Source organism: Vitis vinifera, chromosome 10, assembly GCF_030704535.1.
Source record: "Vitis vinifera cultivar Pinot Noir 40024 chromosome 10, ASM3070453v1".
Classification (NCBI taxonomy): domain Eukaryota; kingdom Viridiplantae; phylum Streptophyta; class Magnoliopsida; order Vitales; family Vitaceae; genus Vitis; species Vitis vinifera.
Genome location: NC_081814.1, coordinates 7,742,415 through 7,805,291, shown reverse-complemented (window position 1 = coordinate 7,805,291; position 62,877 = coordinate 7,742,415). Strand labels below are relative to the sequence as shown.

At 35.6% G+C, this 62,877-nt stretch overlaps 3 protein-coding genes and 1 long non-coding RNA gene across 4 annotated transcripts; 2 read left to right on the top strand and 2 right to left on the bottom strand.

The window, feature by feature from the left end:
* Positions 1 to 10,472: 10,472 nt before the first annotated feature.
* Positions 10,473 to 33,923, bottom strand: LOC132254441 (uncharacterized). The gene is made up of 3 exons (XR_009466720.1): positions 33,526 to 33,923; positions 25,103 to 28,040; positions 10,473 to 10,683 (listed from the first exon to the last, which is right to left on the bottom strand). It is a non-coding gene; the product is annotated as an uncharacterized LOC132254441 (long non-coding RNA).
* A 10,726-nt stretch (positions 33,924 to 44,649) lies between these two features.
* On the top strand, positions 44,650 to 45,559 carry LOC100242938 (abscisic acid receptor PYL11). The gene has a single exon (XM_002272743.4). The coding sequence runs from the start codon at positions 44,788 to 44,790 to the stop codon at positions 45,361 to 45,363; it is 576 nt and encodes a 191-aa protein (XP_002272779.1). The 5' UTR covers positions 44,650 to 44,787; the 3' UTR covers positions 45,364 to 45,559.
* Positions 45,560 to 50,799: 5,240 nt separating this feature from the next.
* LOC100248063 (peroxisome biogenesis protein 7) lies at positions 50,800 to 52,263 on the bottom strand. The gene has a single exon (XM_002272846.4). It carries the CDS (start codon positions 52,246 to 52,248, stop codon positions 51,040 to 51,042), a length of 1,209 nt encoding a protein of 402 aa, XP_002272882.2. The 5' UTR covers positions 52,249 to 52,263; the 3' UTR covers positions 50,800 to 51,039.
* Positions 52,264 to 57,409: 5,146 nt separating this feature from the next.
* On the top strand, positions 57,410 to 59,239 carry LOC100265230 (uncharacterized). The gene has a single exon (XM_002272886.4). The coding sequence runs from the start codon at positions 58,134 to 58,136 to the stop codon at positions 58,680 to 58,682; it is 549 nt and encodes a 182-aa protein (XP_002272922.1). The 5' UTR covers positions 57,410 to 58,133; the 3' UTR covers positions 58,683 to 59,239.
* Positions 59,240 to 62,877: the final 3,638 nt, after the last annotated feature.

The following is a 62,877-nucleotide window of genomic DNA, read 5'->3' as shown; positions in this document are numbered from 1 at the left end:
AATGGTGGAAACATCCCCTCCCACCTATATCCCTCTCATGTGAACATAGTGTCACCTTCACTAAGAGGAAAAGTAAGAGAGACCCCCTTGGCATCCACTATGGGTGGGATCCATGTTCCATGGGAATTTGGGTAACTTGGGGATGTATTTAAAGATGCATATCCATGCTCAAATTTCTATGACATATCAGATGTGTAGGGAGACTTGTGAGCATGGACTTGTCCATGCATCGCCCGAAGCAAGGCACATCAAGTGTCTTATTAAAGGGGACTGGGGAGTTGTCTTGAATATGTGACACTAAACATGCAAATTTTTATCATTGATCATGTCAAGATGGAGCTTACAAGTCATAAATTAGACACATAGTATGCAATGATTGGCCCATGTGGACTTGCAAAAATAGGACATAAACAATGATGGAAAAATCGTTCCTCTCCATCTTCTCCATATAGACTCCTTAACCTCTTGGCAACAAAATTAGCATATAAATAGGCTACCATATGGGCCTATCCTCTGGACTCTGTCATATTTCCATAGTTGATTCACTTTAGGACTAAGTAATATGTCTAGTCCCACTTCCTGCCAGCGGACTGGTTAGTTCAAGCATTTTATTTAAGTTATTAGTGAATTAAAATTATAAATCATCGTTGTGAAAATAGATTTAATATGCCAACATCTATTTTATTTAGGCTCAGTAGTAGACGGTTAAGTCTTTGGTTTAACTTTAAGAACTGATCTAGGTTGGTTTGATTTTGAAATTTGGGGCCGGATAGAACCCAAAATTGGATCATATCAAGGGGTCAAATTCTTGTAAGGGACACTCTCCCATCTCCAAAGTGTGTGCTCGGGTGTTAGGTGAAGAGAAAAGAAATGCTTTTATGATGGGGTCATCTGTGCCAAAGAGTCCAGCACCAAAACCTGTTCAAGATAAGCCTCCACTAGAATCACACAAGCGGGTACCAAGGGCAAATAATGAAACAGAGACCTTACTGTGTGATTACTGTAATAAACTAGGCATGCTAGGGATAGATGTTAGAAGCTACAGGGAAAGCCTAAATTCAGACAAAAATGGAATTATGAAGGTGCTTCCATGGAGCTTAAAGATTCTGAGGAGAAAAACAACCCCACCTCAACTTCAAATCAGTCTCTATTTACCAAAGATCATTTGTAGCTCTTGTACAAATGCTTAAGCACTCCCTTCATCCTCTTGTGCCTTTGCACAATTAGGTAATATCTGATCGGCCTTTTAGTTTCAATCAGTTTCAAAAAGTTTAACTGTAGGTCCATAGATCACTGATTCTGTAGCCAGAGACAACATGACTAATGAATCCAAATTATTCTTATCAAAATTGTACAAAGAAGAAAGTTCAGGTGGCAGGTCAGTCATTGACCCAGTCAGTGCTCAGTGCTGAAGGAAAAATTACTCTTGAACCCTCTTTAACTCCCTTCTATGCTTCATGTTCCTAGGTTATCATGTAACTTGTTATCTATTAGCAAGATAACAAAATCCCTAAACAGTTAGGTCACTTTTTCACTTGATCGATGTGTTTTTCAAGACTTAACCATGAGAAGGATGATTGGCAATGCTAAGGAGAGAGAGGGATTGTATGCCCAGAACCAAAGGAGGGAAAAGTTGTTCAGGCTATTCTTGGTGGAATTCAAAAGAAAGAGTAATAGATTTCGTTGCTTCAACTTAGACATGGACATTGAAAGTTTTCATCTCTCAGTATTTTGTATTCCAAGTTATGTTCTACAGATCTTTCAAAATTCAGATGTGAAAGATTTGCTCTTGCAAAAAATCTCATGTTTCTTTCCTTCCAGTAGTAAGAGATCTGAAATTCCTTTTTTCTTACATACATAGTAACGTTTGGGGTTCTTAGAAGGTTCCTTTGTTATTTAGGTTAATATGGTTTGTCACTTTTATTGAAGATTGTACACGGGTTACTTGGATTTACCTACTCAAAATAAATATGAGGTTACTGTTACTTTAAAAAAATTTCATAACATGATCAAAATTCCAATCTTTGTGTTCTAAGATCTGATAATGGACATTAGCAAAGTCCCTGGTTCTTTTTTCTTAAGAGTGGAATTATTCATCAAACCTCATCTGTTGATACACTAACAAAATTGAGTAACTAAGAAAAAGAATAGACAGATTTAGAAAGAAACCAAGCCTTATTGTTTCTAAAAAACTACCTAAACATTATTGGAGTGATGTCCTTACTGCAACCTACCTCATTAACCCAATGCCTTGAAAAATTCTTGATTTCGAATTTCCCATTGATGCCCAAAACATTTCTTTCCCTATAACAATCTCTCTGGATTTGTGTTGTACCTGCTCATGCTCATGATAGAGAAAGATCCAGACTTCATCCCAAACCCATTAAATGTGTTTTCTTCAGATATTCACCAACTCAAAACAAGTATGCATGTTATCACCCTCGAACAAGGAGAAGGTTCCTTTCTATGGATGTAAGTTTTTGAGAGTATCAAGCTTATTTCAATAAGGCTGATCTTCATGGGGAGCATCTCTACAAGGAAGTGCAGTCAACTTGGATGCACGAACCAGTGCCTACTCCACTTATTCACTAGATTTAGGGTAAGGATGAAACTAGCAAACCAATATTAAAAAGGTAGGAACTGAAAAATGTACCCATAACCCCTCCAGCAGCCTCCGACCTACAAGTCCACTCAAGAAGAGAGTGAAACAGGTTGAAAGCTCTTGCAAAGGACAAGTAGAAGTTCCCCTCTCCATTTCATGGTCAACCATCCAATCCAAAATTAGATATGTCTCAACCCCATGTTAAAGACCTTAATATTCTCTTGGAACCAATACTAAACATCCCATATTAAGTGTCTGGTCTTTGCATTGTCTCACCCGAAATTACAGAGTTTTTATAGCTATCTTGTCCTTGGAAATAATCCCAATAAATATACAAGAAGCTCTAAAAAATTCTAAGTGAAAGGAGGTCATTTTTGATGAGATGTAGGCCTTGTATAAAAATGATACTTAAGAAGGAACAAAGTGGCCAAGAAGGAAGAAGACAGGTGCAAATGAGTGTTTACCATCAAGAACAACACAGATGATTCCATTGACAGACACAAGAGGAAGCTGACAGAATGATGATTAGTAAAACGCAATTGCACCTATTGCAAAGATGAACATCATGAGGGTTCTTAACCTTGGCAATAAATTTTAATTGATTACTATAACAACTAGATGTTAAAAATGCATTCTTGCATGGAAATCTCGAGGAAGAAGTATGCATGAATCTACCTCCAGGCTTCAAGAACAGTCATGGTGGCAGCAACATGTGTAAGACGAAAAGATACTTTTATAGGCTAAAACAGTCTCCTTGAGTGTGGTTTGACAGGTTCACTAAGTCCTGGCTTAAGTTTGGATACCTTCCAAGCCATTGACCATAATCTTTCCATCAAGCAGGCATCTCACAAAAAAATTACCATTTTCATGGTTTATTAATGACATAATACTTACCAAGAATGATGCTAGGATATGGAGTCCTTTGCTGAGAGAATTCATACTATGTTCGGTGTCCTTGAGGTACTTTCTTGGTATTGAAGTTGAAATATCAAAAAAGGGGATTTTTGTCTTACCAAGGAAGTATGTCCTCAATCTGTTAAATAAAACATGAATGCTAGGATGCAAATCTATCGACACTCCTACTGATAAAAAGATAAGCTTAGTGTTAATACAAAAGGGAATTCGGTTGAGAAAGAAGATACCAAACGTTTTCAAATATAACAGTATCATTAGTTAATTTATGCACTTCCCACCAAAAGATCACATGGATGCAGTTCAAAGAATTCTACACTACTTTTAAGGTAACTCTCCAGAACGGTCTAATGTTCTCTAAAAATGATCATTTAGTGGAAGCCTTCATTGATGCAAAATAGGCTGGATTTGTTATGGATAGAAGATCTACATATAGATATTGCACTTTCACAAGATGAAATCCAATATCTTGGCAAAGCAAGAAATAATCTGTGGTGGCCAGGTCAAGTGCAGAATTTGAGTTTAAGGTAATGGCTTAAAGGATTCGTGAACTCTTATGACAAAAGATCCTTTTAAAGGAATTGTACATTAACCTTGAAGAACCTATGCGGATCAATTGTGACAACAAGGCAGCTTTTTACATTGTTCACAGTTCGATTCAACATTACTGGACCAAGCATGTCACGACCCAAATTCTGAGCAACCAAGAATTTGGCCCATGACCCCGAATCAAAGGTTTGACCCTACGGATTCCTCCTAATCCAAGCGGGCAGTCAACCAAAATGCTCTGAATTTTATTTTTTTTCTAAACATAAATCACCCTAGAGCTCCCTCTAACTAACATTCCAATTCCTCATCTTTTTCCGTCCTTCCTCTTCTTGACCTTCTCGTCATTTCAAATCCCAACAAGCCCTAATCCAACCACACTTCCAAGGTGAGCAAAATAAATTCACATATAACAATTTAGCAACTTCAATAACTGTTGAAATAATGCCAAAGTTAGGACTTTAATTTAGGAATAAAAAAAGAGAGATCATTTAGGATATTTCCTTATGATTTAGTTTCCTAATTTTAGGAGAGAATTAAGCTAGATTGATTTTTTCTTATTCAGTCATTTGTGTATATATATGTGTATGGTGTGTATCGATTAAATATCAATAAAGGAGTTCAGAAATTCTTCATGGTATCAGAGCCAGTTTTCTGAAACCCTAATCCCTTCTGGCCACCTCTTATTCAGGCCATCACTCATTCCGGCCAGATCTCTCTGGCCATATCTCAATCCGATCATCTCTCTCTCTCTCTCATTCCGGTCATCAGTCCCTGTTCTCAGAGCCAAGGGAGAAAACGCTTTCCGGTCAGTCGAATCGTCGTCAGAAAACACTCACCGCCAGCAACTTTTCCGGCGAACTTTTCCGGCGAACTTCCGGCGACGGTTTTTTCTACACCGCAAGGAGTGCCTGGAGGAGATCTCCAATTTGTCCCAAAGCACCGGAACCAGAAACCCATCCACGTGCCGCCCAAGCGCGTTTTTCCGGCCGGCGACTGCATCTCACACGCCGGCGCGTGAGGGCGCGTGAGCCATTTTCCGGCGACGCGCTTCCTCCTCCAGGCTCGCCTGACGCCGACCAGCCACCCTTCTTACCTGTTTGTGCAATCCGAGCCCTGCACGTGCCTCTTTTGGGGTTCTTTTGCTTCCGCGGGCCCTCTGATCAGATTTTCCGGCGTCCTCCGGCTATTTTTTCTCAACTCCAGTCCCTGCACGTGCCTTGGGAAGTGTTCTTCTACCTTTCCGGTCCATGACAAAATACGGAATGGCATCATCACAAGTATCCAGCGTCACGTCACCAGAATCAGGGGGCAGATTTGAAATTCCAAACCTTGGTGGCAATGATTCCTCTCCTATTCTCATCACAGGACACAAATTAAATGGCCATAACTATTTACAGTGGTCACAATCTGTGTTGCTGTTCATTTGCGGTAAAGGAAAGGATGAGTACCTCACTGGAGAAGCAGTCATGCCAGAAACTACAGAACCGGGTTTCAGGAAGTGGAAGATTGAAAACAGCATGATCATGTCATGACTTATCAATTCCATGAACAATGACATAGGCGAAAATTTCTTGTTGTTTGGGACTGCAAAGGACATATGGGATGCAGCCAAAGAAACTTACTCAAGTTCTGAAAATACTTCAGAACTGTTTCAGGTTGAATCAGCTCTACATGACTTCCGCCAAGGAGAGCAGTCAGTTACTCAGTATTACAACACACTCACAAGGTATTGGCAGCAACTTGACTTATTTGAGACTCACTCATGAAAATGTTCGGATGATGCAGCAACATACAGGCAAATTGTGGAACAAAAGAGACTGTTCAAGTTCTTCCTAGGACTAAACAGGGAATTGGATGATGTTAGAGGCCGAATCATGGGCATTAAACCCCTGCCAAGTCTCAGAGAGGCTTTTTCAGAGGTTAGGCGTGAAGAAAGTAGAAAGAAAGTGATGATGGGATCAAAAGAGCAACCTGCCCCAACATTGGATGCCTCTGCCCTTGCTGCTCGGTCATTTAATAGTAGTGGTGGAGATCGTCAGAAACGGGATAGGCCTTGGTGTGATTATTGTAAGAAACCAGGCCATTATAAGGAGACTTGCTGGAAGCTTCATGGCAAACCAACTGATTGGAAACCAAAGCCACGGTTTGACAGAGATGGCAGAGCACACGTGGCTGCCAACTCTGAGAGCACATCTGTTCCCGAGCCGAGTCCATTCAACAAAGAGCAGATGGAGATGCTACAGAAATTATTAAGCCAAGTTGGCAGTGGCAGTACTACCGATGTAGCCTTCACTGCTAATCGAGGAGGAATGAGGTCGTGGATAGTAGACACAGGTGCTTCTGATCACATGACAGGAGATGCTGCCATTCTTCAAAATTACAAGCCAAGTAATGGTCATTCATCCGTCCATATTGCTGATGGTTCAAAGTCAAAAATTGCCGGGACAGGTTCTATAAAACTTACTAAAGACTTATATCTTGACTCTGTCCTCCATGTTCCAAACTTGGATTGTAATCTTTTGTCCATTAGCAAATTGGCTCATGATCTCCAATGTGTTACTAAATTCTATCCAAACTTGTGTGTTTTTCAGGACTTGAAATCGGGGAAGATGATTGGCAGTGTTGAACTGTGTTCCGGGCTCTACCTCCTTTCATGTGGCCAATTCTCAAACCAAGTCTCTCAAGCAAGTTGCGTACAGTCTCAGAGTATGTCAGAGTCTTTCAATTCTGTGTCAAATTCTAAGGTCAATAAAGATAGTGAGATTATAATGTTACACTATCGCCTTGGTCATCCTAGCTTTGTTTACCTTGCAAAATTGTTTCCCAAATTATTTATCAATAAAAATCCAGCATCTTATCACTGTGAAATTTGTCAGTTTGCAAAGCATACTCGAACAGTATATCCTCGAATTCCGTACAAACCTTCGACTGTTTTCTCTCTAGTACATAGTGATGTGTGGGGTCCCTCCCGGATAAAAAATATTTCTGGCACTCGATGGTTTGTGACATTCGTTGATGATCATACTCGGGTAACATGGGTTTTCCTTATGAAAGAAAAGTCAGAGGTCGGGCACATTTTTCAAACCTTCAATCTTATGGTTCAAAATCAATTCAATTCCAAAATACAAGTCCTCAAGTCAGATAATGCAAAGGAATACTTTACTAGTAGTCTCAGTACTTATCTTCAAAATCATGGCATTATCCACATAAGTTCTTGCATTGACACCCCACAACAAAATGGGGTGGCTGAACGCAAGAATAGACATCTCTTGGAGGTTGCCCGGTGCCTTATGTTTTCCTCTAATGTTCCAAACTATTTCTGGGGGGAAGCTATTCTCACAGCTACCTATTTGATTAACCGTATGCCATCCAGAGTGCTTACCTTTCAATCCCCACGTCAACTTTTCTTAAAACAGTTTCCTCACACCCATGCCGCCTCTTCTGATTTACCACTCAAAGTATTTGGTTGCACGGCATTCGTTCATGTGTATCCTCAAAATCGTAGCAAATTTGCTCCTCGAGCAAATAAGTGCATTTTTCTAGGGTATTCTCCAACCAAAAAAGGGTATAAATGCTATTCTCCAACCAACAAAAGATTTTACACCACCATGGACGTCTCTTTCTTTGAACATGTCTTCTTCTATCCCAAATCTCATGTTCAGGGGGAGAGCATGAATGAACATCAAGTTTGGGAGTCTTTTCTTGAGGGTGTACCTTCTTTTCACTCAGAGTCACCAAATCCTTCCCAATTCCTTCCCAATTCGCGCCCACTGAGTTGTCCACACCCATGCCGCCATCAGTTCAGCCAGCCCAGCACACAAATGTTCCTTCTCCCGTGACCATCCAGTCTCCCATGCCTATTCAACCTATAGCCCCACAACTTGCTAATGAGAACTTACAAGTTTACATCAGGAGGAGGAAAAGACAGGAATTAGAGCACGGATCACAGTCAACATGTGGCCAATATATTGACTCCAATTCAAGTCTTCCTGAAGAGAACATAGGTGAGGATAGGGCTGGAGAGGTGTTAATTCCCAGCATTGATGATTCTACTTTGCCAATTGCATTGAGGAAGGGTGTTAGGAGATGTACAGATCATCCAATTGGGAATTATGTTACGTATGAAGGGTTATCACCATCTTACAGAGCATTTGCTACTTCTCTTGATGATACTCAGGTTCCCAACACAATACAAGAGGCATTAAAAATTTCAGAATGGAAGAAGGCAGTACAAGATGAGATTGATGCACTTGAGAAGAATGGGACGTGGACTATCACAGATTTGCCGGTTGGGAAGAGGCCTGTGGGGTGCAAGTGGATTTTCACCATAAAATACAAAGCAGATGGATCAGTCGAAAGATTCAAGGCTCGTTTGGTAGCTAGAGGGTTTACACAATCCTATGGGATAGACTATCAGGAAACTTTTGCTCCTGTTGCAAAACTGAACACTATCAGGATCCTTCTCTCATTGGCTGTCAATCAAGATTGGTGCTTGCAACAACTGGACATAAAAAATGTGTTTCTAAATGGGGACCTAGAAGAGAAAGTCTACATGGAAATACCACCTGGTTTCGAAGAAAGTATGGCAAAGAATCAGGTTTGCAAACTCCAAAAATCCTTGTACGGCCTTAAACAATCTCCTCGAGCCTGGTTTGATAGATTCACAAAAGCAGTCCTGAAGCTGGGCTACAAACAAGGTCAGGCTGATCATACTCTATTTGTCAAGAAGTCTCATGCCGGGAAATTGGCCATATTGATAGTCTATGTCGATGATATTATTCTATCTGGGAATGATATGGGGGAGTTACAGAATTTGAAGAAGTATTTGTCAGAAGAGTTTGAAGTTAAAGACCTTGGAAATTTGAAATATTTCCTTGGTATGGAAGTGGCTAGATCAAGGAAGGGAATCGTAGTCTCTCAAAGAAAATACATACTCGATCTTCTTAAGGAGACCGGTATGCTTGGATGCAAACCAATTGATACTCCTAAGGATAGTCAGAAGAAACTTGGTATCGAGAAAGAAAGTACACCGGTAGACAGGGGGAGATATCAGCGGCTTGTCGGGCGCTTGATTTATCTCTCACACACTCGGCCAGATATTGGCTTTGCAGTGAGTGCTGTAAGTCAATTCATGCACAGCCCCACTGAGGAACACATGGAAGCAGTCTACAGGATTCTTAGATATTTAAAAATGACACCAGGGAAAGGCCTATTCTTCAGAAAGATAGAGAACCGTGACACTGAAGTATACTCAGATGCGGATTGGGCAGGAAACATCATTGACAGGCGGTCCACTTCCGGATATTGTTCTTTTGTCTGGGGAAATCTTGTTACCTGGAGGAGTAAGAAGCAATCAGTTGTAGCCAGAAGTAGTGCAGAAGCTGACTACAGAGCTCTTGCACAGGGAATCTGTGAAGGGATTTGGATAAAAAGGGTTCTTAGTGAACTGGGACAAACGAGTTCATCTCCAATTCTGATGATGTGTGATAATCAGGCAGCTATAAGCATAGCAAAGAACCCCGTGCATCATGACAGGACCAAGCATGTTGAGATTGACAGACACTTTATCACAGAGAATGTGACTAGTGAGACGGTCAAATTGAACTATGTTCTTACCAAGCACCAAACCGCAGACATCCTCACCAAAGCTTTACCTAGGCCTAACTTCGAAGACTTAACTTGCAAGCTGGGATTATATGATATATATTCTCCAGCTTGAGGGGGAGTGTTGAAATAATGCCAAAGTTAGGACTTTAATTTAGGAATAAAAAAGGAGAGATCATTTAGGATATTTCCTTATGATTTAGTTTCCTAATTTTAGGAGAGAATTAAGCTAGATTGATTTTTTCTTATTTAGTCATTTGTGTATATATATGTGTATGGTGTGTACCGATTAAATATCAATAAAGGAGTTCAGAAATTCTTCAATAACTATTAAAAACTTTCATTTTCATACAATCATAATACATAATTCAACATAATTAACACCATAACACTTCTTACTATCATTAGCAAGCACCATAGCAAGATTTTTCAAACATGAAGAATAAGCAATTAAATAAATTAATTAATAATCAACTCATTAACTAATTATATACAGCAAATCATAAACATAACAATACACACAAACACTGACCCCAAGGCATTATTGCAACCTTGGCTCTAATACCACGTTGTCACGACCCAAATTTCGAGTAACCTAGAATTTGGCCCATGACCCTAGGTTGAAGGTTTGACCCTAAGGGTTCCTCCTAATCCAAACTGGCAGTCAACCAAAACATTCTGATTTTTTTTTTTTCTCTAAACATAAATCACACTAGAGCTCCCTCCAACTAACATTCCAATTTATCAATATATCAACCACTACTCAAGAACAACAAGAAAATTCAATAACAATAAGATCTCCAACTCAAGTCTAAATTGAAAGTCCATAGTATGAGCAAATCTAATCCAAAATAAGTCCATATACGATTATATAATTTAACAATCCACTAGAACATGTTTTCAAATAACCAAACACAACAAAATATGACAAGTCCTCTAAGTTGCTCCAAAATCCCCTTGGGCATCCTGAAGCCTTCCCTGTCCAATCTGTGGATCCTCAGGAGTCACATCTACATCTAAAAAAAATATAAGGAAAGGGTGATCATTCCACATTGCTCAATAGGGTGTCTTACACCCAAGGGGGTTAATTTAGGATTACTAAGGTTCAAGTGTACACAAAATAAACATTCCACCATAATTTAATCAACCCAAACATTTCAGTTTCTATAATTATAACAATTCAACAATTAATAAAATGCATGTGGATATGTAACACATAGTAATACAATGCACTGTCGTTCTCGGGCTTTCACTAAAGGATACGCATCCATACCCATTTGGAGTCTTCCCGGGATAAATTTTTGGGTCTTTTCACCTTAGAGATCTCACTACCTTCTTAATTTGTCTCTAACGGGCCTTTACTTTTCATCATCATTTTATTATTCTTTCTTTTTTCATTTCATGAAACCTTTCAACAATTTTTTTATTTTTCCTTCACACAACCATGATGCATATGGAATGCAATGAAATTACATATCATCATCCACAAATATCCAAGAAAATTCTCATTAACCCAAATATCAATAAAACACAATTTATATCATAATTTTATTTATTCCCAATAATTCCAATATTTTTTAATAACCAAACACAATCATTTTCCACAATTAAATTATAAAAAGCATCCCAATAAATTCTCAATAATTTCAATATCAATCAAACATAATTTCTACCATAATTTTATTTATTCTCAATAATACCAATAATTTTTAATAACCAAACACAATCATTTTTCATAATTAAATTACCAAAAACATCCCAATAAATTCTCAATAATCCCGATATCAATCAAACATAATTTCTACCATAATTTTATTTATTCTCAATAATCCCAATAATTTTTAATAACCAAACACAATCATTTTCCACAATTAAATTACTAAAAACATCCCAATAAATTCTCAATAATTCAAATATCAATCAAGCATAATTTCTACCATAATTTTATTTATTCTCAATAATCCCAATAATTTTTAATAACCAAACACAATCATTTTCCACAATTAAATTACCAAAAAATCTCAATAAATTCTCAATAATCCCAATATCAATCAAACATAATTTTTACCATAATTTTATTTATTCTCAATAATCCCAATAATTTTTAATAACCAAACATAATCATTTTCCACAATTAAATTATTTTCTTATCACAAAAATTCCAAAGAAAATTCCTAAATCACCCAATAAAATTTCTCAATTCACAAATACTACTGATTTAACTCCTAACAACAAAATCTATAATTTTTTTTCAAGAAAATGGCATTTAATTAAAGTTTTAGGGTTAAAACCCCCTACCACAGATCTAACAATGCAACCGTTGAAAACGAAATCCGATACCGTACAAATGTTCTTCATATTGAGTAAAGTGTTCCCTTGAAATCTCACACGAAATGGGCGTCGTTGGCTATCGAAATGGCCGGTTGAAAAGCAGTAGTGTTGTCCACTCCCAGTCATCGAGAATGCCTCCTTTTTTTGTTACTTTTTTTTTTCTTTCCCACTTTCTAATTCTTTTCTCTTCTTCACCCTTTTTTTTTTCTAATTAAGTAAATCACTAAATGTGGTGGCCAGCCTAACCCAAATATATTATATATATTTATTATATTATTAATTTAGTTTTTTTTTCTCTTCAATTCAATTATTTTTCTTTTCTTAATTCATTTGTTTCATTTTTTTTCTTTTTTTTTTTCAACTACACTTCACTAATAAATTCTCAAACACCAATAAAAATATTTTAATTTTCTTAAATTGATTATTAATTAATTTAATTTAATTTTTAATTAACTAGTTTAATTAAAGAAAATTAAAATATTTGTATTGGTGTTTGACAATTTATTAGTGAAGTGTAGTTAAAAAAAATGAAAAAAAAAATGAAAGAAAAAAAAATGAATTAAGAAAAGAAAAAGAATTGAATTGAAGAAAAAAAAAACTAAATTAATAATATAATAAATATATATAATATATTTGGGTTGGGTTGGCCACCACATTTAGTGGCTTACTCAATTAGAAATGAAAAAGGGTGAAAAAGATAAAAGAATTAGAAAGTGGGAAAGAAAAAAAAAAGTAGAAGAAATGGGAGGCGTTCTTTGTGACTGGGAGTAGACAACACCGTTGTTTTTCGGTCTCTGTTTTTCAGTCTACCATTTCAATGGCCAAACGACATTTGTTTCATGTGAAATTTTAAGGTAACACTCTACTTAACACGAAGAACATTTGTACAATATCGGATTCCATTTTCAACGAATGGACCATTAGATTTGTGGTAAGGAGTTTTAATCCTAAAACTTTAATTAAATGTCTTTTTCTTGAAAAAAAAATTATAGATTTTTTTATTAGGAGTTTTTTTTTTTTTTTTTTTTATAAATGAGCACAAATATAATGAAGGGTGAAAAGACACAAAGCATACAGGAAGTATACATAGTAGCCTAAAAACAAAAAACACATGAACAAAAAACCTCACCCACCCTTAAGGAACCGCAAGCCATTCCAAAAAACCTAAAAGCGAAGAGGACTCCTCTCCCATATACACCCTAGCCCAACTCCACAAATTACATACAAAAGAATTTTTCAATTTCTGTATAGTTAAAAAGCCCCCCCTAAAAGCTAATCTATTTCTTTCCTTCCACACCGTCCAAAAAATACACAACGGGATGGAGTTCCAAATCTTTTTCCTCTTTTTCCCCACAAAGGGGCCCCTCCAACTAAGTAACACCTCTTTGACTGTCTTTGGGAACACCCAATGAGCCCTAAACAAGGCAAGGACGATCTCCCAGAGGACCCTGACCACTATACAATGTAAAAGAATATGATTTACATTTTCGTCTTCACAACCACACAAAAAGCATCGATTAGGAAGGTGTCAACCCCGTCTTTGGAGCCTATCCAAAGTTAGGATCTTCTCCCACGTAGCCTCCCAAGCAAAAAAAGCAACTTTGGTTGGAACCTTATCCACCCAAATGCTCTTTTTCGGGAAGGTGATGGCACTAGGAGCTGCCAGCAGCTTATAAGCATCCCTAATCCGAAAAGAACCATGACTCCCTTCTTTCCATATCACTGAGTCCTCTTTTGAAGAAATCCTCAAGTCCCTCAGCATATGAAACAGCTCTCCTATAGCATCCAATTCCCAATCATTAGAATCTCTGGAGAGTCTAATGTTCCAACCTCCTTGACCAAGGCTTGAATCCCACACTTCATTGACCGTAGCGTTCCTATGGACCGCTAAGGCAAATAGCTGGGGAAAAGTTTGGGACAGTGCCTCATTACCACACCACTGATCAGTCCAGAAATTGACCTTGGTCCCCTCTCCCACCTTGAACCCTATGCTATCCCAACACCAGTTCGCCTTCTTCAAAATCTCCTTCCAAACCCCCATTCCAAACGATCCACGTGCTTCAATAGTTCGCCAACCAAAACCCTCATGACCATACTTCACCCCGATCACCTTCTTCCAAAGGATTTATTTTTCAAAGGCAAATCTCCAAATCCATTTGCCCAACAAGGCCTTGTTCAAGAGATCAATCTTCCGAATGCCTAGACCCCCCTTCTCCTTTTGAGTGCACACCACCTCCCAATTGATTAAATGGATTTTCCTTTCCAAGCTTCCCCCTCCCCAAAGAAAGTCCCTTTGTAATTTTTCAAGCCTTTTTGCTACTAGCTTGGGCATTCGAAAGAGAGACAATTGGTAAATAGGAATGCTGGCCAAAGTACTTTTAATGAGGGTAATTCTCCCGCCCTTTGACAAATATTGTCTTTTCCAAAGGGCTAACCTTCTTCTCATTCTTTCTTCCACCCCATCCCACATAGACGAGGCCTTATGGTTGGCTCCAAGAGGCAGCCCCAAATAGACAGTAGGAAGAAACCCCACTCTACACCCTAACTCCATTGCCAATTCGTCAATGTCTTCAACCTTCCCAACCGGAATTACTTCGCTTTTAGCTAGGTTTATTCTTAGACTAGAGGCTGCCTCAAACCAAGCCAAAATCCAACTTAGAGATTTGTGAATTGAGAAATTTTATTGGATGATTTAGGAAATTTCTTTTGAATTTTTGTGATAATGAGATAATTTAATTATGGAAAATGATTGTGTTTGGTTATTAAAAATTATTGGGATTATTGAGGATAAATAAAATTATGGTAGAAATTATGTTTGATTGATATTGGGATTATTGAGAATTTATTGGGATTTTTTGGTAATTTAATTGTGGAAAATGATTGTGTTTGGTTATTAAAAATTATTGGGATTATTGAGAATAAATAAAATTATGGTAGAAATTATGTTTGATTGATAATGGGATTATTGAGAATTTATTAGGATGTTTTTGATAATTTAATTGTGGAAAATGATTGTGTTTGGTTGTTAAAAATTATTGGAATTATTGGGAATAAATAAAAATTATGATATAAATTGTGTTTTATTGATATTTGGGTTAATGAGAATTTTCTTGGATATTCGTGGATAATGATATGTAATTTTATTGTATTCCATATGCATCATGGTTGTGTGAAGGAAAAATAAAAAAATTGTTGAAAGGTTGCATGAAATGAAAAAAAAATAATAATAAAATGATGATGAAAAGTAAAGGCCCATGAGAGGCAAATTAAGAAGGAAATGAGATCCCTAGGGTGAAAGACTCAAAAATTTACCCCGGGAAGACTTCGAATGGAGAGTGTATTTGAATATAGACGCGTATCCTTCGGTGAAAGCCTAAGAACGACAATGTATTGCATAATTGTCTATTACATATCCACATGCATTTTACTAATTATTGAAAATTGTTGAACTATTATAATTATGGAAACTGAAATGTTTAGGTTGATTAAATTATGGTGGAATGTTTATTTTGTGTACACTTGAACCTTGGTAATCACAAATTAACCCCCTTGGGTGTAAGGCACCCTACTGAGTAATGTGGAATGCTCACCCCTTATATTTTTTTTAGATGCAGATGTGACTCCTGAGAATCCAAAGATGGGATAGGAAGGGCTTCAAGATACCCTAGGGGATTTTGGAGCAACTTAGAGGACTTGTCATATTTTGTTGTGTTTGGTTATTTGAAAACATGTTCTAGTGGATTGTTAAATTATGTAATCGTATTATTTTGGATTAGATTTGCTCATACTGTAGACTTTCATTTTAGACTTGAGTTGTAGATCTTATTGTTATTGAATTTTCTTGTTGCTCTTGAGTAATGGTTGGTATATTGATAAATTGGAATGTTAGTTGGAGGGAGCTCTAGTGTGATTTATGTTTAAAGCAAAAAAATAAAAATTATAGCATTTTGGTTTACTGCCACCTTGGATTAGGAAGAACCTTTAGAGTCAAACCTTTGACCTATGGTCATGGGCCAAATTCTCGATCGCCTGGAATTTGGGTCATGACAAAGCACATTAAAATTGACTAACATTTTATCCAAAAAAATATTTATATAGAACAAATTTGCACAACCCTTTGTTTCAACTAAGAGGCATGCGACAAATCTCTTCACCGAAGGTGTTGCTAGGCCTATATCTAAGTTTACAACAAGAAAGCTAGGATTGGAAGACATCCTTGAACTAGCTCGAGGAGGATTGTTAAAATATTTGGATGCTCTTTATTGTGGCTCCTTAATTTTGCATATTAATTCCTAGTTGGCTATAAGAAACATGAAAGTTAGATTTAGATGTATTTCAGGTAGGTTAGAATTTAATGCCTTAAACTTATGGATTAGTGTAACGCCCATTAATATTGAAAAGTAAATGTTTCATCGAATTTAATTGTGTTTGATTATAGATTGATTAGTTTAAGGCTAATCCTAGCTTAAGACTAGTTATGATTAATTATCAATTATACTTTGTTTAGGGTTAATTGCAATTAATTAGCTTCTTAATATCATGGATTAAGGAACGAGGACTCTAGTTGCGATTAAGATAAATTGAATGGCTGAATTGAGATTTGGAAAATTATATTAGTGAAAATTGGGATACCAAGTTATAAATAGAAAAGCCTAGCTTCATGGCTACCCTAGACCTTGCCACCTCATGCTTTCTCTCTAACTCTATTTAAGGGGTTGTTGGGCCTCATTTTCAGCCCAAAAGAGCTGCTAAAGATAGCTGAAACTAGAGAGAAAATGAGGGAGATAAGGGGGAAAAAAAGAAGTTAAGAGTTTTCACAAAAGTTATGTTCCAAGTGGTCCTTTGGAGCACATAATCAACAATTTTTCTTCTAAAATCAATTTGAAGCAATTAAAGATTGGTTTTGATAAACTCAATTGAGTTGGTTCATTAGGTTCCATTCTTTTACATTATAAGCATGGTTAAAAGGAAGAAAATGCAAAGAAAAGGAAAGGAAATGATATTTCATGTTGAAATTTGGATAAGGTAGGTTATTTATATCGTTTGCTTGAAATTTTGATTTGATTCCATGAATTAGTAGGTATTTATTTTGAAGCTCTTGAAATAGAGATTTGATGTATTAAATTTATTCAAATTTTAGTTTCTGTTCTTTAGTTGTGGAGTTTGATTTTGGAATTCCATTCAGAGATGAAACGTATACACAAATAAGACTTGTTATCACATTCTTAGTATTCAGAATTCTTAAGTTTTTAGAGATAGGAAAAACATGCGGGATGTGCAATGGGGAATTAATTTTAACTTATTATTAAGCAAGTTATTTTGGTTAGTTTAACTGCATGTTAGAAACTAAAATATATGGTTAATCATTGAACGGTTGGGCCCTATTGTAAAATAGATTTATAAAGGGTAGAAATTCAAGTATAATTGGATGAAATCAATTACTTTTTGTGCATATTTTAAGTTCAGATTGACAAATGATCAGCCATATTTGAAAATATACTTATTAAGCACCTATTGGTATATGTGTGGTTGAGTGAGGGTGTCAATGCAAAACCAAGTTTTAGCATAAAATATGGGTTAATTTGTGAGAAATGTTAAGTGAGGTTAAGAACATGATTTAAACAATTTGGTTACCCACCTTCGTGTTTGACTCAAATATTATGTGGCATATAATCACCTTAAATTTTATGCATTTAATAGAGCTTAAAACTTCAAAATTGGAGTATCTAATGGTTTGAATTGCAAGGATGATTAAACTAATAATTTTTCATTATTATTGAAATGTTGTTGATTAACTATGTAGTAAAGAGAAGTGTATCCTTGTATCTCACTTTTATTAGCAGAAAAACATGTGGAACATGTTGAGTAAGATATTAGTATCACCAAGATTGACTCACATACATGGTTAAGGAACTAGAATGATTTAAGAAAATGATCACGGCCTTGTATGGTATTTATTGACATGGAAATAATGAAAAATACTTATATTGAATAACGAGAATTGAACGTGGATTGTCTTGTAAATATCATATAATGCTTGGTAATCTAATATGCTATTTATCATACTAAAACATGGTGAATTCTTGCATATAAACACATTCATACATATATTTTGTCATCTTAACGAAAAGGAGAAAACATGATATATATATATATATATAAAGTTGATGGATTAATAACTCAAAGATTGTTGTCTATGGTGCACTATCTTGAATTGATTGGCAAGTAAGATAATACTCCCAAGGTTGACATTTTGGTATTATTCTGACAATGATTCTTAGATGTTATGATATGTGGGGCCTTGGGTCCTGTTGAATATAATGTATGTATAGTATACTATCTTTCCTTGTTAATATAGGTCACATGTATGGTAGTTAGGACTCCTAGCCTTGTATATATATATCTCTCAATTGTAAGTAGAGATTACAATGAATGAATAAGGTTTTTCTCCTCTCTCTCTCTCTCTCAACATGGTATCAGAGCCAAAGGAGAAAACCTAATTTTTTTTTTCGGTTTAGTCGTGTACTCAATTCCGGCGAACCGTCCCGTGACCGTGTTTTCACTCCGGTCCCCTCACTCTCTTTCCGAACCACCCCGGACAACCTCATCGCCGTCGGATCTCCATCACGCCGGCAACCTTTTCCGGCGACATTTTCCGGCGACCTTTTTTCCGGGAAACGACCACATATTCCGAACCGCCGGAGGCTGATCTACACGCCAGTGGAAACCCCACCGGCAACCGGCATCTCACGCGCCCCCACGCGCCTCCCTTCTCCTCCGGCCTGTCACCCACGCGCCGGCGCGTGACGGCGCGTGGCCCATTTTCCGGCCACTTCCGACACCTCTCCAGGCTCGTCCGGCGCCGTCTTGGCCTTCTAGCCCTCCGGCAGTCCTCCCCGAGCCCTGCATCTCCATTTTTTCCCTGGTTTTGGCCTTCTTGCCATTCCGGCCACCTCCGACAGGGCTCCCCCTCCATCCCCGAGGCTTGGGTGCTGCTTCTCTTCCTCTCCAGGCACGTCACGACCTTTTTTCTCCATTGATTGCACCTCTCACAGCCGTGGTTTCACTGTTTTTCTCTCTCCGCCGAAATCTGAACCCATCTTAGGGCTCTCTTCGATCCAAATACGTGAATATGCCCACCAAAAATCAGATCTTTACGTCTGTTCTCTCTGGATCTCCTCTGATTACCTCAGAGAAATTGGTTGGCAGTGAGAATTATCTCTCCTGGTCTGCCTCTGTTGAACTTTGGTTTATGGGTCAAGGATATGAGGATCATTTGGTTACCCAGGAGGCAGATATCCCTGAGGTTGACCGCGTACAGTGGAGGAAGATAGATGCACAGTTGTGTAGTGTATTATGGCAATCGGTTGATCCCCGGATTCTTCTTCATCTTCAGGCCTATAAAACTTGTTTTAAATTTTGGACTCAGGCCAAAGGATTATATACGAATGATATCCAGCGTCTTTATAAGGTGGCTTCTGCTATTGTCCATCTCAGCCAACAGGACTTGGATCTATCTACTTATATTGGTCAGATTGCCTCTCTTAAGGAGCAGTTCTTGACTGTGATGCCTCTTACTCCTGATGTTGGGGCTCAACAAACACAGCTTGACAAGTTCTTCATGGTCCTTACTCTTATTGGCCTCCGTCCGGATCTTGAGCCTATTCGTGATCAGATTCTTGGTAGTTCATCAGTTCCGTCCTTGGATGATGTGTTTGCTCGCCTCCTCCGTATCTCGTCCACTCAGACTTTGTCATCTGATAGCGCTTCAGATTCTTCTATGTTAGTTTCTCAAACTACCTCTCGAGGAGGACGCAGTGGTACCCGAGGTAGAGGCCAACGTCCTCATTGCACCTATTGCAATAAACTTGGCCACACTCGCGATCGTTGCTATCAGTTACATGGAAGACCTCCTCGCACTGCCCATATGGCCCAGTCCTCTGATTCTCCGCTGTCTCAGCCTCCGAGCTCCTCCGCATCTCAGACATCTCAGGCTTCTATTGCCTCTGTTGCCCAGCCTGGTAATGCCTCTGCCTGCCTTACCCACACATCTTCTCTTGGACCCTGGATTCTAGATTCTGGAGCATCTGATCACCTATCTGGTAATAAGGATCTTTTCTCCTCTATTACTACTACCTCTGATTTACCTACTGTTACCTTAGCTAATGGTTCTCAAACTGTGGCTAAAGGTATTGGTTTGGCCCTTCCTCTGCCTTCTCTACCTCTCACTTCTGTCCTTTATACTCCTGAATGTCCTTTTAATCTTATTTCCATCAGCAAAATCACTCGTACTCTTAATTGCTCTATTACCTTTTCTGATAAATTTGTGACCTTGCAGGACCGGAGTACGGGGAAGACGATTGGCATAGGACGTGAGTCTCAAGGCCTCTATCACCTCACCTCAGATTCATCTCCTGCAGTTTGCATTTCCACTGATGCTCCTCTCCTCATTCACAATCGTCTAGGCCACCCTAGTCTCTCCAAGTTCCAGAAGATGGTTCCTCGTTTTTCAACTTTGTCGTCGCTTCCGTGTGAGTCATGTCAGCTTGGGAAACATACTCGTGTCTCGTTCCCAAAGCGTTTGAATAATCGGGCAAAGTCTCCTTTTGAGCTTGTCCACACTGATGTTTGGGGTCCTTGTCGGACTGCGTCTACTTTAGGATTTCAGTATTTTGTCACTTTCATTGATGACTATTCTCGATGTACTTGGTTATTTTTAATGAAGAATCGAGCTGAGTTATTCTCTATTTTCCAGAAATTTTATACTGAAATCCAAACCCAGTTCAATATTTCTATTCGTGTGTTACGCAGTGACAATGCCAGGGAATATTTTTCAGCCCAATTTACTTCGTTTATGTCTCATCATGGGATTCTTCATCAGTCTTCTTGTGCTCATACTCCTCAACAAAATGGGGTAGCTGAACGCAAGAATCGACATCTTGTTGAGACAGCTCGTACTCTCCTCCTCCATAGTCATGTTCCTTTTCGCTTTTGGGGGGACGCTGTTCTTACCGCTTGTTATTTGATTAATCGTATGCCCTCCTCTGTCTTACACGATCAGATTCCTCACTCCCTTCTTTTCCCTGACCAACCACTTTATTTCCTTCCTCCTCGTGTCTTTGGTTGTACTTGCTTTGTTCATATTCTCACTCCTGGACAGGACAAGCTTTCCGCCAAAGCCATGAAGTGCCTCTTCTTGGGATATTCCAAACTTCAGAAGGGTTATCGTTGTTATTCCCTTGAGACTCATCGGTACTTTATCTCCGCTGATGTCACCTTCTTTGAGGACTCACCATTCTTTTCCACCACTTCTGAGTCTCTTCCTGTTTCTGAAGTCTTGCCCATTCCCATTGTCTCCCCACCTGATGTTATGCCCCCTCGACCACTTCAGGTTTATCATCGTCGCCCTCGTGTCGTTGCTCCTCTCCCTTTTCCTGAGGCACCTGCTGACTCACTTCCTATCCCTTCGGCTTCACCTGCCCCGGCTCTGCCTTCTCCTAATGACTTACCTATTGCTGTTCGGAAAGGTACTCGCTCTACTCGTAATCCTCATCCTATTTACAATTTTTTGAGTTATCATCGATTATCTTCACCCTATTCTGCTTTTGTTTCTGCTATATCCTCTGTTTCTCTTCCAAAGAGCACCCATGAAGCTCTTTCCCATCCAGGCTGGCGACAGGCAATGGTGGATGAAATGGCTGCTCTGCACTCTAATGGCACTTGGGATCTTGTTGTTTTACCCTCTGGTAAATCTACAGTTGGTTGTCGTTGGGTCTATGCAGTTAAGGTTGGTCCTGATGGTCAGGTTGATCGCCTTAAGGCCCGTTTAGTTGCTAAAGGCTATACTCAAGTTTATGGTTCTGATTATGGTGACACATTCTCTCCTGTTGCCAAGATTGCTTCTGTCCGCTTGCTTCTCTCCATGGCTGCTATGTGTTCTTGGCCTCTTTATCAGTTGGATATTAAAAATGCCTTCCTTCATGGTGATCTTGCCGAGGAAGTTTATATGGAGCAACCTCCTGGTTTTGTTGCTCAGGGGGAGTCTGGTTTAGTGTGCAGGTTACGCCGTTCTCTATATGGCTTGAAACAATCTCCTCGAGCATGGTTTAGCCGTTTTAGTTCTGTTGTTCAAGAGTTTGGCATGCTTCGCAGTACAGCAGACCATTCAGTTTTTTATCATCATAACTCCTTGGGGCAGTGTATTTATCTGGTTGTTTATGTGGACGACATCGTCATTACAGGCAGTGATCAGGATGGTATTCAAAAACTAAAGCAACATCTTTTTACCCACTTTCAGACCAAAGACTTGGGGAAACTCAAGTATTTCTTGGGAATTGAGATAGCTCAATCTAGTTCTGGTGTGGTCCTTTCCCAAAGGAAGTATGCTTTAGACATCCTGGAAGAAACCGGTATGTTAGACTGCAAACCGGTAGACACACCTATGGATCCGAATGTCAAACTTGCACCAGGACAGGGGGAGCCTTTAGGAGACCCCGGGAGATATCGACGGCTCGTAGGTAAATTGAACTATCTCACCATTACTCGTCCAGACATTTCTTTTCCTGTGAGTGTTGTTAGTCAATTCCTACAGTCACCATGTGATAGCCATTGGGATGCCGTAATCCGTATCCTTCGATATATCAAAAGTACACCAGGCCAAGGTGTATTGTACGAGAACAGAGGTCATACTCAAGTTGTTGGTTACACAGATGCAGATTGGGCTGGCTCACCCACAGATAGACGTTCCACTTCAGGGTACTGTGTTTTTATTGGAGGTAATCTAATATCTTGGAAGAGTAAGAAACAAGATGTAGTGGCCAGATCTAGCGCTGAAGCCGAGTATCGAGCTATGGCTTTGGCAACATGTGAACTCATATGGTTGAGACATCTTCTTCAGGAGTTGAGATTTGGAAAGGATGAACAGATGAAACTCATCTGTGATAACCAGGCCGCATTACATATTGCATCCAATCCAGTCTTTCATGAAAGGACCAAGCATATTGAAGTTGACTGTCATTTCATTAGAGAGAAGATCGCATCAGGATGTGTTGCTACAAGTTTTGTCAATTCAAATGATCAACTAGCAGACATCTTCACTAAATCTCTCAGAGGTCCTAGGATTAAATATATTTGTAACAAGCTTGGTGCATATGACGTATATGCTCCAGCTTGAGGGGGAGTGTTGAATATAATGTATGTATAGTATACTATCTTTCCTTGTTAATATAGGTCACATGTATGGTAGTTAGGACTCCTAGCCTTGTATATATATATCTCTCAATTGTAAGTAGAGATTACAATGAATGAATAAGGTTTTTCTCCTCTCTCTCTCTCTCTCAACAGGTCCTTAGGTGAAAATCCCTAAATCCTTGAGGAAAATACTTTGATGCAGGTGTATGAGGTTGGTCATGCCCCTAGATTGTAGTCTCTAAAGGCAGAGCTGGGTTTGCCCTTGGATTGTAAGTCCCAAAAGACAATGTATAAGATTTATCCTTAGGTTAGAGTCCTAAAAACATCACACATTAATATGGGAGTTGTTATCTCTTATATGTGGCCTTCTATTAGGTTCACATTAGCATTGGTCACACACAGACGCTTATAGCCTAAGACATGGAACAATATCCTTTAATTGGGAGTTTGAAAAGACAAGGATATCTTTACATAGGATTCTACAAGTTCTCAACCAATTAAGGGAGGTAACAAGCATGAAGCATGTTATGCATGAACATTGTTAATGTGATTATCTCATGATGGTAATGGAGCATGATAAGCATGGACATGCTGACTTGCATCTTTGATTATTGCATGATGATATTTGTTGATTATTGCACTTAAAACCTATTGAGCTGTGAGCTTATTCCCCTATAATGCAATGTTTTGTAGGTATAACTAGGAAGAAGAAGTTGACACATAAGAAACTCACATACGTGTTGTTTGATGTAATGTCCATTCTATGATTTAACCCTAGATATTTGTATGAATTGGAATATATATATATATATATATATATATATATATATATATATATATATATATATATAAAAATTGGGTTACCCACTATAGAGACCTACTTGGGAACTTTATTTTGATGAGCATGTGTGTTGAATTTATTTTGCATTAGCATTGAAAATTTATGATATTATCATTATAATGGGCATGCTAGAGATGTATGTTAAAGTTCCAGTGGACATGTGAGTTAAAAGGTTCCAAACCAATTAATCATTATTTTATGTTTGGTTCATTCATATTAAAAGCTATCACAAGATCTAAAAGTTTTAAAAAATTATGGACATTTAATAGCTTATGAGTTTACAGTCCATCTCCAATTTCAAAACCATGAGTTAGATCCTTGTCATTTTGTGTTAATTCATGAATTTGAAAGTTAGGGTGTGACATTCTTGGAAAGCACTCAAACACGGTGATTGATTGTGTCCCCTCAAGACGTTGAGTTGTTCACTAAAGAGTACATGGGAGCTGCATCACAGAAGTGAAGAGCGTCGTGAAACTAAAGACAAGTGTAGGTGCTAGTCAGTGTAAGATCTTAGGAAAAGGTAGAGTTTGGTGCTGGTAAAACTATGTACTCGTTCTTTCATAATTAGTTCATTTGTCCTATGGTGGATTGACTCGTTGTTTTTATATCTACAAACTTTTGAGAGACTTTATAGGAGGTTCTACATTTATAGTATGTCTCTTGTGGGATTTACTGTTTTTTGTCTTATTAATTGAATATATTCAATCAAGAAACAAATAAAATTTAAACATTTGATATTTGGGCTGCCCCTAGTGAAGCAAGATCTAAACTTTCAACAATGAATTTATATGCCATCTAATCTTTTTTCCTCCAAATTTTGTTTATTTGTCTCATCATTTTCTTATTGTTTTTCTGTTTGATCAACTAAGGCACCATAGATGTGTTGGAAGGAATCTGTTATACAATGATGTGTTGGAAGGAATCTGTTATACAATGATGTGTTGGAAGGAATCTGTTATACGACTCAAAAGCAACTAGAAGTAATCAACTTTGCTATAGTACCCATAAAATGCAAAAACATGGTACGAAGAAACAATAAACATTTTATTAAGAGAGATACTAGTTCAACCCACCTGCATATATCACATAGCATTTTTAGCCTCCTTCTCCAGCTGAGTATCCTTTTCTGCCCACTTCCATGGATCACATAATGTAATGAACCCATTTCCATGTATTCAGTGATCATTGATAAATGAGGAGGTTTCATGCAAGCACCCAGGAACAAGATAACTACAACAAAAAGTCTCAATTCTTCATGAAAAATTTAAGTAATTCCCACAAAGGAGAGCCTGTAAAGTTATTTCTCATAAAAACGGAAAAATAATTGAAAAATAAAAAGAAAGAAAGGAAAGGGAGAAAGAGTCTTATTCAAATAGAAAACCCAGGGTTTGATGTATGGGACATCACATAGAACAATACCCATAAAATAGACACAAGTCATGTAACAAATATTAAAAACAAAAATTAAAAGGTGTAAATTAATCAAACCAAGTTTAGGAGATTACCATTTGGATGCCGTAGATGGCTGTACCACAAAGAAAAACAAAAGGGAAAAATCCATCAAAATAAAAACAAAAAAAGATGAGAATCTAAGGCAATCAATGGATAAGGATAACGTATTAGGAAAGATATTTCATTGCAGAAGTCTTCAATATTTTCAATGGTTAAATCTTGTCCTAGAAAAACTTTGATTGCAACATTTGTCCCATTCCAAATGCCACGAAAAACTTCCCCAAAATATCCTAGAAACAAAAAATATAAGCATTAAAAACCTAAGGCAAAAGTTCATTAATATTACTTTGTTTATATTTACCTTATCAAAGCTAAAATTAGATAATATTACAAACATATCCCATAATAAAGCTAGTACAGTGATATATATATATATATATATTGCAACAAATAGGAACTCCAAAATCATCAATCCACAACATAATTTTAATTCGTTAACATTATGTCAGGTAGGAGTCTACAGTTCACCATAGGAAAACTAGTTTGCCAAAGTGGAACTGCAAATCATGATCCTAGATTGAGAGGGAATCAACATATTTCCAATGGTACATACATATATACCACCTCTTTATGGATACAGCATAGGAAAAAAACATAGTACTGCCCACAACACTTCACTTCATAAAAATAGTAGGGTCATGAAAATGCAGCATAAGTAATGCCCAAAGTCATGCTTATATGTTCAACATTGTTTGAAACCAACAGATAGTGTTTAGGTTCAGAAACTTAAAAAATTAGGATTCTGAACACTAAATCTGAATAGAAAAAACGAGACTAGATCTATAAAACGATACAGATGAAGCAATAAAGAAATCTGTGAATTGCATTATAAATGGCATTCGAAGGCTTAGAGGGCATAAAAATTTTGACATTGCTTTGCATACTTTCTAAGTACAGCAGTAAGGATCACATCTCATGAAGTTTTATAAAAAAATTGAAAGAACAAAAATCAAATGAGAAGTTTTAACATCCTTGAGATGCAATTTCTAGGAATAACTGTGAAGGGTCCCACCCTTAATTAAGTAATTTTATATATAAAACTATTCACAATTTTGAATGACTGTAGCATGATACTGTTCTGTGTCGCAGCTTTAAGTGATTAAGTTACTTGTATATTGAGCCCATCAGTTTATAAACATAAGGTTGAGATATGGATTCTTTTGGGAGTGGGTTTTTCATTATTAGGGTACTTTGCCTGGAACTTTATGCAAGCTTTATAGTGTCTTTCTTCCAAAGACTAAAGGAAATTCTGCAGTTTTATTGCAGATTTGAGTTCTCTGACAAATCTTGAGCAACACTTTCTACCTGGAAAAGATTCTTGAACTCCATGACCATGTTGCTTGTACTATTCTCATATTGTTTCTTGATATAATTCTGCTAGTCCAACCATGAGATCACTACTAAGTAACCTTTTCTCATCTTGTAGCCCTAAACCCATCTTCCCAGATCATGATTTCTAGACATTGAAATCTAGAACAACTGCCACGAATTAAAATGATGGTGCATATAACATGTAACAGTAACAGAAAGTACCAAGACAAAACCTTAGTCCCAATCTATTATACACTTGTATCTCCACCCTGATTTCTAGCTATCCACATTTATGAAATTACTGCAGTCTCAAAACTTACAAACTTCAGAGCCTCAAGTCTGCAACATGTACACTAACAAGATATTACTATTTCTCCTAATTTATTTAAGCAATTATTCTAGGGTTGCAACAGCACAAAGGATTATAGTTTAAGAAAATACTATTGGGGACGTATAGCCTTTGGGAAATATTTACTTTTGACCATCACCCAGAGAGATAATTAATGAAACAGAAACTTTGAGCAATTTCTTGTAAGTGATCATGCCACACATTGTATTTGCTTGATATTTTCTTCTAATAGATTTCTAGTACTCATTAGTTTTAGCAATAGACTTACAAAAGCAAAGAAAGCTAAGAAATAATCCATTTCTTTCCTCATACTTTCAACAAAATTTTCATATTTTTTTAATTTGCTTCTTAAAATCAGGAGAAATGTTCAAACCTGTGACTTTGGTCAATTTAACCCTCATCATGATTTACAACTCTTTTCTTCAATATCCACAACATTGATCTATAACCAATTCACAAGGCAAATATGAAATTCTTAAAGACTATTGACAAGTTGATATGCATGTGATAACCTTGATAAACTATCAACCATGAATCTTACCAATCCCAACTCGAGTTCCAACAGTTTATTCAGAGAAATCAATATTCCATTCTTCAAAAGGTTCCAAAGACTTGTTGAGGATCTTAGACAAATCAAGCACCTTATTGCATCTTGAGATCATATCATCATCATCTCCTACCAAATATGACGGTCCACATCACCGAAAAGCCCGACCTCCATGAGGAGATGAAGGCAAGGACATGGCCTTCTCAGAACTATATTGCATCCTTTGGAGAATATAAGCTGTAGCTTTTTCACCAGATATTTCATCATGATCATCTGAATGCAATCATGACACCTGAAGAAATGTTGAAGCTGATAAACAAACGCAAACACAACCAGAGGGAAGTCCATGAAATGAATCTATTTTGTGATTTTCGCAGAGCAGTTGTCAGGAGATCTCAGTAACAAATGGAATCATATTGTTTTCTAGATTGATATGACCATAAGCAATCAATCTCAAAGTACTATTGAAAAAAAAATTGCCTGAAAAAAAATTTAAAAATGGATAAAATTGCACCATTCAAGAAGTAACCCTACAACTTTAAGCAAAACTTTTATCCCTTTGTCAGTTTCCAATAACTACAAATAACAACAGATGCAATCAGTAATAAAATTCAATTTTTATAGTAAAATCATGCCCATATACTTGATGAAAGAAGGACGAAGAACAAACAAAGCATGCTTGTCACTGCAAAAGGTTTTACACCAAAACCATTGATCAGAAAAACCAAATACAATTACAAATAGAAAACAGATCAATGCACAACAAATATCAGGCAATTTCTGAAGAGAGCATAGCCCATTTTTGAAGAGCAACCTACTAGAGGCAGAGGTATATAGAATTATGTCATGCAGTACAAGTTGTGACTTCAATATGATAGCATTTTTTATAAGAAACAATTTGTCAAAGAAAATAGCAACATGCTTAGAGATGTAAGCCAAGACTTTCAGAAAGAGACAATTTTACAAATAGCAGGCTACTTGTATTAGGTGTGCTTTATCTATCCTTTATTGACGTCCAATTTCCTCCAAAACAAGTGGAACTATAAAGGATTGCCACAAGGAAAGATCTCCCACATAATTTCAAATCCAAAGGGTCCATAAATGAGTGTCATGTGCCACATGGGTGGTGGTTAAATTGCATGGAATAGGTGATAATGCCACATGGGTGGTGATTCAATTGCATGGAATAGGTGATAATGCCACACGGGCCCACAATCAAAACCTCTCCTCCATACCTCAAAATGGGGATGATGGCAGCAAATCCCAAACTCTTCTTTGTACTAGGGATGGTGGCACTTTTAGTGGATGTGTCAGCTCCTTGAGTGCTTATAGTTGTGCTTATGGCAGATGCCAAGGGAGGGTCCAATCACTCTAACCTCAGGGTGGAGAGTCAATCTCTTTACATAAGCGCCCTAAGTTCAAAATGGTCAAACCCTCTAAGGTTGATATGCAAGAAGCGTCACTTGAATCCAAGGGCTGAGGGGAGTCAATCCCAATTCATTCTATATATCTTTCTATTATGAAGTTGAATGTAAGTATTACTCTATTTCAAAGAAGGAATCTGTGCAATTTTATAGGTGACTATATATAACAGAAAAGGAAAAAACTTAACTTCCAAAAATATTTGTCCTAAAATCAAAGAATCAGAAGCACATGGAAAAAATAGAAAAAAAATAAGTAATTTCCTAATTTGAAAGTCAGGTAACAATCAACCTTTGACTTTCCCATTCTATACCGATTCTTAATTGATCTATCAACACCTCCTTCAAGTTAGTGAATAGATATTATATATTCCCAGCTTACTCATAATCATCTAAATTGTTTAACATGGAAGTCCTTTAGTCAAAATATCTTTCAATTGTCCTTTTATTGAAATATAGGAAGTGCAAATCAAGCCACTATCCAACTTCTCTTTAATGGAGCATCTATCAACTTCCACATACTTTGTACAATTATGTTAGATAGGACTATGTGCAATATTAATAGCTAATTTGTTGTCACAATGCAAGTTCATTGTCCCTTCCCATTTAACTTTAAGATTATCAAGAACAATCCTCAACCAAAAAAACTCACATATTCCCCATGTTATGGCCTTAAACTCTACTTTTACACTTGATCTTGCCATAGGTCTTTGCTTCTTAATTATCTTAGAAACCAAGTTTTCTCCTAACAATGTACAATATCCCAATGTTGAATTTCAATCTACACCTAAACCCACCCAATTTGCATTAGTGTATGCTTTAAAACTCAACTTCATACATCTTTTAAAAAGAATACCCTTTTTCAAAAGTGAATTTTAAGTATCGAAGAATTTTGTGGACTACAAAATGACTTTCTTTTCATGAACGCATAAACTAACTTATGACACTCATGACATAGGTTCTATACAATCTAGTATGGGATAAGTAAATCAACTTTCCAACTAACCTTTGATATATACCTTGGTCTACCACTGACTCCTCCCTAACAAACCACTCTTTGAATAAGCCAATTCTATGCCCAAAAAATATTTCAATTTTCTAAGATCTTTTATTTCAAACTCTACAACTAGGTGTTTTTTAAGTCATTTTATTTCCTACAAATCATCTCCAGTAATGATTATGCCATCCACACAAACAATTAGGATAGTAACCTTGCTTGAAGTCGAGTGTTTCAAGAGAGTATAATTTCCTTGACTTTGTCGATACTTCATCTCTACCATGGTCTTAGTAAATCTACCAAACCATGCTCTAAAAGACTAACTAAGTCCATTAGTCTTTTTTAGCCTATACATAGGGTTGATATTGTAATTTTCATTAAATCCTAGTGGAGCTTCCATATAGATTTCCTCCTCCAAATCCTCATGTAAAAAACAAGGAAGTAAATTCTGGAAATTTTGGCTAAATTTCACTGTTTTGGTGGGGCTGAACAGGAAATTTGGAGTGGAAAGTCACTTGAATTGAGTTTCTACAATTTTTGGGATTTTCCATTTGATATTTTCCCAATTTATACCGAAATTCGATCAAAATATCCCAAAATTCAGCCGATATATTGTCCCACATACCAAACGCCCCACAAAAGAAAAGGAATGTGGGCGGTTAGGCTTCAACTCAAGCCCTTCAAGCTGAAAATAGTGGCCCCTTGCCACTAAGGTAATGTTGCCCTTATTAATAATTAGGCATATATTTTATATATATATATATATATATATATATATCGATTTTGTGTCCATATAAAAAATGAAATATTAAAATAAAACTTTAACAAATTAATTAATTAATTACAATTATCTTATTTTCAAATTCCATTGAACAAATCGTTGAAAATATAAAATCATCATGATAATCCTTTGTATACTAATTAAAATACAAGAGAAATATAAACTTGTAAATAATATATATAGAAGAAGAGAGATAGAAGGAATAAAAGGTATGAAATTCTTTTCCTTTATTTTCAACCTGTATAGAGACCCACATATATATACAAAAATTTCTAGCACCAAAATATGGAACTTTCCTAACCTAATTATATCATATCCCTTTGATTACAAGATTGCCTAATTCTCTCATCAATTACAAAATCATGGCTTTCCTAATTTCATTCTTGCATACTCCTCCTCAAGCTGGTGAATAAATGTTTTTTGTTCTCAACTTCAATACACTTACTTGAAATATTGTATTACTTAAACATTTTGTGAGTATATCTACAAATTGGCGGTTAGTAGATGCATAAGGAGTACAGATTAATTCACCATATAGTTTCTTCTTAATAAAACGTTTGTTTATCTCTATGTGTTCTGTTTGATTATGTTGTATTGGATTATGTGCAATCCTAATTACAAATATGTTGTCGCAGCAAAGTCTCATTAGGTCATCCCATTTAATCTTCAAACCTTCCAAAATGATCTTCAACCATAGTAATTTACAGATTCCTTGGACCATTGCACAAAATTCTGCTTCTACACTGGACTTCGCCATCAAACTCTATTTCCTACTTCTCCATGTCACTAGATTCCCACCAAGAAAGGTACAATACCCAGTGGTTGATCTTTTGTCAACCACAAATCCAGTATAATCTGCATTTGTGTATGCTTCAAGTACTAGTCCCGAGTTTTGTTTAAATATGATATCCTTTCCTAGAGACACCTTAAGGTATTATAGTACTCGGTTAGCAGTTTGCAGATGAACCTTTTTTGGATTGTGCATGAACTAGCTAATCATACTCATAGCATATGCTATATCCGGTCTTATGTGAGAGAGAGAAATAAATCTTCCTACTAGATGTTGATACATCTACCTATTTACCACAACATCTTCCTAATAGAAATACTCATATCTATTTTTGCAAACATGATATGGTAACGAGGAGGGTGAAAAAAAATGAAAGAAGTGTCAATTGGACAACAACATAAATTCTCTGTTTTTACTTTGATACTAACTTGATAAATTGTTGAATAAATATTTTCGTATATCTCAAGGGTATTTATAAAAGGTATATAAAGCTATTTTAGGATAGTCAAATATACAAAATAATAGACAACTACATAAAATAATATACAGTTGTATAAATCATAACTATACACCGTAGCTACAAATCATAGTCGTACACAACTATAAATCACATTTGTACATAGCTGTAAATTACAGATAATCACAACTACACACAACTATAAATCACAGTTATATATGCCAACTGATAATATCTACATGGAAAGGAATGGCTTGTTACAAATAGTATCAGAGTCAATCTTCAATCCCAGCAAAGGTCTTTGTTTATTTAACCTAACAAAGGGTGTTTGTCTATTTATCCTCACAATCCTATGAGACACAACAAGAATATAGTGTCTATATAGGGGTTAATTGTGATACAACACATTGAATAGGGAAAAAAGTTCGCAACGCTATATATATATGAGCTTCTCTTAAGCATATTAAAGTGTGTTAAAATTAATAGGGCCCACTAGGCCAACAGCAAATCATATCTATACGATTGAGAGTAAGTTGTTACAAATGGTATTAAAATTGATCCCTAACCCCAATGTGGGTCTCTATTTGTGTGCCTTGCAAAGGGTATTTATCTATTTGATTTTGTAATCTTATAGGATACAATGAAGACGTTGTATCTGTAATGGGTGGGGGGTTAAATTTTGATATCTTACATCAGATACAAGAAAAAGTTGTTAGCACTATAAATGTAAGGGCTAAGTTTCGTTTTAAAACTATGAGAATCCGTTGGGGCATAGCATGTAATATTTACATGGAACAAGGGGTGGGTTCACTTAACGCTTAAAGAATTCAATTTTTTAATTCTCTTCTATCTTCTTTTTATACTACCAATTTGCTTGATTTTATATTTCAATAAATTTAAAATAAAGTTAAAAATCAGAAACTAACCCCCCGCGAAAGTCTTCTCCTAACATAGGGAAGGCAAAAACTTACACGGTAGCACCTCATCTTTCCAAACCACTTTAGCTGCCATTGTACCCATGGAATTGGGTCTTCTGGAATTGGGAACCCCAATTCCATGTTCACAGTCTAGTTGGTTTATATACCTATGGTATTCTCAATTTAACTGCAAATCCACATATATAGCAAAATAACTGAATTCTAAGGCATGATTGGAAACCAAAATCAATTCCAATTCCACGGCACCAAACACAGCCGTAATAGTCAAACAAGTTATCAGACAGATCTCCATTCGATTGGCAACAAAACTAAGGAAATACAAATCGAACACCTTCCGAGGAATTCCAATATCAGGCATTATATCATTCAGATTTCAAGAAATTAAAATTTCACCTGAGCGAAATCATTGTATTAGAATCCATTGAATGGAGGCTCCGGTTTCCCTCTGATTCAAAACAAAAGAAAAAAAAATGCGCAAAACTAATGCTCAAATAAGGAACCATGAAATTTAATGGATAATTACCAGATGATCTTTGCATTTGAATATCTCCTTTGAGCATTTAAATCACGACATTTGAATCTGAGTTCAATGTAAATGTTGATAGTTTTCCAGCTTGAGGGAAAAACGAGAATTATATAGTCATGCAAATTCCGGAATTGGTACGTTGATTAGGTATTTAGAAACGATAATGATGCGATCCAACTGCGACATCTGGATGCACGGAGCCCCTTGAAACACCCATCACCCATAAATAATTACTTTTTCAAAATTAAGACTATTTTGATTGTGTCTTGATTTTCTCTTTAAAAATAATTATGCTTATCAAATTTTTATATCCACCGATGATAAAAATGATAAATTTAAATAAAAACAATAAAAGGCGGTTGACACTACAACAGGGTTCAACTCAACCAATTCGATCGAGTTAATCCAAGCTCAACCCAAGAATAAATCCTTTATTTAATGCAATAATTTATCATAATAAACTATATAATTTTAATAGATAATAAGTCAGATTATCTATCTTTTTATGTAAGATGATTTGTTCTAAGTATAAATTAAATTTTTAAAAGTTAAATATTAATGGTTAGAAGGGTTTCGTGTCAATAACATTTACTCAACCCAAATATAATTGTAAACCCTAAAATTTGTTATAGGACTAAATTATAATTTAAGTTCTCTTTTATGAGAGTTTTTTTTTTATTTCATTTACTTGTTTGTTTTTTATTGTTTTTTTTTAAAAAAAATAATGATAGATGTTATTAATGAGAAGAAATAGAAACATCAGAGGCTAAGATAGCTCCAAATAGAGGTGGAGCATCCCGCCAAAAACTTGGACTAGCAAAAGAGCTTGTTGCTTTTGCAAGAGCATCAGCAGCAGCATTAGCTTGCCTTTTCACATGACATAGAGTAAAATTTTGATCTAAAAATAGAGATCTACAGTCTTGAATAAGCATGCCAAATTCAGACCTATCAAGAGCTTTAGAGTAAAATGAATCATAAACACCTTTAGCATCCAATTCTACTATAACATTTGAAACACGCAGCTCCAATAGCCATCTTGCAGCTTCACGTAACCCCAAAGCTTCAGCCTCCTTAGGAGAACTCACACCATTAACAACCTTAGAGTAGCAACCAACAACAGAGCCGAATTCATTTCGTAGAATCACACCCAGCCCGATGGTTTGATGTTTTGAGAAAATCGCTGCATCCACATTACATTTCAACATTCCCGGGGAAGGTTTACTCCATTTGACTTGAGTGTTGGCATTTCCATTAGAAAGCTTTTGATCAGAACCCAATCTTGCATCTAACCAATCTTTTAAGAACGATAAGCTAGCAGAGACTGTTTGAGTAGGAGATGAGGCACTATTATTCCATAACAAGGAGTTTCTCTGCCTCCATATACCCTAAATGATAGACCCAACACGCCCCCACCACTTCTTTATCAACATTAGTGAGGAACATGAAAAACCAGTCAAGAAAAAAAGAGACACCATTAACTGAAGGAATCAAGTCAACTTGTGACCAACATGAAAGAGCAAACAGACAGGAGAGAAAAATATGCATTAAATCCTCTTCATGTCCTCCACAGAGTATACACATATCAGTCACAGGCATACCTCGTGCACAGAGAGCAGACCTGGTAGGTAGACATCCTTTGCAAGCACGCCACAGACATAATTTTATCTTTGGTGGGATAGACAAATCCCATAGCATATTCCATGCTACAGGCCGTGAAGGCAAATTACCATGCAAGGAAAGTCATCTCGCTATACGATACCCTGATTTCACCGTGTAGTTTCCATGATTGTCCCAATGCCAAATGAGCGAATCAGGTGGAGACTTCGAGCTCAAAGGAATACTAGCAATGGCTTAAGCATCCCTAGGTGAAAACATCTCCCCAAGTAATTCCACATCCCACTACTTACAACCGTGGATCCAGAGATCATGAACTTTTAAGTGAGCTAAGTCATGAATAATAGGAGTTTCAACTTTAAAGTTTTCCGCATCCCTAAGCTAAGGGTTGTTCCACACATCAATACTACAACCATCTCCAATTCTCCACCTACTATCCTTTAAGAGAATGGCTTGAGAACTCCATATCCCTTTCCAAGTAAAACTTGGATTATGGCTCAGACGGGCTGAAAGAAAATCCCTAGAACAGTAATATCTAGCTTTGAGGAGTCTAGCAATAAGAGAGTCTGGTTTAGTGATCAAGTTCCACCCTTGTTTGCCTAGCATGGCTAGGTTGAAATCACGGAGATTACGAAAACCCAGTCCACCTTCTTCTTTCCGAAGGCATAATTTATCCCAACTGAGCCAATTAATACGCCTTCCTCCATCGGACTTCGGGCCCCACCAGAAAGAGTTCATCATTTTTTGTAGCTCTTCACTTAGAGAAATAGGCAATAAAAAAGTGCTCATACAATATGAAGGAATAGCCTGGCCAACTACCTTGATCAAGATTTTCTTACCTGCCTGAGAGAGCAACTTACTCTGCCATCCTTGTAAACGCCGCCACAATCTATCACGAAGAAAACCAAACACAACTCTTTTACTCTTGCCAATCAAAGAGAGAAGCCCAAGATATCTTCCAGTGTTAAGAGGAGTGGAAACACCAAGAATATTAGAGATAAAATCTCTATCCAAAGATGAGGCATTTTTGCTAAAAAAGATACCTGATTTTTGAAAATTAATAGCTTGCCCCGAATCAGATTCATACTTAGCAAAAATAGTGTGCATGGTTGAACTCTCTACTACATCAACTCTAAAGAAAAAGAAACTATCATCGACAAATAAAAGATGTGAGATCCTAGGAGCACTTCTACAAATCCTACAACCATGAATAGCACCCCGCCTCTCTGCCTACTTAATGAAGGAAGACAAACCTTCTACACAAATAATAAATAAATATGGCGACAGAGGGTCTCCTTGTCTTAACCCGCGCCCAGGAGAAAATGGCCAATCAGCTCACCATTCACAGAGACAGAATAGAAAACAGTAGAGACACACAACATTATCCACTCCACCCACTTAAAATCAAAGCTCATTCTCAACATGATAACTTTGAGGTAGTCCCAACGTATTCTATCATAAGCCTTGTTGATGTCAATTTTGAGAGCCACATCCCTAACCTTGCCATGAGTTTTTCTTTTCATGTAATGAATAAGCTCAAAGGCAACTACCACATTGTTTGTGATAGCCCTACCAGGAACAAAAGCTAATTGAGATTCATCAATTAAAACAGGAAAGAAAACTTTCAACCGATTGGCCAGAACCTTTGCTATTATTTTGTAAAGGACATTACAGAGAGCAATAGGCCGAAGATCCCTCATTGAGACGGGATTATCATTTTTTTGGAATCAAAACAATGATAGTCTCATTTAAAGAAGCTGGAAACTCATTGTTGTTTAACCAAGAAGAGCAAGCATGAAAAATATCATTGCCAATAAGAGGCCAAAAATGCTGAAAGAAAGCAGGATTGAAACCATCCGGTCCTGGTGACTTGTCAGGATGCATTTATTGAACTGCAATTGAGAATTCTTCAAAATAAAAAAAAGATACCAAGTTTGCATTATGAGCCGCAGTTACCCTATTGTCCACATAGCTCAAATCCGGCAGAGAAATATTTCTTTCCATAGCAAAAAGAGTTTTAAAATATGATAAGGCCACCTGACACAAATTAGGTTGATCCTCCCACCAGGTCCCCATGTCATCCTGCAGTTTATTAATTTTATTGGCTCTCTTTCTTGCACTAGCCATTGCATGAAAATAACGTGTATTCATGTCTCCCCCCTACAACCAATGACTTTTTGCCCTCTGTTTCCAAAAAAACTCTTCTTGCATAAGAACATTAGATAAAACAGTTTTATAAGCTTTTAAAACTTGACTGTCCGTAGGCCCATCCTTGTCCCTATATTGCTCAATACACCTTTTGTAATGGGATATTTTATTCTTAAACTTGAAAGCATGTTCCCGGCCCCACTCTTTTAAAGCAAAAGAGCAAGTATGAATTTTGTCTATCAGGCTCTCAGCATGAGGAGATCTCCATGCATTTGAAACTACAAAATCCAGTCCATCCTCCTTGAGCCATCCATTCTCAAACCGAAACCTGTGTTTATAAACACAAGAAAACTTGTCCACCGTATTCAACTCAATTGGGGAATGATCAGAGACAGGAGCTACTAAATTATTTAGCTTTGCATCAGAAAAAAGATTAAGCCAAGATACATTTACTAAAGCCCGATCAAGATGCTCCTCAACCCAGTGACTTGACCCACGACCTCTTTCCCAAGTGAAAGGATACCCCTTGAGATGAAGATCTTGAAGTTGACAATCTGAAAGAGCTTCACAAAAACCTCTAATTAACCATGGAGGATGTGGGACACTACCTCTTTTTTCTTCATTACAGACAATATCATTAAAGTCGCCCAAACAACACCATGGAAGAGAGGAAGCAGAATAGAGAGACCGAAGAAGATTCCAAGACAAATGTCGTTGGCTTCTATTCAGGAAACCATAGAAACCAGTAACTCTCCACCGAAAACCATCATCCTCTAAGACTTCCATATCTATATGTGATTGAGAGTAACTCAACAAAGAAAACATCCCTGTCTTCCTCCAAAGAAAAGCCAAACCCCCTCCACGCCCCACACGATCAACACAGAAAACACCTTCAAAACCCAGCTTAGACTTCAACTTCTCAACTTGTGCTGAATGTACAAGAGTTTCAATAAGAAAAATAAAATCAGGCTTGCGAGATTTGTTGATCTCACATAGAGCTAGAACTATTCGAGAGTTGCCCAGCCCTCGATAGTTCCAACTAATGCCTATCATGGCTGTTGGCAGGCCTGGTTACCAGGTCCCGACAATGAAATGTTGGTAGTGGAGCTTGTTTCCAACACCCTGTTAGCAGCCACTGCAACTTGACTCATAGTGGCTCGTTCTCCAGAATCAATAGCCATGCTATTTGAATGGCTTAAAAAAAAATAGCTCGACCCTTTTGCGTTTTTTATCCTCCACAATCTCCAGCTCATTTTCCTTAAAGCCCATGGTATCACCTCCTGAAGTAATCACGTGACCATCTGCATGAGAGGAACCAGATGGCTTGGTAGTGCACGTGGGAAAAGTTTGTAATCCATGCAATATTTGCGGCAACTTGTTAGCAGTTTGAAAATCCTTGATCCCACCAGACTCGGAACTGATTACTTCTTGAATGGAAAAATCAGATCCATATCCTGATCCCATAACAATATTACCATACTCGGAATTGTCTGCATGTGTAGAATTCTCCATTGTTTCCCACAACCATTGCTCTCCACCATATTCAGAACCTCTTCTCACTGGAACACGAAGATTCGAACTCCATTCTCTTTTGATATCACCATCAGTTATAAAGAAAATTTTATCACAAAATTTTTCTGAATGCCCTAACATGGCACACAGATAACAGAAAGTGCTCAGCCGTTCATATTTGAAGTGAACCAAGGGCCACTCCCCTTGAGGTTTTTGAATTTTCTTCCACCTTTTTAATGGCTGCCTCACATCCAGAAGAACTTTGATACGCATGAAATTTCTCCACAGGCCAGCATTGTTATTTATATCGTAGTCAACAAATTTTCCAATAAAGTTGCCAAGTTGCTTACCAACATTAAGAGACATAGACCCCACTGGAATATCATATACTTGAATCCAAAACAAAACATGAAATAAAAGTATAGCAATTGGAATTGCACCTTGTTTTAGATGGTGGAGAATGAGTAGGTGGTTGTCAAAAGTCCATGGACCTCCCTCAAGAACTCTCTTCAAATCAACAATATGGAAAAATTGGAAAAAGAAAAACTGTTTGTTGATTTCTTTGATACAGATACCTTTTCCAAGTCTCCAAACACTGGCAAGGCGATGTTTCATAGCATTAAAATTGATCATCCGATCAGTGAGAAACCTTCCATTGAGGCATAGATCAAAAGACTGAGTAGTGCTCCCATCCTCACCCGTATTGAGAACAAGTTCCTCCTTCTCATCAACTGGGAGTGAGAGATTTTCCAGTCGAGAATCCATAACAGAAGCAAGCATGACCTTCACAGAATGAAACAAATGGTAGGAGAAAAAAGCAGAAACTCTCACAAGGGGAGAGACAAATTGAAAACTCTCACAAAAGGAGAGACTATCAAGTTTTTTTTTTAAATTGTTTTTTTATTTTATTCACCACATATCACTCGATGGGATTCACCACTCTTCCGCTCTCACCTACTTCTCATTTGAAGTGCAAAGGTTAATCCGAGAAAGAAAAGAACCCTCTTGACACTTAGAGTTTGTTATAATAATTGACACTGCATACTGTCTCCTTACAAAAGATGGAAAGTCTTCAAATTATAAATAGGTCATAAGCAATTCAAATTCATCTTTATGGATGATAGTAATGTAAAATGAGGTTGAAACCTTACATAAGAACTAGATGTGCGGAACTTCTGTCACAACCACCCAAAAGAAAGACTATTGGAAACAAGTAGGTCTATAAGATCGAACATGATAACAATGACGAAGTGGAGCGGTATCGTACAAGACTAATTGTTAAATGATATGCTTAGAAATAAGGTGTGATTTCAACGAAATCTTTTCTCCAATTGTTTAACTTGCATCAATTCAAGTGGTTTTGGCTATGTGTGCTAAATTTAATTTACACCTTGAGCAATTGATGTGAAAACAATGTTTTTTTCATGGAGATTTCGAAGAAGAAATTTATATGCTTCAATCGGAAGGTTTTAAACGAAATAGGAAAGAAAAATTGGTTTGTAGGTTAACCAAATCTTTGTACGATCTAAAACAAGTGTGAAGATGTTGGAACAAGAGATTTGATTATTTTATTTTGAGCTTTATGTATAACAAACTCAATTCAAACCATCCTATATATTACAAGAGGTTTAAGGGTGATGATTTTATTATCTTGTTGTTTTACATAGATGATATGTTGGTTGTAAGTCCCAACAAAGATCGAGTCTAGTAATTAAAGATACAATTGAACTAGGATGTTTGAGATGAAGGATCTAGAACCGATTAACAAGACTCTAGGGATGCAAATTCACCAAGATAGACAAAATAGGAAAATTTGGCTTTCATAGAAAAATTATTTAAAGAGAATTTTACATGGCTTCAACATGCATGATTGTAAGTTAATTTCCACCATACTCACTATGAATTACAAATTATCCTCAATTACGTGTCTTAGTAATAAAGTGAAAATGATGAAACTATCTCGAACACCATATACATTAGTAGTGGGAAGCTCAATGTTTGCTATGATTTGTATAAAACCAAACATTGCACAAACAGTGAGAGTGATAAATCGATTCATGGCAAATTTAGGGGGAGAGCATTGAAATATAGTTAAGAGGGTCCTTAGATATATCAAAGAAACCTCAAATGATGCATTATGTTTTGAATGATCAAAATTCATTGTCAAATACTATGTTGATCCCAAGGATGAAAATATCGGTAATCACGGATATATCAGTACTTTGATTTAACGGATATATCGGTGGATATTTTGGAAAAAAATATCGATAAACCTAAAATTGATCAAAATTTATAAAAATATAAAAAAAAACTTCACAAAAATGTAATTAGAAGTATATTGATATTTTAAAGTTGTTTTATTAAATAATTTGATATATGTATAATATGATTTATCATATTTGATAATAATATCGTATGCATTGATAAAAATATGAATTTTATAAGTGTACATTTATTATTAAATTACATATAATATTGTGATATTTGATTGTAATATGTCTAACTTTAAAATATATATTAATATTAAAATTATGATCCATTTAATTCAATTGTATTAAACAATGTAAAATAAATTATGATATATATATAATTTTTTAATATTTAATTAATTATTAATGATATTAAAAACATTATGAAGAAAATTATATAATTTTTATATTTTTGATAATCAATTAAAAGGAAATTTTGCATTTAATCATAAAATAATTATAATTAATTTGCTCTTTAAAATATTCTTTTAATATTTTCTTTATATAATCAGTTTAACTATATATATATATGTTTAATGCATATTATATACCAAGGGTGGGTTTGCCCGGATTAGTGGAGATACCTCCGATTTTGGAGGATTTCTCCCGAAATATCGTCAAAATCGTGGCCATGTGTTCACACTTACAAGAGGTGTTATGAGTTGGGTTTCAAAACTCAAAATTGTTGTGGCTTTATCTACAACAAAAGCAGAGTATATGACAATTACATAGGCTTACAAGAAAACAATTTGGATCAAGAGGTTATTGGAAGAACTTTGACATAAACAAGAGAAGATTCCTTTATTTTGTGACTGTCAAAGTGCTTTGCACATTATAAGGAATTTAGTATTTCATTCCAAAACTAAGCACATAGAGTTCAATATCATTTTATTTGAGAAGTGATGGAAGAAGGAATTGTGAATATACAAAAGATTCATAAAAGGATAATCTAGGGGATGCCTTGACAAAAACAATTAATGCTAACAAATTCAACTTGTGTAGATCATCTTCTGGCTTGATAGTAACATAAGCAACATGTGATAGGGCAAGGCACAAAAAAATAACTTCAAGTGGAAGAATTTAAGGTTGAAGTTATCCCATATTGGATATGAGACAAAAGGGGAGCGCCACCTTGTGCTATAGAGGGAGATCTCTATCCCTTACGTTATTTGTTCTATTTTTAAATTATTAATATGGATATTATTTCATAATGTATATAAGATGATGAAACGTAGTATTTATATAATTAAAAGATTATATCTTTAATTAAAAATACATAAAATCTTAATTATTTTTAAAATGATGCATGAAATTTGGCTTCACAAGCGCTAGGAAATACACATTTCCCAAAATCTTTCGTGGGATACAAACAAGAAAGAAAGAAGAAGCCAAGTGGACACCAGAGCATAGCATGTGAATGCCTCGCAGTGGAAGTAAATTTTACCTCATCAGCTCACCTCCCCCGTGCCTTCACGTGGACGCCCATGGCACCGTTCTCGAGCGGAGAGCCAGTCCACCTAGAATCTGAGCATACCCATAAGTGCCAAATCTTACCATCTATTCTTCAGACTGGAGCCGCCTGTCGACAAATCTTCTAGCGGTGCCGTTCAGCACCCTTCCCATGCCTTTCCGCCTTCTCTTCTCTTCTCCACTTCAATTCCTGGGGATTCATCTTGCATCTTTGGGAAACAAATTTCATAATTTGTGCAATACTTTCAGAAACTTTTGGTGGAGGTTGCATCTTTTCGTTCAATATCATCATACGCACACCGGGTTCGTTTGGGTTTTCCAAAAAAAAACTTCTTAGAAAATTTCTCCCAGCTTTATTTCCTCGGGTATTCAATTTTTATGGCATATTGCATTCCTTTGTTATTCTAATTTTAAATTCTTTTGCAGATTAATATTTTTATCATTTATTATGTTTCTAATTTATGGTAAAACATTAATATTATTTTTTTAATTTGATTCTGCAAAACTTTGAAAATATATCATTAAATAATTTTTGTTCAAATGTTAAAATGAAAGTTAATTAAGGTTGATTTTAATATGACACTTTTATTTGTAGTGTTTTTGTTAGAATCACTTTTAAAAGTGATTTTAGCAAACATCCGTGACTTTTTTTATTGTTGAGTTATAAAAAATTTTAAATGTTATAAATGTTAGATACGTTTTTATAATTATTATCAAATGGGTTTTTGATCATATTTGAACAAAATAAAAAGGTTTTGATAGTATTATTGATATTATGTTAGATAAAAATAATAATGATTATCTAGTATTAATTTAAGTTCATTGAGAGTAATTTTAAAAGGAGCTAAAAGAGTTGCCTAATCTTTTGAAGATTTATTTATTGATATAAAAATTAAGTATTTGGTTAATTTTTGGAAATTATTTTTAAAAATTTAGAGAATTTTTTTCTTAAACAATTACTTTTTTAAAAATCATTTTTTATTATATAATGCATTATAAAAATACTAATAAATCATTTTTTTATATCCAAATACTAAATGAAAAAAATAAAATTAAACATTTTTAATGAAAAATCATTAATATAAATATTTTAACCAAACAAACCAATCCTTATTAAGAATTCGTTAGGACTATTTTTATAAAATATTTTTAAGAATTCGTCGATAAAAATTTTCAAATGTTAAAATAATTAAAAAAAATTTCTGAAATAATTGTTTCACAGACTCTAACCCTCTTTAAAAATGTTTATATTACAAAAATTATTAATAAAAGCATAATAAATAATAAATAAAAGTAGTTTGTAAGTTATTAAGATATTCTCATATTATCTACGATAATAAATACTTCAATTTATTTATCATTTGTTTAGATACACTTGATTTTTTATTTTTAAAATTATATATATATATATATATATATATATATATATATATATATAAAGGTTAAATGCATTTAATTAAATTATAAGGGAATGTGATTAAAATTCATTTATTTTTTATTTTTATTTGTTATTTTTACTCGTTTTTTAAAAAATAAAATAAAAAAATTGTATTTGATGAGATTTTAAATAAGGTTAAATGTATTTAGTGACATTTAAAAAGGTTGAGAGAGACAGAGATAGACATGACATCTGGTATTTTCGATCAAATAGTATTTTGGATTCAGACATAGATTACTGAGCACCTTTTGTGTGTCCATTACCTTCTTCTCGTCTCATAGAAAAAAGGAATTGATGGTACCTCTCCTATATTGAATAATAAAATATGATTTTTCCTTTTTTTTTTTAATTTGGAGGGTATTTTTATAATAATTATTATATGAAAGTGGGTGGTCCATGTAATCACACGTTTATTAACATGCTAAAATATTTCTTGTGTAGGCATATCCCCAACCGCCTCAACCACGACCACGAAAAGGCTAGCCAACAACAGCAAGCAGAAAGATATGGTCAAATCTATGGCGCAAACGCTAGCTCAACCCCCAAGAACGCCCCTTCAGCCGATCAAGCACAAAACGACAAAATTTTCGTCACTCCTGCTCAGAAGAATCAGAAAAATCTTTTCGCATATTTAGACCCTTGTTCACACACCGGTCTCTTTGCAAGGGGGGGAGGTTGAATTGTGTCTGAAAAATATCATGAAGGTATACAGCCCAAGCCAAATCCTTGCAGAAAGAGGCCCTAGGGCCCAGGCCATGGGAAACCTGTATCACACCCATCATCTCCTTCCAAACCAGTGTTCCTCCTTGGTGGTTCAGACCACAGACGCACCACTGCCCCAGGTTTGGTCCATGGTTCGGCGCTTTGACAGGCCACAGTCCTACAAGAGGTTTGTGCGTGGTTGCACCCTGCGTCGAGGCAAAGGCGGCGTCGGAAGCGTACGTGAAGTGAATATAGTTTCGGGCTTACCAGCGGAAATAAGCCTGGAGCGCCTCGACAAACTTGATGACGATTTGCATGTCATGCGGTTTACTGTAATTGGAGGGGACCACCGGCTGGCCAATTATCACTCGACTCTTACACTGCATGAGGATGAAGAAGACGGGGTTAGGAAGACTGTAGTGATGGAGTCGTACGTGGTGGATGTTCCTGGCGGGAATAGCGCGGGGGAGACGTGCTACTTTGCTAATACCATAATAGGGTTCAACCTCAAGGCCTTGGCTGCCGTCACCGAGACTATGGCTCTCAAAGCTAATATTCCGTCTGGGTTTTAAATTTTGCGTTGCAAACAAACAGCGCTCATCATGTGTCTCTGTGTAGGCGTAATCTAAGCAGAAATATGATGAGAACAGTTTAGGTTTTGCTTTACCAAAATCTCCAAATAGTGATGATCGATGTACTTTGTTTTGTTTTGTTTTGTTTTGTTAGTTTCAATGTGAGTAGCACTACCAATACTTAGTGCTGTTTTTGGACGTCAGCTTTTTTGTGGAGTAGCCTCTAGCCATGCAGTGACTTTGTCTCTATATATGTGTGATTCTGTCTTGTGTCACCCATGGTTTCAAGCTTCCTGGATACTGCATAGTATGCGTTCTCTTAATTAAGCTCCCAGAATTATTTTCAACTCCACGTTCTCTGATTATACTTTTTGCATCAACTAATTCTGATTTCAAAGCCCGATCGATTATTATGCTACTCGGCTGGAAAATTCAATCCTACGTGCATATCCAATTCATAGAGCCCCAAAACCGGCCTACAAAAATTAATGTATGTGCGGCTTCATTTGACGGCTACTTTTAGGCAGGAGTGGATTAAAATAAAAGCTAAACCTTCTTGGAATTTTATTTTTTTTTATAGGTAATAAACCTTCTTGGAATATATATATATATTAGATTAGATTTTCTTAAGGAATATTTCTATAGATATTTTAAATTATGATGAGAAAATTAATATTATAAGATAGAGATATGTTTGTAAAAATTATATGAAATGAATTGAAATGTGAAGAAGAATGAAGGACATTCGTAATTTAGAGTGTAAATACAATGAGAAGAGAACATGAAATGATTTAGAACCTAATAATTATATTTGGCTTTTATTTTTCGTAATATTCTTTACGATACAATGAATTGATTCTATCATATCTATGGATGTAAGTATGATTGATCAAACCCTATGTACTTGTATGGATTATTTGATTTTTGTATTCTTGAACTAACAACTTGCAATAGGCTGCCTATGGATCTTTGGGACACCAAAGGCTAAAATACAAATGTGGGTAAAAGAAAAGGAAAAAAAATGGAAATGAAGAGTCAGAAAGAGATATGAGAGTATGTTCAATTAATAAAAAACCTAGGGTTCAAGAAAACAATGACAATACACCTGGTTGTTTCTGCTTGATGGGTGCTATTTAGAAAGAATAAAGTAAGGCCCAAAGGCATAACTAAGGGGAGGCAAACACTTCAATGCACCCTAATTCAAGAACCCTAACATATTGTGTGTTACCATGTTGACACAGTTTGCTTTCATGCATCACATGTTGACACGGTTTGCTTTCGTGCATTAAATAGAATTTTAATCCTTTAGAAACCATAGGCCCATTCACCATAGCTTCTCAAGCAACATCTATGCTCTTTGCATGATGATCCATTTTCATGTAAATATTATCCATCCTAAACCTAGTATGCCTTATAATTTTGAAAGTTGTGCACATAGACAAGAGGAACTCATGCACATACAATGTAATAAATTTTTTCCATCATTTAATATAAGATATTACAATCATCCCCCATATAACTAATGAATCTTTATATATATATATGTATAATGTATGCATGGTGCCAACACTTATATGACTTTAAAAACTGCCTACATAATCAACAAAAAGAACTCATATATATATATATATATATATATATAATATCATCCTTATAATGCATATATACAATATTATAATCTTTTTTCACTATTTGATATAAAATATCACTATCACCTCCAATACAGATAGGAAAACAAACAAAATCCCACATTAAGGTGGGAAGGTGGGGCCGGGCTTTGAGACCATTTATGATAGTCCTCTCATTGTTATATGGATTTTGTTCACTTTGTTTTCAATAAATCTTCATGACTCTAAAACAAGTCTATATTATTAAATAGAATCCATACATATATAATAATATCACAAACTTTTATCTCCTATCCAAAATGCGGAGTTTCCCTTCCCTACTGATTGATTCAATTTTCTACTGCAAGCGTTCAATTTAAACCTTAATTGAAAATCCCGATCTGGGAAGAAAACCTGCCGTATCCAAAGTATTCGGGTATGGGAAATTCTCCTGAGGTTAGTCAAAGCGTAAAAGTTTAGTAAACAAATAAAAGCCAACTGCACTTAGTGGCTTATTTGAGGGGGCCAAAAACCACAATGTTCAGAACTTTTTGAAATTGAGTGGTCATGAGTTCAATTTGCCTTTTAAGCAATGATTTTTACAATTTTGAGAGGGGCATTTTGGCCCTCCTAGGCCTAAGACCTGCACTTTGGATTGGACCAGATAAATAAGAAATCAAGTAGAGGATGTCTTAGTCGGCTGTCGTCAACTTTAACCCAAATATGCCAGGACGTTGAATAAAAGAAAGCATCTCAGGTTACTTCCACAGTACATTTGTTTAAAGGACTCTTTAGGTTTACTTGTGAAGGTTGTAAGCATGTTAAAGAGAGCAGGCGAGCCAAGAACAATTCCTCAATGTAATTGAGAAATAAATGAATAAACAAAGGAAAGAAAATCCAAACTCAAGTCTGTGGCATCACCATTTGCAAGCTTAACTAAATAGGCAAAGCTAGCACCTGTTCATTATATAGCATTAGGTAATTCCTATCATAGAATTAGACCTGTATGTGGGTTTCATTATTGATATAAATTACACTAGTTCTGGCCTTTTGGCATCCTTATATATGCTTTTGCTAGGTGCTTTAAATATATCCCTTTGCTTGCCTATCAAGTAAATTAAAAAAAATTATGAGTTGTAGAAGAACATGCTAATTCCTACATTCATGCTTGGTCCAAGCAACATTCTTAGTTAAACAACAGACCATTACAAGTATAGGCAAGCAATTCTTGAACACACTTGGACTTCGAAAAAAAAAATCCCAAAGCAACAGAGATACAGTGACAAACTTAACCAGTGAGACCCCGTGACAGGTTTCACATCTATCATTTCTAGTTTCTTCCCTTTTATAAGAGAGAACATTGTTCAGAATATATTAGACTCTTTCCCTTCAATGTCCTCAAAGGTTCGTCCCATGTTGACAATTGCAAAAAACTTCATTCTGCGCATGGTACTGGTAAGAAGGTCCTCCACAAGCTAACTCATCTTCAGAACGAACTATGAAATCATGTTAGTACAACAAAATCCAATTTTGCTTGTGAAGAGAAAAACTTCACTTTCTTGACAGGATCTAGATTCCCATTAAGCTCCATGAGCTGCAGCTTAAAACTCCTCATCATCCTGAAACTTTCACATACTTGTCAACAGAAGCTACAATACAAGAACAATTATATTTGCTCTGAACACAGGCAAGGATTTCAAATTCATGGGAGGCAGAGTTATGGTCTATGTGCATCCTGGAACACAATTGTACAGTGTCCATGTCCTTTGAATGTACAACGGTGATGGGGATGGGGGAGAGGCAGAGTGTGGACATAGCATTGTAGAGACTGCCGAAGTTTTGGAAGGTCATGGCATAGCTCTTGCATGGGTTTTAAAAACTTACATAGTTCTTATTTGGGGATCTGCAATTTACTTCCCTTCTTTTCAAATTCTTTGTTCTCTTTTTTACCCATAAACCAAAACCTAAGGGCATGTTTTCTTCCTTTTTTCTGGGACATGCTTCTCTAGTGTGCATTCCTTTTCCCAGGATTCGGCTCCTCTGTTGTGAAGTAAGCTGCTAAAAATTACCAGTAGCAGGGCTAGTTCAACAAGGATAGCAATAAAAACTAAAACAAACAAAAAATGATTATGAAGAGCAAGGTTGGGATGTTAATAATGTTTCGGATTTGCCTCTCTTCTTTTCTGAGCTATTTGTTGTTCCATTATGATTCTTTAATCCATAACCAAATCCCAAGAGCATGCTTAGCCTATTCCTTTTCCCAGGAGTTGGCTCCCTCTAGTGTCTGGAGTTTGGCTCCCCTGGTGAAGTTGGTCAACTAAAAATATTTTTACCAGGGCTTCAACCAGGGAAAGGTCTAAACAACCAGCAAAAGGTCTATACAGCTAGGTCTAAATATTGGATATCTGCCAACATCCAAAAGGAGATAAGAATAGTTCAGCAACTTCCAAGGTAGGGTATGAAGTTCTTCTCACCTCATATCCGACAGATCCCATAACTAAATCTTTCATAAGTAATCCTAGTCAGTGCCTCCAGAGAGAATAGCACAAAACTTGGCATTAGACACCAAAATTCTCCCACGTGAATCCATAACCCCTAGTTTAATTGTGCAGATGAACTACATAGCATGTTGTAAGTGGACAGTTCATCGCTGGTGAATAGTAATAAACTAAACCCAAGACATCTAGAAGCACGTCACAGAATGTTTTTAAAGTAACCTTAAGAGCATTAACAGATGACACTACCTATACCAATGCTTAGAAGGTCACATAAAAGGGCAGGGTAAGTTCAATAAGAATGATCAAAAGCTCAACATGCAACTTAAGTTAATTAAAGAAGGATCAAAGTCGGTAGGAAAGGTGAAAGGAGTAATTTGAAGAAAATAATATTTTATGCTTGTGATCTGGGTGACTTGTGAACTCCACCTTTTTTCAGAAATTTCTACTATATTAAGTTTAATTTCCACATTTTCTATGCTGGAATGTCAGAAAAATGACAAATTTTCCAAGCAACTGGAACTTGACACAAGCAATTCAAAAAGTAAATTGGGAGAATAGTACCATCTTATGTTAATCCTGGGATTTATACATTGTTAACTAGAGGTCATTTACTTAGCCAAATTCAATAGAGCAACAAGTTGAGCTAAGCTTGGATTCAAGGAAACTCAAAAAAGTTCAGAAGAGAACAAGTCTAGTGAAAACAAAAAGGGCTAAGGAAGTCATTTTAGCTTGACTTCCTTTTCTTCCCTTTGGTGCTCTTTGTATACTTTGCTGTACTTGGGAACCTGCCCTTTTTGTTAGAAGCTCCTCAACAAATCTTAAATGGACACAGTTCACTTGCAGCCCTACTATTCTGCACCCAGAAAATAACCATACTTCCAAATGATGCTCATTCTAGCAAAAGAAATTGTGTTACAATATTAGAAGTAATTCTTCCCCATTGCTTAAGAACAATAGTCAATTCTTTATTCCTGTTCTTCAATGTTTACACTAATGCATTTTTTTTTTCCTTTTAGACAAAGCAGGAAAAGTGGCATCTGTAAATCGTGTATAAAACAAAAAAAATTGCAGTATCAACATTTGCATGCTTTACTAACCATGCAAGCCAGGATATTCACCGTGTCTTGGGTTGGTTCTACTATAAAGCATATAGACGTGCATAGGCTTCAGATACTACACTCATTCTATCGGGACCAGTCCAAATTCTTAGTTAAACAAGACAAGCTGAACAATAGATGTAGTGAAAAATATTGCCCCAAATGCAACTACCTATAAAGGTGAAGAAATTTTATAATGAATTTAGCATGGAACAAACCTAGAATTCAAAGAACTCAACCAAGAAACAAGATTGGCCTCATTTTATTAAAATTCATATACAGGGGATTATTATGAAAAGTTATTATTCAACAAAAACAAAAGTTACCAATTATTTCACAACAGAAGTAATAGATTGACAATGTACTCAACAATACCCCCACTCTCAAGCATGAGATTTATCATTTAAAAGATCTTATCTGCTTTGAAAATGTTGAACCAATTTCAAAAGAAATAACAAAATAAAAAACTTCCCTTTAAGGCGCTCTCGGATCAGTTCCATGTTGCCAAACATACACAAGTTCATCCCACCCTGTACTTGCAAGAAGCCCCTCTACAAGCACACTCATGTCAACCCCAACCGCAAACTCGGTGTGGTGATCATACCTCCCAATCAGAGCATCCTCAACCATGTAATCCCACAGACAAACAGTCATATCATATGAACAGGAGGCAATCGCACCCCGCCTATGCGGTGAAAATTTCACCTTCCGAACAGCATAGCTGTGCCCATTGAGCACAGAGACCGGAATTCGAAAATTCCTCACGTCCCACACCTTAATGGACTTATCAACCGAAGCAGACACTAAGACACAGTCATCATACTTGTTCCAATCACACGCAAGGATCTCGAATTCGTGGGCAGGGAGGATCATAGTCGAGCCCGGCTCGCGCACGTCCCATACCCGGATTGTGCAGTCGCCGGAGGCGGAGGCAAAGACATCGGCGTGGCGAGGGTTCCAAACGGAAGAGTAAACGCAATAGGCATGCTCCTTGAAAGTACGGACACTTGTGGGTCGATCGAGAGTCCAGAGCTTGATGGTGTCGTCCCAAGAAGAAGACAAAAAGGAGTCACGGCGGACGGGGTTGAAGTCGAGGGAGTGGACTTCGCGGGAGTGTTCTTGGAGGGAGCGAACAGGATTGGAGGCGGGAGGGAGGGCGAGGTCGTAGAGCTTGACAGAGCCGTCAGCGACGGCGGCGATGAGGAGAGATTCGTGGGACTCGGACCAGGTGACATCGTAGACACCGTCGGCAGTGTCGAAGGAGGCGAATTCGGAGATAGGTCCGGCGGGGGAGAGTTCGAGGACATGGAGGCGGCCGTTGCCGAGGATCCCAAAGTTCTGGGCGGTGGCGACGGCGAGACGGGACTCGTAGAAGGGGCTGAACTTCACGGCATAGCCGTTGAATGGGGTTTTGAAGACTGGCATTTTCTTGGTTTTTTGGGGTTTGGGAGAATTGGGATTTGCTGCTTCGCTTTCCTTCTCTTTTGGGTCTCTCTTCTGGTTATCTATAGGGATTGTTTGGTTACTGGGTAAATCGCTCCCTGGTTGCGGATCTGGATACTCTTGAACTGGTTGAGGAAACGATAGACCGAGATCAGTAGAGATGTTTGTTTGCTTACAAGGATAGCAACAGTCTGACACCAGCATTCCAGACTGGCCATAGGCCCACAGCTGCGGGTCCATGAACTTGAGGTCTAGACTGCAGCCTTGGGCTCGTTCAGTCCTTTGCATATCAATGCGGCCTAGCTTTTGTTAAGTTTTCCAATACACATGAGCCCAAGACTAGGCCTGATGTACCAATGACAGTAGCTCACAGTTTTGCAGTTTCCATAAGTATAGTAGCAGTATCCGTTTGGACTAACAACATATGATTAATGCATTTTTCTCATAAATATAGTAGCAGACATTTTTATTCCAAAAAGGGAATTTCCACCATGTGAGCATAAATCCTATTCACCGTGACAAATAAGCTTAATTGACAATAAAATAAAAATTAATTTTCCATCAACTTTGTTATATTTGAATAAAAATATTTATTATTAAAATGTTTTCAAATTTAAGAAAATAATATTTTCAAAATTAGTATATATATATATATATATATATATATATATATATATATATATATATATATATATATATATATATTATTAGAGAATTTTTTTTATTATTTCTTAATAACAATAATATTAATAGACTAGTTTTTGAGGTATCAATTTGATAAAATCCTTTCAACTTTTATACACAAATTTTTTTTTTTTGAATTTTTTAAAATATTAATTATAAAATTAAAATAATTTTTATTTTATTTTGTAGTTAATACTTATAATATACTAATTTTAGACATTTTTAAAATGATATGTAATGAGAATTTATTAGTAATAACCATACACATAAGTTGTAACTTGATTAAAACATGCATGACTAATAGAACCATGCATTTCTCAAATAGTTATAAAATATTAATTTTTAAAATACACACAATGAGTTTATAGAAATATAAAAATTATGAAACAATTGCTAGCTTTTTATCTCTAAAAGAAATTTAGAAACAATCATAAAAAATTAAAAAAAATTATGTCTTAAAAATGTGTTCACTTATGAATCGATGATCTTAATTAGTATAACATGATAAGACATTATAAAAGAATTTAAAAAAAAAATTGAAATATTTATCCTACAAAATATATATATAGTAAGGAAAGAATACATTATTTAAACCAAGTTACTAAAATATTTTTGTTGACCACCACATTAACAAATTGTGGAATTAAAGTTTAATTTAAGATTTATTTATGAACTTCCATTTGCTCATCTTAAAAGAAGAGTAATGGAAGTCATTTGTGTGCAACCTATAAAACAAATTTCTCATATGTTTTATAAGAGAGATCCCCAAACAATAAAGTTCTCTCATTCTTTATCTAATTTCCTCCTTTCCTTTATACACTTCTAAAGGTATTTTACATTTATTTTATTATTTTTCATAGCTTACATTTTGTTTATTTTCATTTTATAATATGTTATCAGCATAAATTACTTTAAATGTAATTTTTCTTTATCTTAAACTCGAGGTTATTTATATAAAATATATTTGCATTACTTTTGTTATTTTTAGCACAAAACTTTTAGCTTTCTCCTTTATGTCATATTATACAATTATAAAATCCATTAAGTCATATGTTGTCATGAACCGAAAGTTCAGTGACCTAAAAATATTTATTCTTTTGCATGATAAGCTAAGTCACCCAGATTTTCAATGATACATTGAATAATAGAACACTCACATAAACATCCACCAAAGAACCAAAAAGATTCTTTTGGGCAATGATTATTCATGTGTCACGTGTTCATAAAGAAAACTGATAGTTAAACCATCTTTTACTAAAGTCATATCTGAGTCATTAGTCTTTCTAGAAAGAGTACATGAAGACATATGAGTCTATTCTCCCACCATGTGGACCATCGTGTTATTTAATGATCTTTATAAATGTCTTTATTAAGTGGTCATATGTTTATCTCCATTTTACACATAAATGTTGTCTTTGCTAGGTTCTTTGTACAAATAATTACATTATGAGCAAAATTTCCAAATTATCTAATAATGTCGATGAATTTACTTTTTAAACATTTTATTAACTACTACATGTCAATTGAGATTGACATTGAGCATCTTGTTGATCATACTCATACTCAAAATGGTTTAACAAAACCCTTCATCAAATGTTTCAAATTAATAACTTAATCATTACTAGTAAAAACCAAATTGCTTACTTTTGCTTGGGGACATGTTATTATGCATGTTGTAGTTTTAGTATGTATTCAACCCACAACTTATCATGAATGCTCCCCTTCATGAAGCATATTCTTTTAACATGGTGAACATCCGATGTGAGTGTTATAAATGAAATGGTGAAGGACCACCACATCAACTAATTATGGAATTATGGAATTAAAGTTCATTTATGAACTTCCATCTTAAAGACGACAAATAGAAGTCATTTTGTACGAAGCCCTGTAAAAGGCTCCTAATGTCTTATATAAGAGACACCCCCAAGCAAGAAAGTTCTCTCATTCTTTCTCTTATTTCCTCCTTTATTTTGTACAATTTTAAAGGTATTACATATTTCTTTTATTATTCTTCATAGCTTGCATTTGGTTTATTCTCATTTTATAACGATTTTATAATTTAAAAGAGTAGTAAAGTATATATATTTTTAAAATATATAATAAAATAAGCTCATACTTTCTAGTATCATAACATATAAACTATAAATCATAAAACAAATTGTGAAAATTTCTAATCCATTTCTAAAATTTATTAATAATATTTTAGAACTTTTGGTCCAAAATAACTAAAAAAAATACATTATCAAAATATCAAAACTTTTATTAGTATCACACATAAAAAAAATAATGAATTTTTTTTTAGTGAAACACCATATAAAATTATGATATTTGAAGATTACATTAATTATATTTTATGGTTTTCTCCATAAGAATAAATATTAGAAGAGAAATTATAAAATATTTATAATTTTAAAAATATTGTGATTTAAAAAATTATATGTTCTTATAAGTGTTCATTAATATCTTATAATAAAAAATTGTGATAATTTTAAAACATAATTAAATATATATTTTTTCAAAATATATAAAATAAGATAAAAGAAATATAAATCAAATTTGCATTTGTTAGTATTATTTGGTAAAAAAAATTATGAAAAAAATAATTTTTTTCTAGGAATATTTTAGTGATTGTGTTTAGATGAAAAATAATAAAGACATCATAATTTTTGATAAATTATGATTAAAATTACATTCTCATATAAATAAACTAAAAAAAATTAAAACAGTCATGAGTTTTTTTATTTCTTAAAATTTAAAAGTATAAATAAAATATATCTATAAATATCATACAATAAGAAATTATTTAGATTCTGGAAAATATTTCTAAAATAAATCAATAAAATTCTTCTTAAAATGGAAACTAATAAACTAATAGGTTAATTTCATTGATCTCCTATAAGATTTTAACTAAATACACTTAATCACAATTGATATGAAATTTTATGAGTACTTCCTTTATCTTTCTTATTTGATATTTTTACTCACGGTTTCTTTAATTCAAAATAAGGAAGATATTTGACGAATTTTCAAACTATGGAAACTAGCTTTATTTAGCTAAACCCTTAAAGGATGAGAGTGAAATTATCCTTAAGATAATTATATAAATATTAAAATATCAAAAATGTTATAATTAAAAAATATTTTCTTTTATAAGCTAGTATTTATTAATATTATATGAGACAAAAAAAAATCACCATAAAATGATCTTACGTGTATTGGTACTTGCAATGACTAATACCCATTGTAACCCTACTACTTTATTGAATGGTAATTTTCATGAATAAAATTATTTACCAAGTATCACTTATTTTTTTATATTCATAGAATATTTTAAATGGTTTAAATCTACTATAATAATATACTTTTGTCCACGAATATTTACCCTTGCAATTATTATCAACAAAAAGTAGGGTCCTAGGCTTTATTGTGGTTGTAAGGTCATGATACGACAAACTTTCAAACTCCGTTTATAAAAGTCACGGTATGAAGTGTGTGAATGCAAAACGGTGAAAAAAAAAAAAACCCATCAACTTCCAAGTTGTATGTCCGATCCCAATGCGCCATTTTGGCAGGGGAAAAAAAAAAGAATTTCTAGGTATATATGATATCATCAAGCTCCTCCACAGGGATCATTACACGTTTGGATCATGTGCTTTTTAGGTAGCTCCAATTTTCCCGAGAATCCATGTTTTCCCGTCCTTTTCCTATGTACTCACTTGCTAGAAATTGAGCTACCAAAAATACCCAAATGCATATTCCTCTCATTATTTGAAATTGGTGAATGGCAGGTGGGTGGGCTCAAAGATATGAATTTAAATAGTAGAGATGGTAAGGGAATGTCTGAACTGGTATTTCGACACAAATAGGAGAAAAAAAAGAGAGAGAGAAAGTTCCATTGTGGATGAGATGGTTGTATGGTGTGGGAGGACCCACATTCCAACACCGCAGATTCTAACCAAAGAGGGTTTGGGGGTTGGGGGTAGAATAAAAATTTGTGTGAAAAATGAAGATGCGATGAACTGTTTTAAGTGTTGAAAAATGGGCAATCCGAAGAAAATAGCTAGATTTAATGATAAGAGGGCAAATATAATATCAACACCCGTCTCTCCATGGACCCTCCTCTCCATGCCTCACATGCTGCCCACTAACATCTACATCTGATCCATTTAATGGGTGGGTCACAGTTTGGATGGGACATAACCAAAAATTAACAAGATCAAACGAAATTAAACAGTTTTAACTACCTTATTTTCTTCTATATCAAATCCATAATTGGACCCACTACCGAATGGTCCATATGAATATCAATAAATACACATCAAATCAATCAAACATAACTGGGTTTGAAGAGATGAGGATGAGTGATTTTCCGGGTGTCATGATCTTGCTTTTGAATTTGAGGCTTTACATGGGGAGAAAAGCATAAGTAATGTAAGTTAAAAAGACAGTTCAAACAACCATAGCCGTTTTCTATGGATTTTGTATTTGGTAAATGGGCAGTGTTTGCTAGGAAACACATGCCCCAAGGACTTGTGGGGTTGCAAGAGTTATTGGTAATTTAGACTAATGGACAGGCCCATATTCACTGGAGTCAAAGCACTTCACAAACCCTAAAAAAACCCACTCGAGCAAAATAAAGTTACATAAAAAAAAAAGAAAAAAAAAGAAAAGTCCATCACACCTCACTTTCCAATGAAAATCCGCAACCCACATGATCTTGCTTGGGGATATTGAAAGATCATGACCTCCTCTCAAAAGAAGATCTCCCCATGCCCCATTCCCACCCTGCTTCACCCGATACATTCCAAACAAAACCTTCCCCCCCTTCCCTCTCTCTTTCAATTTTTCTCAGGACCCTACCCTAATTGCCTCCTCACCTACTCTTAATGGGGTGAATCAATCGCCTCAGGACAAGTGTCTGCACTGAGATTGAAACACGTGTCCTAAGCACCCTTGGGAGGGTCTTGGTTTTGCTTACTTGGAAGTCCCAATCATGGCCTAACATGTGTCACCCATAAGCCCCCAACCTTGCAAACCCAACTCAAATTATTGAACTTGGTGTAGGAGGAGGAGATAGGGGCCCTGAATGATGAAACCAAAAGGCAAGTACAGAGTGAGGTGCAATTATTCATGCCATGAATTTCATCCTAAGCAAGTGAGAAATTCCCCACAAAGGCAGAAAAATTTTTAAAAAAAGAAAGGAAGGCCAGGGAAAAAGCTATGATAAAAACATCATTTGTTGCAACATTTTTAGTTGATTGATGCCCACTCTCTAGCTCCCATAGCTCTGATGGAGAGATAGGGGTAAAGGAGAAAAAAAAGGCAAAGAAAAGAAAAGAGGCTTCTCTCTCTCTTTTATCCTCATTCATGTATCTTCTCTTTCCTTCCCCACTTGTTTCTTCTTCAGCTCCAATCTCCTCTTCTCCTCCTCCTCTCTCTCTATGAGAGTTGCAGAGAGAGAAGGAGCCATGAAGAACACCATCAGGTGCTGCATCTCTTGCATTCTTCCATGCGGCGCCCTCGACGTTGTTCGCATAGTACACTCCAATGGCCATGTTGAAGAAATCAGTGGCACCATTACAGCCAGCGAGATCATGAAAGCCCATCCGAAGCACGTATTGAAGAAACCCTCCTCCTCATCCGAAGAAGGGGTTGTTCCAAAGATAGTGGTGGTGCCTCCCGACGCAGAACTCCAACGTGGGAAGATCTATTTTCTCATGCCCATCCCCCCACCACCCGAAAAGACTCGATCGAGATCGTCGACACGGAAGAAGAGAAGAGATTCCGAAAGCAACAACACCAACACCCACCACCACCACAGCAACACCGCCAACAACACCATATCAATGACAAACCTTCTCATTTCTGATCGGTACTTGAGTGAAATCCTTTCGGAGAAGATATCAACACAGAGGGATCGAAGGCGGGGGCGTGTGGGTGTGTGGAGGCCTCATTTAGAAAGCATCTCCGAGACACCAAGTGATCTGTGACATATGTGGTGATTTATGATTCTTCTTCTTCATCATCTTCTTCTTCTCCTCCTCCTCCTCCTCCTCCTCCTCCTCCTCCTCCTCATGATTCATTCTCATATTTTAAAAGAAAAGATTACCCACCTCTTCTTCCTCTTTTTTTTTTCCCTTTCTTCCCTTCTCTTTTGTACATAAGCATAGAAGAATAATATGCAAAAGTCCTACGAGGGCTTGAATATTATATATGTTGAATGCCCACGAACAGTTCCTGTAGGGTCTCAGCACCGGAGCCGGCCATAATTTGCGTCACAGTCACCAGAATTGGGATTGCCTTTTTGAGCTTCATTCAAGTTCGCTTAAGTGCATATATTTATTTATGGGGACTGTAATTTTGTAATGTGAAGAGAGAAGAAAGATTTATTGGAAGTTTTTGTTTTGTTCTGTGAGAGGAAGAAGAAGAAGAAGAAGAAGAAGACGAAGAATGTTATCGAGAGAGAGAGAGAAAGAGAGATCCAAGTTGTTAGTGTTTGTGTTTGGCAGGTATGTGTGAATAATATTGAAAGGTGATTTTGCTGCGATGATTATACCGCCATTTGAATAAACTAATGACCATAATGCCCCATGATTTCCATTAAGGAAAATGATTAGCTTCCTCACAAGCCACATCAACTGTTCGTCTTTCCTCCCTTAATCCCCATCCAAATATCCAATGTAATGCTTATGTTACTCACTGTCAATTTTTTTCCCCTTTCCGTCTATTTTAGTTCTTTCCAAAAGAGAAATTGATATACCCAATTTTGTTTTTTATTTCTTATTTTTCATTTTTCTAATTCATAAATTAAATATTAGAGTGTTATTTTATTGATCAAAGTCATAAAATTGATGTTGGATTCGCCTTGATCCATGATCCAATGAATAACCCATAAAAAATAAAAAAACCTAGACCCACCCATCATGTATTTTGTTGTATGGGCTCAATAATAAAAGGTAGTTATAATTGGTATTAAGGTGATCAAAGTGGCTTTAAGGTAGATGAGAATAATAGTCCCCACAAAAGCTTTTTCCACCAAATATAGCTAGGATAATGCCCTACTAGCTTGCACTAACAAGTGGGCATATGTCTTTAAGTATTTTGTTGTTTTGGAGATGATTAGATGATGCCAATAGCATCCTATAAAGGTGAATACAGTAGAGTTTGACCTTTTTCATCTGCTATGGATGAAGGAATAGTTGTTGATCCTTTTGAGTTTTGACAAAGGCCTATCTTCTGATGCGTTTCTGTTCTTATTTTCCACTCCCTCTGGGCCCTATGAAAAGGTCCTTCCTTCCACATATCATTGCTATTTAATCTATTGTCAGATGGAAGTGGGTCGGGTTAGCCCATTTTGCTTTAAGAATGCTTATTTTGCTTTGTTCTCGAATTGAGAAGATTAGAAATTTTAGCTCCATATTTTTATATTTTCATGTAATTAGAGGTTGAATTTTAGGTTCTGACCACCATATTATTGGATATTAAAATTTTATGTAGTGGTTATATTTGATTGATTATATATAATATAAGATATGATAAGAAATAAAATATCATATTCTATCTCATATTTGATTAGTAACGAAATAAAATAAATTATTTTATTATTTATCTTATCTAATTAAATATGAAATGGGATAAATAATGAATATATTATCATCTTTTATCATTTTTTATATTATTTTCATATAAAATACGTGAATCCTGTGTTAAAGACATAAGATATCCATATTTCATGTATTATAATTTTTATTTTTATCAATTTTTTTATTTTTTTTATAAATTAAATTTATAATTAAAAAAACTAAAAAAATATTTATAATATATATATATATATATTTATTTATTTATAAAATTTAAATATTATTAAACATAATTTTTTTTTATCATTTTAAAATAAAAAATATTAAAATATGATATAATTTGTATTTTAAATATGAACAAATAATATATATTCCATGTTATTATTTTTATTCATTTCATAAATTAAATGTATCTTGAATATTTATCAGATATGAGAAGATGTGAATTACCTAAGTAAAGTTTCATACGTTAACTTGATTTTGAAAATATATTAATATTTAGAATGTCTGTAAATATTTTTTAAAATAAAATTTCATATATATATTTAAATAAAGGAAATAAAAAACGCATCCTACAAGGCTACAACACCTGAATTTTCTCCACATTTTTGGGCAGTTATTGGTTGATCTGAGATCGACCCATACCTTGAATGGCTCAAAATATAAAGAGATTTTCTTCATAGTTTATGTGGTGTAGATTACTAGAAATTTTTTTTTTATAAAAAGAGAAGTGGAAGTGGGAAATGGAAGAAGTAATGATTCAGACGGCGCCCCTCACCATGCATCCATTATAGGGGTCGTTGTCTCCCTCTTTAGCTTTGATCTCTCTTGTCTTATCTTTTCCCATCTGCCTTACCTTTAATTTTAATAGTTAATGCACCCTTCCTTCTATGTAAGTTAAGTTTTTAACCTAATCTTTTTTTCTTTTCCTTTTTTAAATTTCTAGAAATGACACCTTGGACAAAATGGAATGTCGACCGCGGCACAGCCAGTCGCAGATGGGACCATATACTCTTAACCTAATGATCTTTGTCACCTTACCAAACCTATCATTCTTTCAGCTTCTTTTTTTATTATTTATTTTTTATTTTATTTAAAAAAAAATATTTCAATTTTAAAATATGGTTTGCCGACATGCTTTTTATCTATTTAGGGAATGAGCCTAAACGTACTTTCATCTATTTAATGAACATTATGGACCAAGCCCAAGTGATTTATTATTAATTAACTTTAACCTTTGATTGCTATGTATTATATAGTACGTGGAATATTGAATATTGACTTGTTCCCAATCATAGTTGGCCTCAAATCTTCCTACATTTAGTCACATCATTTTTATTTAAACTCGACACTAGGGTTTTAGGCTTTAGGCGACAGTAATGTGAAATTATCTTGGATAAATAGAAAACCAAAATTATTCATTAGTATTGAAGGGTGGATAAGATAAAAGTGTAAAAAGGTATTTCAAGTTATAGGATTAGGGTTTTGCTAGAGGGTGGATCATAGAAAAATGTAAGTAATAGTTGTTCATGGAAAACCTAATTGGTCAAGATAATATTGAAAGGTGTGGTCTTACTTAGATGCACATGGTTTTAAGTTCGAATCTTGTTACTGATAATACCTTGATTTACTTAATGTTGATTGTTATGAATGTGATCAACACTTCAAGATTTGAGCTCTCATAAAGAGTTCTAAAAATTTAATCATAGAAGGTTTCTCGAGTTCTGCTACATTTTCAAAGAAACGTTTATTAAAATGTATTGTGTCTATCACGTATGCATTTAGAACTCATTGTTTTATATCGGTTATTATATATTTTGATTTTATTAATTTGTACTTTAATATCATTTTTTGTATCTAATTTCATTTATTCTTTAAATTTTTTTCATGCATTTTTTATGTTAATGATCGAAAGTTTGATAGATGCAATTTAGTAGCCACCAAATTTTACCATTTTTGTATGATTTTACAGACAAAACCAAGGTGCCAAAGAAGTACCTATGAACCCCGGGAAAAATGGTACTTTCACATCTGTAAAACTATACAAAAATGGTAAACTTGGATGCTGCTCAACTCCATCATGCTGAATCAACACATGTGAATATTTTAAGTTACTTTTTCTTATACAAATGGAAAAAGCAACCAATGTGAGCATGAAATGAAGATAGAAAATCAAATAGGAGGTCCACTAGCCAAAAATAATGCATTGATGTAAGGGTTGAATAGCTTAGAGATGGGAGTGGTCCTGCAAAATGTGCACAACTAACCTCCTCTTTGTTTTTGGAATTAGACATAAATCCTTTAGAAAGTGCCTTTATATCTAAAGCGCTTGGACACTGCAACACCACCATAACTTTTTGAATGATCTCCAAGTATCCCACTGAGTGGACCACTCCCACAAACCACTAAGGATGTGTAGCATTTAGTTTTTTTACATTCAGCCATTGATGTAGACCCATCTCTCTACTACCCTTCATCCATCATCTACTTGCTTTGACTTTGGGTTGGGTCTAAGCAAAATATAAAAGGTTTGATGTGAAAAAATCACTAAAGGGAAGGGCTTTTTGCCTCCCATTTTATCTTCATTGTTTGAGCCACTTTGATC

Coding starts and splice junctions, on each gene's coding strand:
- LOC100242938 (XM_002272743.4), top strand. CDS start 44,788: ATGAAGGTATACAGCCCAAGCCAAATCCTTGCAGAAAGAGGCCCTAGG.
- LOC100265230 (XM_002272886.4), top strand. CDS start 58,134: ATGAGAGTTGCAGAGAGAGAAGGAGCCATGAAGAACACCATCAGGTGC.
- LOC100248063 (XM_002272846.4), bottom strand. CDS start 52,248: ATGGACCCGCAGCTGTGGGCCTATGGCCAGTCTGGAATGCTGGTGTCA.